General features: G+C 37.0%; 4 protein-coding genes across 4 annotated transcripts; 2 read left to right on the forward strand and 2 right to left on the reverse strand.

The window, feature by feature from the left end:
• Positions 1-12,824: 12,824 nt before the first annotated feature.
• LOC135195914 (uncharacterized) lies at positions 12,825-16,471 on the reverse strand. Its single transcript, XM_064222417.1, has 2 exons — positions 16,173-16,471; positions 12,825-13,423 (listed from the first exon to the last, which is right to left on the reverse strand). Exons 1-2 carry the CDS (start codon positions 16,469-16,471, stop codon positions 13,183-13,185), a joined length of 540 nt encoding a protein of 179 aa, XP_064078487.1. The 3' UTR covers positions 12,825-13,182.
• A 4,231-nt stretch (positions 16,472-20,702) lies between these two features.
• LOC135196239 (uncharacterized) lies at positions 20,703-47,084 on the reverse strand. Its single transcript, XM_064222917.1, has 3 exons — positions 46,945-47,084; positions 24,501-24,796; positions 20,703-21,305 (listed from the first exon to the last, which is right to left on the reverse strand). The coding sequence occupies exons 2-3, from the start codon at positions 24,794-24,796 to the stop codon at positions 21,062-21,064; spliced, it is 540 nt and encodes a 179-aa protein (XP_064078987.1). The 5' UTR covers positions 46,945-47,084; the 3' UTR covers positions 20,703-21,061.
• Positions 43,409-49,913, forward strand: LOC135196238 (uncharacterized). The gene is made up of 3 exons (XM_064222916.1): positions 43,409-43,620; positions 48,341-48,615; positions 49,434-49,913. The coding sequence occupies exons 2-3, from the start codon at positions 48,341-48,343 to the stop codon at positions 49,666-49,668; spliced, it is 510 nt and encodes a 169-aa protein (XP_064078986.1). The 5' UTR covers positions 43,409-43,620; the 3' UTR covers positions 49,669-49,913.
• A 13,452-nt stretch (positions 49,914-63,365) lies between these two features.
• LOC135195915 (trypsin-1-like) lies at positions 63,366-71,197 on the forward strand. The gene is made up of 8 exons (XM_064222418.1): positions 63,366-63,491; positions 68,398-68,438; positions 69,125-69,186; positions 69,400-69,571; positions 69,726-69,994; positions 70,110-70,252; positions 70,360-70,480; positions 71,019-71,197. The coding sequence occupies exons 1-8, from the start codon at positions 63,453-63,455 to the stop codon at positions 71,195-71,197; spliced, it is 1,026 nt and encodes a 341-aa protein (XP_064078488.1). The 5' UTR covers positions 63,366-63,452.
• The last annotated feature ends 892 nt before the right edge of the window (positions 71,198-72,089 follow it).

Consider the following 72,089-nt stretch of genomic DNA (forward strand, 5'->3'; position numbering starts at 1 on the left):
ACACTCTAAATCTGAAATTTAATTTCTTCTACTGCAGGCATTACTTCTTTGTTTTCTAAGAATTTGAATCACAGCTGTAAGGAAGTGTTTAGGCTATGTATACAGGTGCTGTATAATTCGTCACCTTAGTACTGTAAGCCTACTACGAGTGGGAGGTCGGCTCATGCTCCTGGCGTGAGAGGCAGCCATCGTGAAGGGAGGTCCTAAGGCAGAATAATGTAAATTTCTTTGATTTATGGTTTTAAGGATATACTAATACTTATTAGTGATAGTGCATACCATGATATGCTTTTTCCGAATACGTACTACATTAGTTACTCGAAATCATAACTGCTGGGCCTACTGGAAAATATACCATATATGATTAAACCAGTTATTTGCATAGTTCGGCTACACTGATTTTTTTTTTTCTTTTATGGGCGTTTTGGATATGGTTGTATGGTTACAGTAATTTTCTTTTACATCAACTGCAATTTATCTTAAAAGCAAATCTTGAGCGTTATAGTACGCTTCAGTAGCGCTTACAATATTTTTCACCACACATTTCCCTCTTTGCAGTTCACGTTGCCAGACAGTAATACGCCATTAATGCCCCTTATCAGTATTGATAAACATGCACATCATTGCATATATACGGCAGCATCCGAGCTGTTGTTCAAAATGGCATGGGAAAAGTACAGCAACCACTGCTTTGAACCTTTTTATTTATAGCGAGTGTTCAACAGACGCATTTCTATTAAATCCCCAAATACAAGGGGAGGGTGGTAGTGAAACAACAATAATTCTCCCATGAATACGATATTGGCTAAAAAATGTCTTTATTCTGCAAAGGCCTATACTTCACTATGGTGAAAAACGCTCTCTCAGTGTGTTCATAGGAAGATGCGGCTCAAATATAGCGTACTTTGTAAACTTCGGGAATCAAGTTTCAACAAAAGGTTGTGGATTAAACTTCTAGCATGTTTATCAAAAAGCACTACAACCCTCTTGCTGATTAGCCATACAATTATCAAGCGGACTACCTATTACTAAATTACTTGTTCCATACTTACTATTATGTTATGACCAAAGGTTCTCCAGAGTAGGTATACATATTACAAAAGAGTCTCGGGTTCCGCGGATTAAGTCGCCCTCAAAAGAACAAGCAATAGACAAGCCACAAAATAAATGTTTTATTTTTTCACTTTATTACTCTCTAAGTTTCTCCTCGTTTTCCTTCCTCCAGAATGGCTGCAACGCTCTAACATTTAGAAACGTGTTAAAAAAAAAAAGCCTTACAATAACAATGCATGAACTTTGATTCCGAAAATACGCTATTACCTAAGTAGAAAGTGTAGTTACATAACCTTACACAACTTAGTCCTACGTAAATGTGTTCTTGAGTAAACACTGAGCATTTACTTTTCAATGCCCCATACCATCATCACAATAATAAGGGAGAGGAGGTAGGGCGAAGTAAATAAATGATACCCTTATCAACTAGAGTTCCAAAGGAAATAACGAAGCACATGATTCAAGTTCAACCACACCTCTTCCGTAGGTGCCTCCCTCCAAGTTCCAAGTCCGCTCGTCCCTTCAAGTCCGAGGGAATCTGAACGAAAATCTTTAAATGATCAGCCACTCGCTCGCTGCTCCTTGGAGCTCAACTAAGTTTCCAGATTCCGCAATTCACGGAATGCGCAAATAAATTAATTGGAAAATAACCTTCGAAATTACCGTATTCTTAACCGTACAGTGTACTCATAAAAAAGATACACATAAAGAAGATATACAACATTATATATATATATATATATATATATATATATATATATATATATATATATATATATATATGCAAGGGTTAATGATTTCAGTTCGAAGCTGCAGCTCCTATATCGTCAATTGTCCCATGGGAATTGATGCTTGTTACTCAATTTGTGCTTCTCATCTCAGCACCAGCATCGTTCTTATTTGTTCCAAACACGTACTTTTTTTTTTTTTTTTTTTTTTTTTTTTGGTGAGAGCTTTGAGTTTAAACTGCTTCTTTCATGACGAGGAACTGCAGGTGAGCAATAGAAACGTCAAGAAACTGTACAAGAGAGAAGGAACAGGGAAAACCATTGAGAGAACCTCTGCTGATCCCTACATTGACACAACTCTAAATTTCTCTCCACGACTGCTCTCATTCGTTTATAGAATTCGCCACCTGGTTTACGAAAATACAGCATAGGTTCATTTTTGCTCACCATAGGGTTGTATACGATAACTATATTGGTAAAACTTAAGACCTTGGACAAAACTAAGTCCACACAGTAAAACGAGAAAAGAGAAATCTTGTCTTTATCTGTAGTAATAAACAACAATTGTCTTCTGCTTGCACTTTACATAATTATATTATGCCGTCTTTTGGTTAACAAAGTACTAATACCAGTTAATAGTAAACTTCAATATGACATCTCTTTGGTTTCTTGCAATGGCATATATATACATACATACATACGCACACGCACACAGACACACACACACACACATATATATATATATATACTAATATATATATATATATATCATATATTTATAAAGTATATGTATACATTATAATATATTATATATACTAGTATTTCATTGGTGGTATGAAAAACCCATATAAAAATTGCAATAGCTCCTTTGCAACCAACAACGTATTTCTTACCCTCAGCAAAAATGCCTTCATTTTGCTAATGAATATTGTCTGTAATTTGTAAATGCTGACAGAAAACGGAAATTTCCTTCTGGAATATACTTCTATTATTCGGAGAAAAATACTAATGATGTAACATTAAAATATTTTATGGTCACAAACATTAATTATCTGATAAACAACAACTATTTCACAAGAACAGGAACTTAGTATACTATACATTCATTGATCACAAATGAGACAGTCACCAGTTATTGCATGGTTGCTCCTCTGGAGATGTTATTCAGTTGTCCTCGAAGACAATTAGGCTTTAGTGGGGGAGTATTCAGCGCTTGGCGATGCTCAAAATACGAAGGTACTACATGGGTACAGATTCAGTAAAAAATCAATCAGCTTCAGGGTATAATAATGAGCAAACTGAAACGCTTGGAGAGGTTTTCCGCTTCCTTGCCGACCATAAATAGAACGTAGTTAAAGTAATAGCAATAACTGTCTAAGAACACGACATACATCCTAAAATTGTTATGAAGACAATTCCTGGGATGTCAATATTGATGCGGATGCTGCTAATTTTGTTGGATTGGATGGATCATCATTAACCTTTTCTGCTAAATCTGATGTAGATATTTTACTTGGTGCCCCCATGGCTTCTGTAGACAGCAGATGCTGAGGCTTTTCTGTATGTAATACAGACGATGACGTGTGCAAAATTACATTTTCTGTTAGTTGTGGCTTAACAGGCTGTGATGCTTCTGTTGACTCCAGCGCTGATGAATGGGAAGGTATTGGGACAGATGAAGCGAGTTGTGTTCGTTCTAGATCTTCTAATTTAAATGATTCCGGAGTTTGACCCTGTGGTTTAGTAGCTATTGACAATGAGTGTTCGGATGAGTCGTGATGAAGAGATTCTGCAGGTTCTTGTAGAGGAGACTCAACTGTTTTAATCTCAGGCTCACTAGCTGCTTGTAACGGGAGTTCAGATGCATTTGGATCAAGTGATTCTGAAGATTCCAGTGAAAGCGTTTCTGTAGTTGTGCTCTCTGGTTCAGTAGCTACTTGCAACGGGCGTTCAAAAGACTCTGTATTTAGTAATTCTGTGGATTCTGGTGCTGATGATCCGGGAGTTTTACTATCTGGTTCAGCAGCTATTAACAACGGATGTTGAAATGAATCGTGATTTAGCGATTCTATTGGTTCTGATGAAGGGTATTCAGATATTTCACTCTTTGTTTCTGAGGCCATAACCACAGGGTGCTCAGATGAATTTTGTTTTAGTGATTGTACTGATTCCGATGCAGATGAGGAGTCACTAACAGTTTCGTGTTGTAGCTTTGCTGGTTTCTCAAATAAATCTTGATCTAAGAATTCTTTAGATTCTAAAGATGCCACCGACTGTTCCTCAAACGAGCCTGGCTCTTGTGATTTCATAGAGTCTAATTTAGAGGACTGAGGTGCTTCTTCTGCAGGCCTACGGAATTCAGGCTCTAGTGGATCATGAATTGGTGATTCTGTATTTTCTAATGTAGGTAAATCAGACGATTCCCTTGTTGCTTCTGCTGGTATAAGGATTTCGGGCGCAAATGAACCTTCATCGGGCAGTTCTTTCAACTCTGATGTAGAGGATTCAAAGGATTCGCTTTCTGATGCTGCTGCAGGTACAAGAGATGGCTGTTCAGATAAATTCTGATTGAACAGTTCTACTGAATGTAAATTAGATGATTCAGTCGATTCACTTTCTGATTTTGTTCTTACGGGTAACTGTGGCTCAGGAGTCTCAGACTGCAAAGCATCTGGAGATTCTGCAGTAGAAGATTCATATGGCTCACTCTCTGGATCTTCTGATGTTTGCAATGATAACTTAGATGAATCAAGAGATAACGGTTCTTTGGATTCTACTCTAAGTGGATCAGAAAACTCAGTATCTGTCCCGGAAGATATCGAGAGTTGGTCATCAAACGAATCTCGTTTCAGTGATTCTATGGATTCTAACGTGGGTGATTCCAAGGATGGACTTTGTGTTACTGGAGATATCAGCAATGGGACAGATGATTCATTATGAAATGACTCATTGAACTCAGATGAAGATTGAAGAGTCGCACTGGATGGTTTTGTAGTTTTTGCCTCTCCAGAATCTTGCTGTTGCAAATCTGGGAGATCACTAGATAATGAGTCCGCTGAGTCTAAGGCAAAAGACCCAGAGACGTTAATGTTTGCTGATTCTTCAATCTCCTGGTCAAGTGAAACAGGGGAATCTTCTAATGCTGTCTCTGATGGCACCAGCTGAGACAATTTAGAAGGCTCGGTCACTGCTGCTTCTCTAGACTTATCGTCCCCGGCAACTTTATGAGTGACTGGTGCTTCTGGTTCTCTGTTCATTACACTTGGTTCTAAAATTTCTCTCTCCTCATCAGTCGATTCATTAAGTTTATCTAATGGTGCCAGCGTTACAAGAGCTTCATTACTTGTCTGTAATGATAAGTCATCATTAGAGTTCTGCTGTTCATTTGCTGCAACATCACCTTCAGGGATTTCCAAAGTTTCATCTTCTGAGATATCGGATATAATGTGTTCATTGTCTTTCTCATCTAACACCTCTTTATTCAAGTCACTTTCCTCTGGCTGTCCTTTTGGAATTTCCTCAAATTGATTGTTAGCGTCACTGTCTTGGCTGTTTGAAAGTTTGTCGTTTTCACGCGAACTCAGTTTCTCCACCTGGATATCGTTGCCCGACGGGCTTTCTATGTCCCCTCCTTCCAAGACTGAGATATCTTCTCTAGCTTGCTCGTTGGAAACTTCATCTGTTCTGCTTAGTCCTGTAAACCTTATGGGGTTATTGCATCTGGGTGGATAAGGAGTGTTAGAATCCTCTAAGCAATAATAGTTACTCACTGTTTGTGTTATCAATGTGTCTGTGACGGTAGAAGTGATAAGTTCTGTAACAGTTGTGTCTGTCCACAACTTAATTTTTGGCTTTTCTATGATAGCTTCAAGAGATCCTGTTAGGCTCTTTTCCAGAGGCTCGTCATCTTCTCTACCCAAGGGGCTTGGGTACAATTCAGGCCTGTAATAGAGAGATTAGCAAAGATTAGTAAAGGAGAACGGTTTCGAAATCTGAACAAAATATCGCCCGGATATGACTAAAAGCTGGGGACTATCATTTCTGTGTAACTCAAACTTGATCAATGAAAACTAACATAATGACAATGCAGTAAGATCATTCCAATATTGCATAATAATGAACACACTGCTATTTCCTGAAACACTGATTATTTCAAACGTTATGGCATCACTTGGAATTGTTCTCATATGCTTATTTTGTGATCCTTGCTGTGACTGAAATTACGGCAAAGAAATACAGCGGTTCCTCCACAGAAAACTGGGGTCTTCTAAGTATGGAATGTTTATTAAGAATTTTATATGATAAGCAAAGCATACAGATCATACAACAAAATTTTGTTTTATGTCGCTAAACGAATGCTATATCTTCATTAAACGGTGTCTATATCCAATACTAAAGGAAATGTAGAGTTTTGGTTGACAAGATTCAAGAATGCTACTCGGTTTATATTGCAGGTAAGCAAAATGCACACATCAGCTGTTTTATGGAATAAATTTCTGTCATACTCATTTATAGCAATAAGTACTTCAAATGTTCGTGTAGCATCTGAGGTATACGGAGAGTTGAAAATGTGAGAAGAGTGGAGATTCACTGAAGATTGTGGAATAAAATTTATGTAGGGGAAAGGCTGGATCAGTTTTTGGAAATGGTTCTGTCATGTGGAAAGAATGGGCGATGATAGGGCCGTGGAAAAAAGTAGATCATTCAGAGGAGTTGGGAAGAAAAAGAAGAAGAAGAAGAAGAAGAAGAAGAACTGCCGGCGAGCCTTCTGTTGTAGGTGAGCTGAAAGGGTTGTTCTGATGAAGTTCTGTGATTTAATTAAATGTGATTGTGGCAGTGACCATTGTCTATTCTTTGCTCAGGAGCCAACTCTTGTTCAGGGAAACGATAGGAAAATCCAGAACTTATTTCAGGAATGATCTTCAGAGAGAAGGAATTTGTACCAAGAGTAGAAATGGAACTGCGTAACTAGGCAGTGACCTCTACGATTAATTAAGATAATTAGGCCCCCGTGAGGTTTGAGGTACAACCAAGTGTAGGAAAGGTGTTGAGCGCGATAAAGTGGTGGGTAAAAGCATTTCTTTACCCTCTGGATTTATATAAATGATAATTTTACATCAATCCGTGTACCAGTATAAAAAACGAAGGACACTAATGATTACCATTTACTGTACGGGTGATATGAAAATGAATGCGTATTCCATTGAGCACGCACCCATTTGATACACACACACATATACTATATATGTACATATAAAGCTCAATAATACTGAAAACTGATTACAGCAATGACGAAAAATTGCTTATGTAAGTGGAAGTATATATATATATATATATATATATATATATATATATATATATATATATATATATATATATGGAGGATATAAACGATTATATCAAAGGGTCCGTAAAAGTTCTCGGTTTTAGAAAGAAGCAACCAATCCTTCAAGGAAATAGAAGTAATTTGGAGATCTGTATTCATGGGTAATAAACTGAGAGAGAGAGAGGTTGGAACCAAAGACTTCCACTCACATCCTAGTGCCTTGTGCTTGTCTCAGCGATTCATCTCCGACAAGGATCCTTAACGCTCTTCTCCTCCTCTTGAAGATCGGCGCCGTCTGCTGTGGACACGAAGGCTCTGCGGGTCCGAGGTAACAAGACATGTGGACCGTCTTTGTCGTGGTGTTATACACAGTCAAAGTATTCGTTATGAATGCAAAATCCAGCAGTTTACGGGAGGAAGTTTCTGAATGTCTATGGAACCCAATGCTCCCGCCGATGCGCAGGGTTGGTGCAGCGGACGCTGTCATCAACGCGGCTGCCAGCAGTAGCAGCAGGTCCACCGGCTTCATCTGCAACGAAAAATGAAAAAGAATGATCTTTCTAGATTTCTTCACATAAACATCCTGTCACCCGGAGTCAGGTCCGTTTACAGAAGACGCGGCGGGGAAGGGGAGAGGATGAAAGTAGGGAACCAGTCGTCTCTGTCAATACAAATACCTAAAGCATGCGAGGCTCGCGTCGCTAGCGTTCTTCTTCAAAAAAACATTTTTCTGAGGAAGGTTTTTCGACCTCACGTGATGAGAGAGGAGATCGATTAAGCTCCATTTGTCATTTAAATATAAAAGAAAGAACACGAGATCTTTGCAATGGACTCCCTGTGACTTCAGAAAAAATAACATTAGTGTCCTCAGAAAATAATTGAAATCGAGATCTTCAGGTTAAAATCCTTTTCCTACGAAGAAAGGCGTCCTTTATAATTAAGGTCCTGTCGTCAAAATTCGGGGAGGGGAAGATCTGGTCACGGGCTGACAGTCCACCTCAAAAGCCTTACATACCTTCTTGGGGTGACGATTGGCGACTGCTACGACGGACAAGAGCTCCATGCAAGCTCGTCCTCTCCCTCTGGCGCTTATATGGGGATAAGTAGGGTGACCGTCCCTCGGGGGAGGGCGCGTGTTCCCCAGCCCCGCCCCAAACAAAGGACATCCTTCCAAGATGTCTAATCCGCTATTTACATTATATTGACAGTCAGTTTTGTCTCGTTTTGAACTGGTATTCTCAGAATGCACAGTCAAATACGTTTTCGGCAGTGTTTTCGTGGTACAGATTTAAAGGAAAAATATAAGGATATATATATTTTTCCATATTTTTTCATTTAGAAATTACACGTTTGGTCACTCTGGATTTTGAGTTGAATTCCCCAAACCCATTTCTTTGCTCTCGACCAGACCTGCCCATCTTGGAAATGATAAGGATCTGGGACCATGTACAAGTAAGGAAGGAGAAAGCTTCAGGTAGCTATAAGGTGACTGGAAATACCTCACCGTTTTCATGTTATTTCTGGGCTTTCTGTTTACAATTTTCGCTGTTTCCATCGGCATTTGTGACTCGTTCTTCGAATATTTTATGGGCTTTTAAGGATATATGGAGCGTTACAACACGCAGAGTAAATATTATTGACAACAATTTCAGCGGTGGGATATAATGTTATAGAGCTCCTCTGAAGAGTATTCTGGGCTCTTTAGGCAAACCTAATTCCCGAATGAAATAGTTAAACAAAGCTGTTTGTGTGTTGGGGGGGCTGTCATTAAAATTATATTATTTTCATCGCAACTTATGACTGTATCAGGAGAGTTTGATGAATGATAAATGTTCTCTATTTTTCCAATATATATATATATATACTATATATAAATTTATATAATATCTATATATGTATGTTTATGTATTTATAATATATACATATATATATATATATGTATATATATATATATATATATATATATATATATATATATATATAAAAGTTATTAAGCTTTACGGGGGAGTAGTCTGGGTTCTTTTAAACAAACCTTTCCGAATTTGATAGCTGAACAAAGCTGTTTGTTTTCAGGACTATTATTATTATTATTATTATTATTATTATTATTACTTAGAAGTGTCAGGAGAGTTTGATTTATGGCACATTTTCTCTATCTTTTAAATAATTCCTTAGTTCAGTTGAGAAGAGATAATCCAACAATTGTCTTATATTCATTTTATTTTACTGATACATATATATACATAATATTAAAATTTTAATTAAATAATTATATATCAGAATATCTATATATTAAATTGTATAACCTCCTCTTTATGAAATTAATATGAGGCAATTCTTGCATTACCTCTTCCCATCAGAATTAAGGAATTGTTGGAAAAATAGAGAAAACTGACCGTACATCAAACTCTCCCATTACATTAATAATAATAATAATAATAATAATAATTATAATAATTAATAATAATAATAATAATAATATGTTTGTTAAAAATGAGTGCTGCTTCAGCACTATTAATCTTGTAGAGAGTCTTCTCTATTTTTTTGATGACGGCTTTCTCATTGTTGCTTACACTGGCGAGCAACGCACCAAAGGGCATGGTAAAATTTGGTTGAGTCATTTGGTTTATTATTGCTTATATAATTCTCTCTCTCTCTCTCTTTCTCCAAAGCGACGTTTCTTCCTGATCCGCAAGACATTATCAAGCGGATCAGGGAGAAACGAAGCGTTGGAGAGAGAGAGAGAGAGAGAGAGAGAGAGAGAGAATTGTATAAGCAATAATAAACCAAATGACTCTACCGAATTTTACCATGCCCTTTGGTGCGTTGCTCGCCAGTATAAGCAACAACGAGAAACCCGCCGTAAAAAAAAAAAAATAGAGAAGACTCTCTACAAGATTAATAGTGCTGAAGCAGAAATCATTTTTAACAAAACATGTCTACGAGAGGGTCTCCTTCCGAAATAATAATAATAATAATAAGAGTCCTGAAAACAAACAACTTTGTTCAGCTATCTGATTCGGTAAGGTTTGCCTAAAAAGAACCCAGAATACTTTTAAGAAAAGCTTCATAACTTTATATATATATGTATCTATATATATATATATATATATATATATATATATATATATATATATTTATATATATACATATATATATATTTATATATACATATATATATATATATATATATGATATATATATATATATATAATATATATATATATATATATATATTTTATGTATATAATCCCGCATCATAGATCAGCAAATTTAAAATGTGGTCATTAACTTTCGATGCAGTTCAACAAAACATTATCACGAAGAAAGTCGGAGAAGCACTGAAATACAAAGCAGCTGATGTCATTTAAGGCTAAGGTGGCGTGATGCCAGCAGGAGCTGTTGCTCATAGAGCTGCCCGTAAAATCACAAGGCAGTTTCTGGTCGCATTTCCACGAAGATGACGAGCGTGAGTCTGGGTTGGACGCTTGTGGATAGTTTTCATTACATGAAGCACTTTTATGATGCTGTAGGGTTTCAATATAATTATTGAGTAGCTTTAAACGCTCATAGTACCTATACTTTAACAATGGAAGACAGAAAAATATTATCTAAACACATATCGTAGAATCAGTTATACTATAGAGTAACAGAGTTGTAAGTATTCTGCTTGAGATTTCTAATTGCCCTTGAAACAGGCAACTCATAATTCCTATAACTATCTATATACATACAGATATACATACATGAGAACACGTTTCGTTATCAATATAACGGACAATATTATTTCAGTATTAATTGTTAATTTTTCTGACGAGGGAAGCTGAGAAGAGTTTGCGAGATTTGAAATGTGTATAAGTGACCCCGAAAAATTAAAGAAGTTTCCAAGCTAGATATGACAAAATCATTTCCACATTACTTTTAACCCTCACTCTTTCATTTCTTTTTCTTTTTCACTGAGGCAAAGCCATACTATTAATTAACTTTGACATCCATCGCTTTCTAGAATAACAACATTCTTAATTATCAGGGCTAATCTTTAAGTTCCCCAAATTTTCTCTTAGGGGATTTCAGCGTCTCCAAAGTAATGTCATGACCGTTTGTTTTTCGAATGGTTTTACCATTTTAGTAGTCTTTCTTCTTCTTCTTCCATTCCTTCGTAAACATGCTTCCCCTGAAAGTAACGGTAGATTTTATCTCTTCAGTCACCAGCGGATAGGCTTCCACTCCTCAAGGTTATGGACTGTCCCGCCTTCCTTTAATAGTCAGATTTCTATTTCCAAGGCCATAACAACGGGATGAGAATAATGACTCCGTCCTCAGGCGCCATGCTTGAAAGATGAGCGTCATCACCTTAGCTCTCGGTGCCCCGGAGAGAAAAGACCCCAGCCAAATGGTTTAATAATTTTATTGGAGTTTCCCGAACATTTGGAAGAAAAAGTCTTCGTTTTTGGGGATTTATTATCTCGAGCAATGACGAACATATACTAATGTAAATATTTTGAAATTGCTTATGTAAGAAAGAATGTCGTCCATACCTGTGTTACCTCAACCTATACCCTCCGTAAATATGTGCTGTTATATTAAACTTATCATCAAAGAAATAAATGACCAACTTCATTTTATCAAGAAATGTTGTTATTCAGATTTGTTCATTTTGCAGGCTATTTATTTATATGGATAACAATTTCATTTGTCACAAACTGAATGAATAGAAGCAATGAAAATTGCGAGATTTATTGTTTGCGTAATAGGTATAGCGAAGACAGGGATGAGATTAAGAAAAAATGTACTTCCATCGGTAGAAAGATAACTTGATAGACTAGAGGGTGGGTTACGACCTTTCAGATCTATCGTACTATAACAGCAGTTAATTTCAGGATTTTCCCATACTTTTTATTATAAAAAATCTCTTTACCCGTCAAAGCAAAATAGCTAATATCACTGTTATGGCTCCAGTGGATAGTACCGCACATGGTGCTTCCTTGGCACAACATGCCTTCTGTCACGCTTCTCCCTCTAGCCAGAGCGCTCCTCTCCTCCACTGGTATCCAGCTTTGGTCTTGGGCGCTTTCTTCCCAGCCATTCATGTTGCGGCCATTCAGCCTCTCTTTGTACTGTGAGTATCGCAAAAAGGATCCTCTTCCTATTTCTCTCGGCAAAATTTTCTTTGGGAGTCGACGTTCATCTATTCATGTAAAAAGGTCTGTCAATACTGACCTATATTCTCATTGTGAGCACAGTGCTGAATCAAACATTCTTGAAGCCAAAAACTGCTACGGCCTTACCATTTGGGTTAATATTTCTTCACCCAAACTAAGGGTTGAGGAGGTATCACTGCTTAGAATGCTAAAATCATACAGAAGTTTTTAATGCACTCACCATACAGTTGAATTTCCCTTTTTTGAACTACTCCCTGTAGCATAACAACATTATATGTCCCCCGTGAGCTACAAATGGAATCTGGGAGAACCCATAGGTCTATCTGGTAAGCCATCAGCAACCAGTGCCTTGTTTCCCTTGGTCATAGCTTGGGTGGCGACTGGAGAGGGAAATTGGGCGTTGATCATGGGTGCATGTTCTGTTTCTAGGGCATCGTATCTTGCACTCATGAGGACCTTCAAATCTTCAAACATGTCACCGGTGAGAAAGTGATACCATAAAAAAGGAAAACAAAATATATACCCTAATACCCCGAGGGTTTAAATAAAGATCAGTTTGAAAGAGATTATATACATTTATCTGCTTAAAAAAACGTAGCTCAGAGTCTTGACAATATAATACATAAATACAAATAGAAATACTGTATTAGAATGGTTGTGGTCGATAAGTAATCGAAATCGCGAGTATCGTGGGAGGAGGAAAAGAGAAGGAACTCCTAGGCTTTCTTCTTCCAAATCATCCTTTCTATAACTTGGCGAGTGTGCTCATTCTGTCACAACGAATGAGTATCCGATAGGTTTTGCTCGCTCTGATTTTAATGCTCTCCTTATGCAGTGTTAATAAATGAGAATTGGCCATAGTCACTTCTTGTTGCTCCTCCCTTGAAACTCACTGGCAGCCTGAATCTTGTTCTTAGCCGCACCTGTTAATCGGGAGTTGTATGCCACCAGCAATACAGAAGTACGAGAGTCTGATGGTCGTCGACGTGTTGGTGTAGAAGACGGTGACTGAGGTTGTGGTTCGAGCTGTGGTCCAGACAGTGAAGCCAAACTTCTGATTATCGGCTTGGGGTTCCGCTGCGGCATTTCTGTCTTCCGTGAGGGGCTCCGCGACGTCACTCGATTCAAGTAACGGCAGGGTCGGGTCAGTGTCGCTGTTGGAAGTGAAGGATATTTGGGCCAGTTAGCGTTATTTAAAGGTCATTATCAGGATTAACAGAATTGGTCATTACATTCATATCCATCAACTGACAGAAAAAAAATTAATATCCGTTCCCTTACAGTTTTGAAACTATTATTTATTGATTTTTATGAACGCACCCTATTTTATATATATATATATATATATATATATATATATATATATATATATATATATATATATATATACATTTACACCCAAAATATCAGTCATATACCTTAAGTACTTTCATGAACTGGTAGAAGGGTTAAACTTTCAGTTCTCAGCAATGCTATCAGGAAGAAACTGCTAACTTACTATCACTTCACTCTGACTGTGATCTACCCACTGACTAATTATCCGGCATCTGGAACTCTATCATCCAATCCCATCCTGGAGGTATGGCTTTCAGTCAGTGGAGCTGTATCCTTCAGTCCGAACTTGGAGCCATGGATGCCCTTTAATAAATATTTAAGAACATTTCTTCAAACTTGTCTATTTAGCAACATCGTTTCCGTTTTATAATTCAGACTGCCAGTCTTTTTTTTTTTTTTTTTTTTTTTTACCTTTGAAAAATTATTTAGTTGGTTTACTTGCATGGTCCTTGTTCACCTCGCGATCATTTCATATGGTTCTTGAGCCTTTGAGCTGTTTGAAATCTTCCAGACATGAATAAAGGACTACTTGTCTGTCCATGTGGCTAAACTTCTTATTCCAAGTAGATTTGGGATTGTTAAAATCATATTTTTCCTCTATGACAAAACATATCACAACTTTTGAAAATCCTTTTTACTTAGAGGTTTCATGAATAACGTCCATTTGTAAAAGCTCCATCAAAGCACTCCTGCTTTGCGTCGTTTTAAAGATCTGTCCGTAAGTGCCCTGTCCATTAAGGATCGTCTTATTCTTAGACTGACCTTCTGTGTGGGATCATTTCAACTTCTTTTCCCAAGATCCCTGAGACTGGGTTGACCTTCCCAAGCATCGGAAATCTGGCCATTCTCTTGTAGTACATTTCATAATGATATGATTGCTAATGCAGCCTCTTGCCTCCTCGTAGAGTCAGCGGTTATACCAATAAAGTATTAAATGCTCATAGGTATGAATTGTCCTGAATTTATTCTTACATCTCAGTGATTGCTTGTATTGGGACCAACGAAAAATGAGGAAAGCTTTCTCATTTGGATATTGATAATATTATGTTCAACCTTATAATCTATGAGCTCATCAAACGTTGTCTATCTTAGTATTTCTTAAAGTGCCAACCTTCTTTTGTCCGGTTCACTCAGTGACTGGTGCTTTTTCTCTTCATGAAGTTCCTCGTTGTACGAGTGGATTTCACGCTCGGCTACCAATCCGGTGGTCCGAAGGTCGATTCTCGGCTCGGCCACCGCGGAACCAGAGGATTTTATTTCTGGTGATAGAAATTCAATTCTCGATATAATGTGGTTCGGATCCCACAATAAGCTGTAGGTCCCGTTGCTAGGTAACCAATTGGTTTCTAGCCACTTAATAATATCTAATCCTACGGGCCAGCCCTAGGAGAGCTGTTAATCAGCTCAGTGCTCTGGTAAAACTAAGATATACTTAAATTAATTCTCCATGGCGCCATGTAATCATGCTTATCGTTCTTCTCTAAAAGCTTCAATTTGGCCTTGTATAAACGGTGAAGCTTCACTGATAAACTATTCCGTATTTTTGGCGAGACCAGACGAAGTCTTGTATAATCTATTGTTACTGGCGCATGAACTTTTGACAAGTTAATTTTCTGAACACTTAAAGTTTCCATTTTGTTTCTCTGTGGATATTGAGCTTTATTCTTTTAAGTTTAACGAAACTTAGGAGGAAGAAAAGGGCTTTAGCTTTTCTTTGAAACATTCCATTAGACGACGAGCAGGAACTTCTTACAGTGTTGGTGCGGTTTTCAGTTGCAGCAGATGTTTATACTCAGACGAACTGCCCTTTCATCGTCGCCCATTATAGTTTCATCATCCGTCACCCTTAATGGGAAGCTTTAGTGAATTCATATCTTTGGAAGCAAACCTTCTCTCTCCACCGGTCGATCTTCGTTTCTCAAATGGGATTGCTGGCTTTGTTCTTCCCTCCTCTCAAACGGAGTCTAAAAGCTTAAGAGTAAGCCAGCAAGACTTCTCTTCGAGTTCTTCCACTCCATCGTCATTTTGTTTGCAGACTTTTATGATATCTTCTTTTATGAATAAGAGGCAGGCTTGTCTTATCTTTGGAAAGTAGTTGAACAATCCACTACAGTCACTAAGGCTGTTCTAATATATTTAGATAATACGTTCTTGTTTTTTTTTATCGCATTATTGTTTCTAAGTGTGTACGTATTATCTACGAAATGCCATAAATTTATTTTCACAATTAAGGCTGTGAAACATAACACAGTTTGAAAGCAAATGCCAATATGATAGACTTTCAGTGCAGACAAAGCTACTTGGCTAGTAAAAGCAAGACAATGAAATGGTTGAATAACTCTTAAGCCTTATTGAGTTCTATTAAAAGAAAGTTAACGTGGGATATATTATGTACTCAGTTTGAGCGGATAAAGGAAAAGATGTTGGTAACTGAGTTATCACAGAACTATAAATACAGAACTGCATAGTCAGCGCCTTTTGCGAAGAAATTGATTACTCATTATTTAACAAACACTGCTTGAGTTGTGCACAGCATCTCTTATGACTGGTAAAAAGAAAACAACTTACTCGGCTAACTCAATGGCTTTCGACTTGGAGCCTCTTCGGAATCGCTTTGCGTTTCGTCCTCTACAGACTGTGGAATCTGTTCCCGAGAGACAGGAGAAGAAGACGGTGGAGGTGATGGCCGAGACGATTGTGTAGGTCGTGGTGCTGAAGGAGCCAAACAATCGTTCCCTCTGGCTGGAATCCTGAGCAGCTGAGGAATCCTTAGGTTCTAAGGAACTATTTTTCTCCACATTTTTACTATCGCAAAGAGCCTCTTTTGCGAGAAAGAAGATCCCCAGCAGCAGATAAAGGACTTTCATCTGAGAATTGAAAGCGAACATTATTTTTTTAGGTTACATGTCATCTTTAAAAATCTATGAAGATATTACTTTTTCTTTTTTTTATTTCATTAAAGTTCGATGAAGTTTAATCTTAAGAGGGGTTTAGGAGTTGTTCAATTTTCAATACTTCTCGTCCACAAATGCTAATACTGATGACAGCGCTTAATCAATGCACAGTTTGGTCAAATAGACTGGTTGCAAATTAACTTCAGAATTGTCTGTTCACTTTGATTTGTATAATTATTTTAATCTTCATAAATTAAGAATATCTGACATCTAGAGGTAAAGGCAACATTTCTTCTCGTTAAGAAGGTCTCAGCTAAACAAAATCTGTCCGGGGAAAATTTACTAATATCTGTTTGAACAGACTCAAAATCTAACTGATAATCAATAACACTCATACAATGATCTATATAATAAAATAACGATCGAGGATATCAGTTTAATGGTAAAACCATTACAGAGTTTTTTCGTGTATACAATATATTATTATATATATGTTAATCTACTAATATAATATATATATATATAATATATATATATATAATATATATATATTTACCTATATATAATATCTGTTATAATTATATAATTATTTATATCTATATATATAATTATATTATATAATATATAATTATATAATTATATAATTATCTCTATATATAATATTATTACATAATATATATATTAAGATATATCTATCTATATATATATATATCATCTATCTATATAATATATATTATTTATAATAATATATATATATATATATACTCTCATATAATCATGGCAATATAAAGGCCTTTGTTGGCAAATGAGTGTATGCCAATCTTTCCTAACGTTCTCTATTTTTTGTCATTTCCTCATGAGAGCAACTGGTGCATATTTGTTTTATGCACAAACTGTTTTTACAGAAGTCATATTCAGGGGTCTCTCCATATGGATCCCTTCGACCTTATAACTTTCCTCGATAAAGGCAAGACGTAACATATCTTGAGTTATTTGATTTTGGTAAAAAGCAACGTTATTGTCACTGATCTGGTAGAGACCAAACTGTCTCTTGTTCATATCACTGCACGGGTATCAACTAATCCTCTCTCAAGCGATTTATTGCTTCAAATAAGATGACAGCATTAATTTGCTATTGCACTCCTGTTGTAGATAGCTCCCTAGAATAATAAATCTGATTTCAAGATGGATGTCTACCTGGTCTGCTGCATTACATACATGTAGTTTAGTTCATTCTGAAGATCACCTGTGTGTTGCATCACTCTCCTTTAAAAATTGCATAAAAATATGGACAGAAATGTATCAGGACTTTTCTTTGACGATCTCATGACCTTTTTATGCAATAATCAAAACACCTGAATATTACTTCTTTTTACACTTGTTTAATAATTAAACGTTCTACATATAATTTTTTTTTTATGCAACACCTCTAATGAAATATTTTCCCAGAACTTTTCTACATTTCCTTCACCAGCTCATAGAAAGAATGTGAAACTAAAGATAATAAATAGATTTAATAGAAAAAGAAAGAATGATCGACTGAAGAGGCTGGAAGCGATTTCTTCTTTTTTTTAGAAGACGAGTTCAACGGCAGCGGGAGCTGGAAGTACAGAAGTTTGATAGAATTCCTGGAATCTTCCATCTTCACATACTCTTCTTGAGTATGAATGGGTGGGAAGAGCAATTGTCCAAATTCAGGATGTGTTTAATGAAATAAGGTGGTCCCAGGACCCCAAGTCTTTCTTTCTCCTCCCCGTTTGACTCCGTGTTCTAGTTATGGCTTTCTGTGAATGGTTGCTTCGCAAGAACATTTCTTTCAAGACAGTGCTTAGAAACAGTAAAAATATGTGACCACAGAGAACATAATCTTTTATGAATATGGCACGTGTACCTACATTTAACATGATGATCATTCGAATCCAACTGACGTGACATGTAGCACTAAAATCATTGAATGGGCGAATGATCACAAGATGAAGTATGTGAAAGTTATTGCTGACTTTACAAACGTTCAGTTTTTAACTGCAAATGTTATCGGTGGTTGATGAATTCAGGTCCAATTGGAAACGAGTTCTAAATCTATTTGGCTATAAATGTGGACATTGAGATTAACATATGTATTCTTAGAGCAGATTACGCAAAAGAAAGTTCAAGCCTTTGACTAGTTTGACACGTGTATGGTTGTTGCGTAAGTACACGCCACTGAAAACATACCGATAGAGAATATGAGGACTGTAATTAATCGCAGTAAAAACGATTTCAAGAATTACGCACCACAAAGACTATCAGGTGCCTATCGCCTGCCTACCCACCTCCAGTCGTTATGACCCACAAATATACTTGATCACATTCTCACACATCCAGTGACACATTCAGGAAATAAGAAATCCTATCAGTCGAAGAGGCTTTCACAAAAAGGCTTTGGCAACGGCAGTGGTGATGACAGACCTTCGCTCCTTAATGCAGATGAGTGAGTCGAGGCGTTCCACGAGGGGTTTTATACCAACAACGTGAGAGGGACGTGGAATAGCTATAATTAGACGTGTGGGTGAGCAACCAGGAAACTTCCCGGCAAATATACTAAGTCTTATATTTCTACTCGTTGTTGTCGGCAGTGCTTGCATTCTCTTCTTCATCCTTTAGCACATGACTCAAGGCCATTCCAGGGAGAAGGACTCCCCAGAAAAGCACCGACACATCGCGTGAGCGCAATATGAGCGGTGTATGGGACCGACGTCCGCAGAGATGAAAATAATTCTTCTGGAATCGTAAATCTTCCAAACGGTAATAACAGTGAAAAAGAAACGATATGGAAGGCGTTAGCTCAAACGCTTGGCAAAAGAAGGCTTACTACTGGGTAATGCAGTTTAGAAGTATCAAATGTATCTGGAGAGTGTTAGTTTACTTATATATCATGCATAAGTTACAAGATGAAAATGAATACGGTCTTCATAATATAAAAATTCTTACCCTTGAACTTACACACGCATTTATATATATATATATATATATATATCTATATATATATATATATATATATATATATATAATATATATATATATATATATATATATATATATAGATATATAAATAATATATATTTATATATATATGTGTGTGTGTGTGTGTGTGTGTGCTCACGCGCATGTTTTGAGGTTATGAGAACAGAGGCTGAAAATCTTAGGAGTCGTATGGAGTGGAAGACCGTCTCCTGCGGTTGAAGGCAACTTTCGTTTAAAGAATATGAAAGGAATACCATTAATTTGTTTAGAGTACTTCTTATGCAAGAGGGGAAATACAGAGATTCTGCCATTCGTAAGCCTTATGATAAACAGCTAATTGAAGGTGAGATATTCAGGGCGCCGGCGGGAAGGCAAGAAGGAACTGCAAAAATATTGACGCCTCACAGGGATAAAGGGTCATCAGTTTTGCTAAAATGTCATGAAAGATACGAAATGGAACCAAATCATTTCCAATTTGTAATTGAAAGAAGACTTAAGTCTAAGATGTTTCTCTTAAGCCTTTGGATTTTGACAGCGAGGAAAGCGCTATTCAGGATGATGTAGGTTTTAGAAACAATTGTTAAGGAAGCTCACTTTTTTCGGAAGGTAGAGATTGTTTCTGCCCATCGTAAATATTATCGTCTTCTTTTTGAATCTAAAAAATGACTGTTACCCTAGCTAATTAGGTCATTAATATGTTTAACTTAAAACGGCCATTTTTCTTTAGGGAGGAAATTGGTTGTCAAATATGAGGGCTTTACTGTCCAAACATTAGAAATGATTTGGTTCCTTTTCCTGTTTTTCATGACATTTAATTAAGCTCAACAGATGCGCTACATCCCTTTGTGAGTCCAACAATTTGTAGTTCTTTGTTGTCTTCCCGTGGCCGCTCTGAAGTTTTTCCTTATTCTCAGCTATCTATCCTCAAGCTTAAGAATCGTAGACCTCTGGATTTCCCCTTTTGCATTAGAAGCACTAAAAACAAGTCAATGATGTTGATTTCTTTATAGTAACCCATCACATTTAGTTCACCGAAGGGTCCATACTTCAACTTTTAGTTCAACGAAAGAACAGTTGCTACATCACTCAGTTTCTGGGAAACGACCTGACCCCCTTTTACTGGTGACCATCACTACGAGACAAAGGTCGTTATATAAACATATTTATATCCTAATACCAGGAAGGTTTAGATAAGGACAAATTTGAAGTGGTTACATGGATTTATGTGCTTAAAAACGTCGCTCAGAGTCTTAACAATATACATACATAAATACAGAGAAAGATTACATTACAATAGTTGCTTTCGAGTGACTGAATTCAAAGTCCTGAGTATCATGGGAGGAGGAAAAAGAGAAGAAACTTCGTATCTCTCGCTCCAAAATGAACCTTTCTCTGAAGTCGTGAGTGCGTTCATTCTGTCACAACAAATGAGTGCCAAAAAGGACTTGCTTGTTTTGCCTTGAACGCCGTCCTTATGAACTGTAAATAGGTGGAAAAAGTCATGGTCTCATTTTCTCTTTGCTTCTCCCCTGACACTCACAGGCAGCCTGAATCTCGTTCTTAGCCGGCGCAATTCTGTGGTGGGAACTGGAGTCCACCAGCAACACAGTAGTACGAGAGTCTGATGGTCGTTGACCTGTTAGTGTAGAAGACGGTGACTGAGGTGGTGGTTCGAGCTGTGGTCCAGACAGTGAAGCCGAACTTCGGATCTTTGGCTTGGGCTTCCCCTGCGGCGCTGGTGTCTTCCGGGGATGGTTCCCCAAGTCCGCTCGGTTCAAGTGCAGGCACATTGGAGCCTCCTTCGCTGTTAGGAATCGAAGGATATTTGAGATAATTAGACGGATAATTAAAGACCAAAAGGCTTAAATGTATCTAAAAAAATAAAGGAAAGCTATAATTTTCTTTTGAAATGAAAAAAGTTATTTACTGTGTATATTAAAGAATAGAAGATTGTAATTTTATATATTTATATATATACATATATATATATATATATATAGATTCTTATATATATATATAAAATATATATATATATATATATTATAAACTAACACATTCAGGCTACACCTGGGAATAAGGAACGCAGTCGCAAGCCAACAATAGCGTTCCATCTAAACTGGATCAATGGTCCTCTCATCTGATCTGGGTCTATAACTATAAGCTTCAATTGGAACCAGGGGCCATAATTTCTCTAGCTGAACTTCAAACTATAGCTTCCAATCTGAATTTGGGTTTATAGTTTTCGATATGAACCTACGATTATAGCCTTGACTTATGGATAGCCTTCATTCCAAACCTTAAGCTATAGCCTTAAATCTGGACTAGGAGTCATAACCTTCAGTGTGAATCTGGATTTATAACTTCAGTCTAATTCTGGAGCTATAACTTTCAATCTGATTCTGGAATTACATTTTTAAATCTGAGAATTAAACCAGGATCCATAGCCTTAAATCTGAACCTCTTATGATGGCCTATAATCAGGACTATAACCTTCAATCTGAATCCGGAATTATAACCATCGATCTGATTATGAACTTTAATTCGAACCTTGAACCATGGCCTTCCATGTGAAACTGGAACTAGCATAACTGAGCCTCTATTTTTTAGACTTCAATTTGAGTCAGGACCCACAGCCTTCAGTCTGAACTTCAAACAATAGCTTTCAATCTGAATTCAAGGCTATATCCTTCAATCTGAATTTAGAATTACAGCCCTCAGTCTGAATCTGGAACTATAGCCTTCAGTTTGAAACTAGAATGATATTCTTCGATTTGAGCCCAGAACTATAGACTTTGATTTAAACCCTGAGCAATACTCATCAATTTGAACCTCTAACTATAGCTTCCAATCTGAACTTAGAGCTCTAATCTTGAATCTGGAACTGTAACCCTCAATCTGAACCTGGAACTACAGTCTTTCGTCGGAACTTTTAACTACAGCCTTCAATCTGAAGGTGGATCTATATGTTTCAGTATAAATCTGAAAATGTAGCCTTCAACTTGAACTTTAGCCCAAATTTTCAATCTAAACCTCTGGTCTGAACATGGAACTGTTTTGAATATAAACCTGAATTAAAATCAGTGAATCTGTACTTTGAAACATAGCTTTCGATATAAGCCTGGAACTATAGCACTGAGTCTGAACATGGAAATATAGCCTCTAACCTTATACTAGAGGTTCCTTGTTGGACGAGTGGATTTCGCGCTCGGCTACCAATCCAGTAATCCGAAATTCGATTCTCGGCTCGGCCAACGCGGAACCAGAGAAATTTATTTCTGATGATAGAAATTCATTTCTCGATATAATGTGGTTCGGATCCCACAATAAGCTCTAGGTCCTGTTGCTAGGTAACTAATTGGTTCCTAGCCACGCAAAAATATCTAATTCTTTGGGGCCAGCCCTAGGAGAACTGTTAATCAGCTCAGTGGTCTGGTAAAACTAAGATATACTTAATATGAACTTTACCCTGGAACTATATCTACCATCACAATCTCGTTCTATAGCGTTCATTCAGAACCTACAATTACCATCAAATTATAACTAATAATTTCCGACCTTTATACATTAAGGAACCGCTGAAATGATTTTTCATGTCCCAAGGAACTTGTATCTTTAGCACACTGTATATTACACACACACACACACACACACATATATAATACTATATATATATATATATATATATATATATATATATATATATATATATATAGAGAGAGAGAGAGAGAGAGAGAGAGACGAGAGAGAGAGAGAGAGAGAGAGCTAAGAAATTTTTAATATAAATCATACAAAATGCACCATTACATCATAAAATAGTTTGCATCACCAAGTAAACATTTCTTAAAAATATTATTCACGATTTCTTGAGGGACCCGTGAAAATGGTCTTCGGAACCCTATAGTTCTTCAGACCCCTGGATGGGAATCACTGCGTTAAGCCAAATCAAGAACTAAAGCGTTGAAGCCGAACCTGAAGCGGTACCCTTGAGTCTTAGCCCGAAAATATAGCTTTTAACCTAAACCTGGAGTTACTGCCGTCATTCTGGACCTGGAGCCACGTGTCTTAGCAGTGCCTACAAATGTTTCTTCAAACATGGATATAGAACATTTTAATTTGTCTCCATGTGTTTATAATTTATAGCTATTCCATCTTTGTATATAGATAGCACTTGGAAGTTTTGATATAAATAGCACAAAGATGCTTGGATAGAACAAGTCTTACTTCCATTTCTGGTCAGTTAAATGACCCAGTCTGAGGAATATTTAAACCTCAGAATGAGTTTGTAGTGTTGCTTAAACGAGTTGTTAGAGCAACATTTTGACTGTTGAAATACTGTTTTTAAAACTTACAAGACTAGTCACAATTGATTTGAAAATTTTTTTCCACATAAGTTCTATATGACCAACAAACAGAAAGTGACAGAGCAGCCAGCACATCCATCTAGCAGCCATTTATTAACGATGCTTCAAACACTCCAGGACCTGCTTTGAATGCTTTGAAGATTTGTCCATCAGTACTCTAAAACTAATATTGTTGGAGATCATCTTCGACTGAACTTGAGAGTGAGAAAATTTCATTCTAAGCAGACAATAGTAGTTTAGTCTCCTGTAAAAAATAACCATTGAGATGGGTTTGTTTTTCCGTCCGCCCCTAAATCTTAGATTTTACTGAGGCTAGAGGGCTGCATATTGGTATGTTGATCGTCCTCCCTCCAATCATCGAACATATTAAAGTTTCAGTTTTTATTTTATTTAAGGTTAGAGTTAGCCATGATCGTGCGTCTGGCAACAATATCGGAATGGACACCACCAGGCCGCGGTTAAAGTTTCATGGGCTGCGGTACATACAGCATTATATCGAGAGCACAGAAAGATGGATCTATTTTCGGTGCGCGTCATTATACGCTGTACAGAAAACTCGATTGAGCCTAAGAAACTTCGGCGCCTTATTTACTTGTTTTGGTTGAATATCACAACTTCAAGGACACAAAGCTACTTACCCGACTAATTCCAAGGCCTTGTTATCGGAGCCTCTTCGGAATCGCTTTGTATTCCGCCCTGCGCAGACTGTAGCAGCTGTTCCCGAGAGACAGGAGAAGAAGACGGTGGAGGTGACGGCCGAGACGATTGTGTAGGTGGTGGTGCTGAAGGAGCCGAAGAGGCGCTCCTTCTGGCTGGAATCCCTAGGATCCAAGGAATGCGCAGTTTCTACGGAACCACTTTCTTCATTGTTGCTATCCCCGAGAGCCCCTTTGGCGAACAAGAAGATCCCAAGCAGTAGATAAAGGACTCTCATCTGGGAATTGGGAGTAAGAATGAATTCTTTGCAACCAAGTTAGATTTATTAAAAATCTAACAAATCATATAGCTCAAAGATGTTATATCATTACAAGCCTTTCCACAAAGTTCAATGAAGTTCTATAGAATCGGCAATCTTTCAGCATTTCGTTTTATCCCTAATGATGATACGAAAGAGTCCTTCATCAACATGAAGGAAAACTGTCTGGCTATTTCCTTTGAAATGGCTCAAGGCCACTCTTGCAGCGCGTGCGCTAGTCGGATTGGAACGGCTACTACTTTCATCTTTATCAATAAAAAATAACTCATGTCTAAAATTAAAAGAAATATTTCTTTTTTCCGCTTAGAATGTTTCATTTAAACAGAAATGTTGGAAGAAAACATACTAATATCTCTTTGAAGTGAACAATAATTTCATTGAGGCTCACAATCGATAATGTACCTTTTCAACAATCAATTCAATCAATTATCATTAAAGATATCAGTCTAAATTTCTAACAGTTGCAAAGTAGTTTTGTATGTATAGTGTACACACACATACGGCATATATATATATATATATATATATATATATCTATATATATATATATATATATATTATATATATTATATTAATTATTAATTATATCTTAATACAATAATTATAGTTTTCACCAACAGAGCAATTTTTTTCAAGTTTCAAAAGCCACGGGGACTGAAGCATATTAGATGCTCAAATGACTGACAAATAACGAACATAGGAAGCTCCAAGACCGGAGGGAATCGAGATCGATTTTATTTTCGTTACATTGTGCAACTTTAAGTGTTGGAGGCGTCGACCCCTAAAAATACATTCCTTTGGGGAAGCTTCCAGTTTGCCATTGTGTGTGCAACTACTTGATCAAAAGGATTCAAAACGAGGGTTTTTCCCCTCAGATCTGTTTTCGTTTTCGAGAAAAACTACTGTCCATCATAATTCCTCACATCGAAATACCGTTTCGGGGGGGGTTGTCAGGATTGAAAGCATATAAAATATATATTATATATATCATATAATATATATATAATGATAATAGTATAATATATATAATATTTTATTTTTTAATTATGCTTTTCAGGGATATCAACGAGGGTTTTCCCCCTCAGATCTGTTTCGAGTTTTGAGAAAAAACTAACGGTCATCCATAATTTCTCACAATCGAAATACTGTTTCGTTGTCAGGATTGAAAGCATATAAAATATATATATATATATATATATATATATATATATATATATATATATATATATATATATATATATTTTATATGCTTTCAATCCTGACAACGAAACGGTATTTCGATGTGAGAATTATGATGACCGTAGATTTCTCAAACGAAACAGATCTGAGGGGAAAACCCTCGTTGATATCCTTTTGACCAAGTAGTTGCACACACAATGGCAAACTGGAAGCTTCCCCAAAGGAATGTATTTTTAGGGGTCGACGCCTCCAACATTTAAAGTTGCACAATGTAACGAAAATAAAATCGATCTCGATTCCTTTCGGTCGTGGAGCTTCTTATGATCGTATGTCAGTCATTTTAGCATTTAATATTCTTCAGACCCGGTGGAAGTCTCCTATGACTTGGTCACTGACTGCGCTGAACGAGGTACGTGGAATACCTTCCAGTCAATGGTTTCACGCATGATACTCCAAATAAGCTCATTTCCTGAGTCATGGTCATCGATCCAAGCTGGAAGGATGTTAAGTATATCTTAGTTTAACCAGACCACTGAGCTGATTAACAGCTCTCCTAGGATTAGAAGTTTTTATATGGCTAGGAACCAGTTGGTTACCTAGCAACGGCTTATTGTGTGCTCCGAACCACATTATATCGAGAATTGAATTTCTAATCACCAGAAATAAATTCCTCTGATTCCACGTTGGCAGAGCTGGGAGTCGAACTCACGACTACCGAATCTGTAGACGACGAGCACGTAAACCACTCGTCCAAAGATTTTAAGAATATATTGCAAGGCTAAAAACCACAACCAATAGGAACTTAATCTCTTATTAGTGCGGTAGAGTTTCGAATCCATATTATCGGAATACATTACCCACTGAAGGCCCTCAAATGATCAACGATCTGAACAAAGATCCCCTTCTAGAACGTGAGGGATGGGAAAGAGTGTTATGTGACTATGATGATTCCAGTTATTGTTACGTCAAAAGAGGTTATGTTCTGGTTTCAGTTTGCCTGTCTGTCTTTCGGCAGTTTAGCAAACAAGTGACAATAATTATAATTTGGGCCTTTTCCGAAGAGTTCCCCGCCGGTGGGCTTATGAGCAGTAATGATCGATTGATTGATTTATAAATTTAAGGTATAATGCCAAGCACTGGGGCAACTAAGGCCATTCAGCGCTGAAACGGAAATTGACAGTAAAAGATTTCAAAGGTGTAACAAGCGGAAAACCTCAAAGCAGTTGCGCTATGAAACTGTTAGGAGAGGGTAGACAGCAAGATGGAAGAGAGAAAATATGAATGGAGGTACAGCAAAAGGAATAAAAGTGGTTGCTAGGGGCCGAAGGCACGCACGCTGCACATAAGCTTCAGTAATGCATACATTGCACAGCATGAGGTGCACTTACAGCACTGCTCCTTACGGGAGAGAAGTAATGAGTACAGTTATTACGTTTTGGGAGAATTCTGGCTCTGGATTAGATTGGTAAACTTTTTCTTTGTTTGGATTGGAATAGAGCGCTTAGGCCAAAGGACAAGCGCTGCGCCCTAAAAGTCATTCAGCTTTGAAAGGGTAATTGACAGTAAGAAGGTTTGAAAAGTGTAACGGGAGTTAAACCTCAAAGCAGTTGTACTATGAAACAATTGTTAGGAGCCGGGGTGGCGCGGGTAAAGTAAGATGAAGAAAGAATATGAATGGAGGCACAGTAAAAGGAATGAAAGGGGTTGCAGCTAGGGGCCGAAGGGAAGCTGCACAGAACCTTAAGCAGTGCCTATAGTCCACAGCATGAGGTGCACTGACGGCATTGCACAACTACGGGGGTTTTGTTTGTCAATGGAATTTTCTGAAAATTTGACCAAAGGTGGACCGCTTCCTTTTGACTAGCAATAAGTGATGAGATTTGTGGTCAGAATCTGAATCTTGCGCATCCAAGACTTTCGCAACGATCCTGGTCTCCGTGGCAGAGAAGAAACGTCTTTGGGGAGGGACTGACGATCTGGACCGTGGACTGACGGCTCAGCCTTGGCACAGGTTTGCGGTCTCCGAGTGTTCTTGTTGGAAATTTTACCTCTTAATGAATCATTCTTATCTAAATGGAGGCAAATTTGTTAAAATTGTGTTTGAGTGTTCCCACAGGATTAAGAGATTAACATCTTTGTATAATATTTGTTATTTGTCCAACAGCATACGATAAGATAATAATATGAGACCTTTGATTATTCACAGAAAAAAATAAGACGAAACTTTTTACACGATCACCACAAAGATCACAACGGTGCCTATCGATTGTCATTCCTCTATCAGTATCACGCAACTATTCTTTAAAGCTAGCACATGTTCGTTCACATCCAGTGATCGTGTTTGGAAATGATTCTGAAGATCCTATTCTTGGAACAATTCTCGCAGACAGTATTGTCCGCGGCTTCATTGAACACATTACCTTCGCTCCTTAATGCAGAGATGGGATTTGGAGGGATGTATTAACATTTATATATCAAGATGAGCAGGACGTGGCTTGGCTATTTTTGAACGTGGCGAACGTACTACGAGGAAAGTTCTCAGCCAGCGGTGGCTTCCATTTCCTCCTCTTTGGAGAGGTACAAAATTTCTACTTTCCTCCAAGCGTGCAGCAAGATCACCACTGGAAGACTTCAGAAAAGGGCACACGAAGAAAGACGTACCATACATTCAGGACTCATCGTTCGTGTGAATGGGACTGGAGCGTTCGGAGATGAGCGAGCGAAATGTATCTGTCCTTCTAGGGCCAAACACGGGAGAGTCAATTCCAGGTAGATACAAAATAGCCATTACAAATAATTTTACGATGTCAGAATCACTTTGTATCTTATCGCTTTCACGTTCATTCGAACATCATCGGGGCACATTGTGTGAATAAACTTCAGAGAGTTTGGTACAGAAACTGTGCCTATTATTTCCTTTCCTGTTATTTATATAAAGAATGTTTCAGATCATTGGATGTTGCCAGGTGTCGATCTTAAGGTATTCTGTTTTAGACAGACAACAATAGAGAAAAAGAGAAGGCAAACAGGCAGTTGCTTGGAAGGCTCCCTCAAGAGCGTAAAAGCAACGTAGTAGTTATTCATTGTGGCAGCCTGTTTCATGGACTACGTTTCAAACAGAGGATTAGCCTTGTACTGGGTTTCGTGTTTTGACAGTGGGTGGTGTCTTCGTGGGGGAAAAGCTTTTAAACAGTAAATATGGATGTGTTATTTTGCCTCTTGACCTCGAGATTGTAGTTATGAAACATTAATAGCTTAATTGTCATAATGTTTCCATTAGACAGTGACCCCCACCAGCCTTTCTTTGAAGCGCGGTACTTGCGGTACTTGAAAGAAATCTAAAAGAAATAACATGGCATTGGCATTCCTGATCAATTTCGTACACGAAATTAAGCAGTTTTCATTTGATTCACACCTACTCACAACGTTAACGATGATGCCCGAGAATAACATTTCAAAATTCGGAAAGAATAAAAATAATTTCCTTGTTTTCCAATGTTACTCGTAACGAAAAAACTGGGGGGGAAGGGAAAAGGCTTAGTAAAACTAAGTCGAAACATTTATCAGTACCGAAGAGGTGAAGAGGTAAAGGTGTCAAGTTGAATGTAGAACAAAATGGATTTACAGAAAGACATATCAAAAGATGACAATAAAATTCGGAAGTTGTGTAACTCTTCAAAAACTAGGAAGTAACGATTATTCTTTGAAATCAACACACCACGTTTGCAAATTTGCGTACACTGAAACAGTAAACAATCGTTTGTCTTTGGTAAATTCTAATTTTTCATTTCTATTTCAGACATTGTGTTGAATTTCAGTTTTTGTTCATTGATACTGAGATATAAATAAAACATTGTACAAAAAATAAGGTAAAAACTAACCAATTTCCGTGAAGAAAAATCTGGTCGATCCAGCTTTCCTGAAAAGAGAAAAATTCAACTCTCGATCTCACTGCAATCTGTTTCTTGCGCGTACCCGGTACCAAGGCCAATAGGATTTGAACAGGTCAACCCACGGCCGCTTGAAATTTTTGTCGTATGCGCATCCATGACGTCAATAGGTTCAAAAGAGGTCCTAGGCTGAACCTATGGATTTACGGGCTGCTCTAGGAGCAAGAGCCCGTGCCAGCACAAGGCTGGCTTAATCTTCAACAACAACAACAAAAACAACCTATGGTCAGTCTGTAATGAGCGGGCCAGAAGGTCAGACATCCATCTCTCTCCCACTCAATCTGTCTCACGGTCTTCCTCTGTCCCAAGATTATATTGGTCCCAAGGCCAACAGAATTTTAACTCGCACCAACTGTCACGATGCCTAGTTGCGCAGTGCGTGACTGTACAAATTATTCGATAGGAAAATCAATTTAGAATTATTATCGGTTTCCGAAAGATAAAGAAACACAAGACAAATGGATTCAGCAAAGGATGCAAATATGTGACAAATTCAAGCATACGAGAGATAGTCAAGAGAAGTAGGAAAGACTTGAAGACATCGTTCAAATTAAATGATAGTCATATTGATGTAGAAGGACCTAGAAGAATGAATGTTCGTCTAGCTGCCCTGCTGTTATCTGAAACAACAGCCAAATCTATACAGTTTTTTGGTGAGCAAGGACTATTAAAGAGTAAGGATTGGGAAACCACTAGTCAATTCATATTGCTAGCAGATAGGTGGTTTGATCTTTTTAATTCAAGGGTATTCACAGATTCAAATAAATCCTCAAGAAATGCCTATGGGGCAAATTTGGCAACACAAAATCAGATTATTGAGAGGTCACCATTGTATAAATATAAATCGCCTCCATCATATATAATAACGGTAATAATTGCTGATAATAATAATAATAATAATAATAATAATAATAATAATAATAATAATAATAATAATAATAATAATAAATAATAGAATACAATAAATAATAATAAGATATATATTATTATAATACATGAAATGACCAGAGAAGAAATAGAGGAAATATGGAGATGCTACATCAGAAGCAACCCGACGGAGAGAGGATATAGAAGAAGATTGGTCAACATCTGGAATGAGAGGAATAACACCCCCCAAACAGAGCAGAGGCTGGCAGACCAAGTAAGGAACATAAAGAAAAAGAACTGGCTCTCCCCAACAGAAAGAGAAGAACTGGAAAGGGAAATGTCACACGACAACGAATTACACGAAGACGAACTGAGAGACGATGCCACAGAAGACGACAGGGAGGATGAGGTATCAAACAACGACACACGAAGAAACACCGACGAAGTAACAGAGAGGACGGAATGGGTAGAAAAGATTAGACAATGGATGGAGCCAGATACAGAGAGAACAAAGATCCCCTCCATGAAAGCCTACAACACCAAGAAATTGAGGGAGAAAACAAGTGAGGTCAATGAAATACTGGGCATAATACAGACCACCAGTATCACAGAAACAAATAACTTGACATATGCAGGAGCAAGATTAGTAGCAGAACTGATGGGAATTCGAACACCAACACCACCAGCACAACCAACCCAACAGAAACCAAAACAGCAACCTCCTTGGAAAAGGCGCCTGGAAAAGCAAATCATGGTGATGAGATCTGACTTGAGTAAACTGAAAGAGATGGCAGAAAAAAGGCTAAGAAGCAAGAAAACAAGGGAGGAACTCAACGAGAAATACAAAGTACAAGAGAGGGGATTAAACAACACAATAGAAGATGTAAAACAGAGGCTTAAGGCCAAAGCACATAAGATCCAACGGTACATGAACAGGAATAAGGGATACCAACAGAACAAACTATTCGGAACCAACCAGAAAAGACTATACAGCCAACTAAGAGGGGAAGACAACCACCCACAAATTCCTGAAGCCGAACCAAGTAAGAGACTCTGTGAAAACATATGGAGCAATCCGGTATCACACAACAAACATGCAACATGGCTCCAGGAAGTCAAGGAAGAAGAAACAGGGAGAATAAAACAAAGATTCACAGAGATCACGACAGACACAGTCAGACACCAACTAAAGAAAATGCCAAACTGGAAAGCCCCAGGTCCCGATGAAGTCCATGGATACTGGCTCAAAACTTCAAGGCCCTACACCCACGAATAGCAGAACAACTCCAGCATTGTATCTCAAATCACCAAGCACCCAAATGGATGACCACAGGAAGAACATCCTTAGTACAAAAAGACAAGAGTAAGGGAAATATAGCCAGTAACTACAGGCCTATCACCTGCCTACCAATAATGTGGAAGTTACTAACAGGTATCATCAGTGAAAGGCTATACAACTACCTAGAGGAGACAAACACCATCCCCCACCACAGAAAGGCTGCAGAAGGAAGTGTAGGGGCACAAAAGACCAGCTCCTGATAGACAAAATGGTAATGAAGAACAGTAGGAGAAGGAAAACCAACCTAAGCATGGCATGGATAGACTATAAGAAAGCCTTCGACATGATACCACACACATGGCTAATAGAATGCCTGAAAATATATGGGGCAGAGGAAAATACCATCAGCTTCCTCAAAAATACAATGCGCAACTGGAATACAATACTTACAAGCTCTGGAATAAGACTAGCAGAGGTTAATATCATGAGAGGGATCTTCCAGGGCGACTCACTGTCCCCACTACTCTTCGTAGTAGCCATGACTCCCATGACAAAAGTACTACAGAAGATGGATGCCGGGTACCAACTCAAGAAAAGAGGCAACAGAATCAACCATCTGATGTTCATGGACGACATCAAGCTGTATGGTAAGAGCATCAAGGAAATAGATACCCTAATCCAGACTGTAAGGATTGTATCTGGGGACATCAGGATGGAGTTTGGAATAGAAAAATGCGCCTTAGTCAACATACAAAAAGGCAAAGTAACGAGAACTGAAGGGATAAAGCTACCAGATGGGAGCAACATCAAACACATAGATGAGACAGGATACACATACCTGGGAATAATGGAAGGAGGAGTATAAAACACCAAGAGATGAAGGACACGATCAGGAAAGAATATATGCAGAGACTCAAGGCGATACTCAAGTCAAAACTCAACGCCGGAAATATGATAAAAGCCATAAACACATGGGCAGTGCCAGTAATCAGATACAGCGCAGGAATAGTGGAATGGACGAAGGCAGAACTCCGCAGCATAGATCAGAAAACCAGGAAACAAATGACAATACACAAAGCACTACACCCAAGAGCAAATACTGACAGACTATACATAGCACGAAAGGAAGGAGGGAGAGGACTACTAAGTATAGAGGACTGCGTCAACATCGAAAACAGAGCACTGGGGCAATATCTGAAAACCAGTGAAGACGAGTGGCTAAAGAGTGCATGGGAAGAAGACTAATAAAAGCAGATGAAGACCCAGAAATATACAGAGACAGGGAGAAAGACAGAAAGAACAGAGGACTGGCACAACAAACCAATGCACGGACAATACATGAGACAGACTAAAGAACTAGCCAGCGATGACAATTGGCAATGGCTACAGAGGGGAGAGCTAAAGAAGGAAACTGAAGGAATGATAACAGCGGCACAAGATCAGGCCCTAAGAACCAGATATGTTCAAAGTACGATAGACGGAAATAACATCTCTCCCATATGTAGGAAGTGCAATACGAAAAGTGAAACAATAAATCACATAGCAAGTGAATGCCCGGCACTTGCACAGAACCAGTACAAAAAGAGGCATGATTCAGTAGCAAAAGCCCTCCACTGGAGCCTGTGCAAGAAACATCAGCTACCTTGCAGTAATAAGTGGTACGAGCACCAACCTGAAGGAGTGATAGAAAACGATCAGGCAAAGATCCTCTGGGACTATGGTATCAGAACGGATAGGGTGATACGTGCAAACAGACCAGACGTGACGTTGATTGACAAGGTCAAGAAGAAAGTATCACTCATTGATGTCGCAATACCATGGGACACCAGAGTTGAAGAGAAAGAGAGGGAAAAATTGGATAAGTATCAAGATCTGAAAATAGAAATAAGAAGGATATGGGATATGCCAGTGGAAATCGTACCCATAATCATAGGAGCACTAGGCACGATCCCAAGATCCCTGAAAAGGAATCTAGAAAAACTAGAGGCTGAAGTAGCTCCAGGACTCATGCAGAAGAGTGTGATCCTAGAAACGGCACACATAGTAAGAAGAGTGATGGACTCCTAAGGAGGCAGGATGCAACCCGGAACCCCACACTATAAATACCACCCAGTCGAATTGGAGGACTGTGATAGAGCAAAAAAAAAAAAAATAATAATAATAATAATAATATAAGGAGTATAATTATAATAATAACAATAATAGTTATAATAGTATCAAGAGTAAACGAATAATAATAATTATAGCAATATTATTATTATAATTGTTGTTGTTGGTTATTATAATTATTTTATATTATTAATATCAAAAGTATAATAATAATAATAATAACAACAACAGTATAATTAAATGTGATTATGAATAAGCAGTCAGAGAGAGACAGAGAGGAGAGAAAGAAAGCGAGAGAAAGAGGAGACATGTCTCAGTTGTTGAACCTAGTGACGTCACATTAATAACGGCTATCCAAGCGAAAGCTGCGCGTAGGTTGACCTGTAAAATTCTATTGGCCTTGCCCGGTACCTCGTCACACTTTAGGGCCACGAGAAGGTGCTAAGCCACCGCCATCTTGAATTGAGAATACAAGGTGGCGGTGGTTAAGGCTTAAGCTAAAGCAGGATTCGTTTTGGTTCTGGTTGTCACTGCCTCTAGAAGACTGCATTTTCTTTGTTAGAATATTTCGTTGAGTATGTATGCATATACTTGTGATGTGCTCTTACTCTTAAAATAACTTTTCTCGTATAATGAACGGAATCCCATCGCGTTTTATAGCAGGAAATCTAGGACAAAGGGCAGCAATGAAAGATTAATGGCTACCGTGCATAAAGAAGCCTTTACAATAGTATCAAGTTTGCATAATTTTAAAATGCTACTGATGGTGAATAAAGTAGAAGTCCTTACAGACCACAAGCCATTATTGGATCTTTTTAATAAATCCGCGACTACATTTGTTAAATGTAGTCGCGGATGCCCTTAGTAAAAATTTTTATGATACGGGTGGATCTCAAGTTACGCCAGTTACTAGTGATTCTATACAATGGGATATGAGTCTCATACAACAAAGGCAGGATGAAGATGACATTTTGGCAGACGCAAAAGCGTTTCTCAGAGGGGAATCAGTCAGGAAAGGTTATAAGTTACCTTTTTCAGGTTTAGAATTAGAAGGTAATCTATTGGTCAGGAAAATTAAATGTAAATTAAGGACTAGTGAAAGTAAAGGAGACACGACACAGATCGTAATTCCGAAAGTCCTAATTCCAGTGGTTTTGGATATAGTACATTACAGGTTCGGTAGTCCACACTTGGGGATAGAAAAAAAACGTGTAATGAGGTGCGTGGTAAAGATATATGGAAAAATATGGGGAAAGATGTGGAAAATTTTGTGAAAAACTGTACATTATGCAATGCTTGCAGGCCCACAAGGATAACTTCCTGCAAATTAGGGTCATATCCGATACCAACTAGACCTATTCAGAGAATATATATGGATATCCTAGGAAATTTTTGTGAATCTAGATATGCGAATAAGTACCTGTTGGTAATAAACGATGAACTAACGAGGATAGTAGAAATTTTTCCACTTAAGCTCAAAACAGCCGAAGAAGTAGTTATAGCATTTTTCAATGGTATCATTTGCCGATATGGCTCACCCGAGGTTTTATTGACCAACAATGGCAGAGAATTCGTAAACAAGACTTTAGAATGTTTGGCAGAAGTCATGGGGATAGAGAAAGTAACGCTTATTCCATACAGACCAGAAGCTATGGGTTATGTGAACGAGCAAACAAGAAAGTGCTCGAAGCTCTCAGGAAGACTGTACGAGGAAATGATAAAAACTGGGACAGATATATAGATGTTGTTAGACATAACATCAACACTATGATTAGTGATTCCATTAAAATGTCTCCATTTGAAGCATTGTTTGGTTGTCAAGCACGAGGCACATTTGATCTGTTAACTATACCTCATCATGGAGAAGATACAATCGAAGCATTAATTTCCACAGCAAAAGAGAGACATGCTTGTCTCAGGCATAATCTCGAGGCTACGACCAGAGAAATGGTGGAAAGAAGTAACAAGAAATCATTAGATGTTAAAATTGCTGTTGGAGACAATGTATTTCTAAGAATTGTGAGAAATTAACCAAATTACAAACTGGGTCCGAAATTCGAAGGTCCTTTTAGAGTTATTGAGGAAAAGACAGGAAACAGATTTGTAGTCTTAACCCTTAAACGCCGACTGGACGTATTTTACGTCGACATTTTTTGTCTCTCGGGTGCCGACTGGACGTATTTTACGTCGACATACAAAAGTTTTTTTAAAAATTCGCAGAAAAATGCTTTTAGGCCTACCAGCCAAAAACTCTTGAATCACGCGCCTTGGGGGATGCTGGGAGTTCACGGATCAAGGTGTTGTTTTGTTTACAATCGTTACATAGGCGCGCAAGCGCGAATTTCTTTCTTGCCGCACTAAAAAGTATCTGTGACACATCTCGGAAATTATTTCGTCACTTTGACATAATTTTTGTACCATTTTAAATTAGCCGTTACATAAAGTATTATATATTAAAATGTGCGCATTTTTATGAAGAATACAACAAAAAAATACTCATGATTGTAGCTTTTATCAGTTTGAGATATTTTCATTAAAATAAATAACGATAAATGCCAAAATTTCAACCTTCGGTCAACTTTGACTCTATCGAAATGGTCGAAAAACGCAATTGTAAGCTAAAACTATAATATTTTAGTAATATTCAATCATTTAACTTAATTTTGCAACTAATTGGAAGTCTCTAGCACAATATTTCGATTTATGGTGAATTTATGAAAAAACGTTTTCCTTACGTCCGCGCGGTAACTCTTCCGAAAAAATCATACATACGATTGTGGTAATGTTTGCACCATTTTAAATTAGCCGTTACATAAAGTTTTATATATGAAAATGTGCGCAATTTCATGCACAATACAACTAAAAACAACCCATGGTTGTAGTTTTTATCAATTTTGAAATATTTTCATATTAAAAATGATAAGTGACAAATTTTCAACCTTCGATCAACTTTGACTCTACCAAAATGGTCAAAAAACGCAATTGTAAGCTAAACCGCTTATATTCTAGTAATATTCAACCATTTACCTTCAGTTTGCAACAAATTGGAAGTCTCTAGCACAATATTTCGATTTATGGTGAATTTATGAAAAAAATAACATTTTCTTTACGTCCGCGCGGTAACTCTTCCGAAAAAATCATACGTGCGATTGTGGTAATGTTTGCACCATTTTAAATTAGCCGTTACATAAAGTTTTATATATGAAAATGTGCGCAATTTCATGTAGAATACAACAAAAAATCATTGAAGGTTGTGGCTTTTCTCATTTTTGAAATATTTGCATATAAATCACGATAAATAGAAAAAAAACCACGTTCGGTCAACTTTGACTCTACCGAAATGGTCGAAAAACGCAATTGTAAGCTAAAACTCTTACAGTCTAGTAATATTCAGTCATTTATCTTCATCTTGAAACAAATTCGAAGTCTCTAGCACAATATTTAGATTTATGGTGAATTTTTAAAAAAATCTTTCCTTCCCTCCGCACGCGGATTCTCCGCCACAAATCTCCGAAATGCGTACGTTCCATTCTCGGAATATTTGCTCCGTTTCATATTAGTCATTTCATAGAGTTTTATATATGAAAATGTGCGAAATTTCATGTAGAATAAAACGAAAAATATTTGAAGGTTGTAGCTTTTCTTATTTCCAAAATAATTGCATATAAAAAAATATATATATAAAAAATTCGACATTCGGTCAACTTTACCTAGTCAGTTATGGTCGAAAACTGCATTTGTAAGCTAATATTCTTACCGTATAGTAATATTAAATCATTTGTCTTCATTTTGAAAGAAATTGGAAGTCTCTAGGACAATATTTAGATTTATGGTGAATTTTTGAAAAAAATATCTGTTCACGTCCGCGCGTTACGAATTCATGCATTATTTTGTGATAATATTTTCTCTGTGTTGCTTTTATTGTTTTACGATGTGTTATATACCAAAATGATCGCAATTTAGTGTACATTACAACGAAAAACGAAATAACTCGTTACCTTTAACCGTTTCGCGCACAGCGCGATTTGAATACAATTATATATGAAATTTCGTTTTTGCGCTATCATATATCGCATTATTTATATATGATAATGATAATTTTTTTCATTTCTGATGGTTGCATACTAAACTTCAGGCAATGAAAAAAAAATATATATATATGACTATATATATATATATGTATATCTATCTATATATATATATATAATATATATATATATATTATATATAATATATATATATATGTCATATCACATTACCGTGATTCACATCGAGCTACAAATGTCCTTTAATATCTAATTCGCTATACCTCGGAATTAATATATTTTCATATAAGTTTAACCGAAGGGGAATATTTTAGTCTATAACAGATTTGTCGTGTCACCAACAAATCCAAGATGCACAGTGAAGCTTTAAACCACACCGCCGAGGTAGAGCGAATTAGATATTGGATATTAGTAACTCGATGTGTATATATATATATATATATATATATATATATATATATATATATACTATATAATACTATATATATACATATATATATATATATATATATATATATATATATATATATATATATATATATATATACTATATATATATATATATATATATATATATATATATATATATATATATATATATATGAGATGCTAGTTGAATGCCAACTTCCGAAATCTAAGTCGGCTGATTACCGGGTACCAATTTTATGACGTAGCTTAACAGAGTCCCAATGGGAGTGCAACGGAATGCGCACATCCGACCGATTGATTCTGGATCCTCGTACTTGCAGGGCAGAAACGCTTTTACAGACACGTGGAGATCCAGAGAACCATTCTCTATCTCTCTCTACTTTGCAAGTGTTATGCGTGTGTTTGTTTGCGGTTCATTAGAAATGTTTGTTATTCGCAAATATCAAGCCAATTCTACATCAGTAAGCAAACAGCTGTGTTTCATTCAAAGCTCCATACATACTTATGAACAAAATCTCTACATTTCTCCATAAATAAATTCACTTGTATGTACATTGTTGTCAGGTCATCATAATCAATGGCAGTCAACGCTAATGCATAAATCGAAAAAAATGATGTCAAACGTTCTGGAATAGAAAAAACTTGCATACCATATGCAAAATCCTTCTCATTCAAATAACTAATTGCCATATTTAGATAATGAAGAAAAAACCTGCAGGAGATATAAACAAAAACATAATCACTCTGGTCTCTTAGAAAGAAAGTGCCTGCTTGTCTTCAAAACTATACCATTCAGCAAACCACCGTGCCAGATTCAAGGGGCTTTTGCTGTCACCGAAGCCGCTTAGAGACACCATCTACCATTAAGTCAACACTCATGCAGTTATGAACACCTCAAAGCGTCACAGAGTATTTTCTTAGCTTTCCATTTGACATGTAACTCCATGAGAACGATTACATGTTCATCTGCAGCATTTTCTGCTTGCTACTCGCCAGACAACCGCACGAGAGCTTCACTGTTTTCTTAATGCGGCTTCCTATAGGTCCTTTTACTGAAGTCTGAATATAATGAAACAGGAAAAATAAGTCTCCTGACAGACTACAAGGCTAGAGCGGAACTTCGAAAGCCTCGGGAATCTGTGTCCACTTCGGACAGGCACAGTTTCAAGACCATGTCTCGACAGATTCGATACAGAGAAATCTGAAATTTCAGAAAACTCGACTTCCTTTTCCATATAAAGAGATAATCGAAATTCGCACCGTAGTTGACTAAATCTGAGAGGGTGAACTCAGGTATGCGACCAAGATTGGAAATAACAAACCTTCATTTCGAGGAATCCTGAAGGGAAGATTGTGGACAATGTGCCTTTATTTTCATTGCTTTTCTCCTTCCATTGTGCGCTTTTTTTATGAGCCAATATTGGCCTTTGACCAAGGAACCATTGCCTTCACTGCAATCTTTTTCAAAGTAATCTACCTCGACATTTTTTTCCACGAAGCGAAAACAAAGAGAGAAAGCCCAGCACGATGTTCAAATCATGTGGATAAATCAAACGTTTCAACTGCCAAGGTCGAGCCGAGTGGTCTCAACACACGTGGTTTAGCTCATAATTAACGCATAGATATGTATAGCTATATATCATCACCATTTTTTTTATTTACATAAACGATAAGCTACAGCTGCCGTTGGTACCTACTCGCTGTTCCATCCTACCAGGTGACAAAGAACTTATCAATTATAATTCAACTAACCACACACTCATATATATAAAGGTAATGCCACGTAGGAAAATGAAAAAGCGAGAACTGCCGAGATCTTTCGGTCTTAACGACCCTTTACTTAGTAGTTCTCGTTTTTTTTATTTTCCTCCGTGGCAATACCTTTATTTATAGATAGCATCACGTTTTATATATTTCGTGATCAAGTCACTTATATATATGTTTATATATTCCGCAAAAGAGCACACATTTATTCAAAATTACTAATACACGTTTATTTACAATCATATCCACACCTGCCGATACCATTACAAAACTGTTGTGGCGGTAGGTTCATGAGAACGTGATAGTCTCTTGTTTCTGCAATTCCTAGCACGATCTAGAGAGAACTATTCAGCTGGTGCGACAATACCACATCCTAGGATTCATCGCTACAGTGACGTCACGATTCCACTATCACGCGGATGTGAGCATAAGCTTCGTTAAGTGTAAGAAAATTCTTTTGCAAACAAGGAATGCATTTGTCATTATTAATAATATTGTAAATGGATGTGCCACCAAGGCATTCTCTGAACCTTTCTAGACAGTGGTTTCTTTATTACACACACACACATATATATATATATATATATATATATATATATATATATATATATCTATCTATATATATATATATATATATATAATATATATATATATATATATAATATATATATATATATATATATATATATATATATATATATATATATATTATATAAATATGTACACTAAGTTGAAGTTAATGGCATCATTTGCAAAGACTGTCCTATTTACATATACTCTGAATCTGTCCATACTTCTTATTGTCTTCAGGTATACGAACGGTAACCAAGTACGAGACCTTCCCTGAAAAAAGCGGGTCGCCATAACTTAAAAACTGACCACAGAATTTTCTTGAAAATAATCTCCTTATGCTTGCCACACGCTAAGTACCTACCAGCTTTTAAGTCGTCGCTGGAGTGATGAATTCCTGTTGGTCGGTGGGTCCCAATGTCTTGCTCGTAGAAGCCTGTGAAGCAGCAAATGCATTTCGGGTGTCCTTTAGTCCAACGCGTCCCGTCCTATGCTACGGCATGCAACAAAGAGCGTAGGCGAGGGCGCTTTGGCCGATAGCATGGGCGCCCGCAGCATGTTTCCAAGAAGGGGGAAATTTTATATATATATATATATATATATATATATATATATATATATATATGTTTGTGTGTGTTATATAATATGCAGTGGAACTGTGATGCCAATATATATATATATATATATATATATATATATATATATATATATATATACATTGTTCACCTGAATTCAGATATTTATTTAGAGAACGATGCAGTTATATACTGTATACAGATATTACAAAATACATAATGATACCATTAATTTACTTAAACGGAAAGAATATATTGTAAAATGGAAGGAAAACAAAGTGATGTAGTTAAATGTAATATATATTAATAGTAATATATCTCTATATAATAATATCTAAAACTTGCTTTTCCAGGATTTTGGGGGAGGGAGGGAGACAAGTGCCCAAGGGCACCCGCACATAGGGGCAAGAGGGGGCACTTGCTCCCCCCGAAAAGATTTATATATGTATTACATTATTACACATAATTACTTCACTTTGTTTTCCTTCCATTTTACAATATATTCTTTTAGTTTAAGTAAATTAAAGGTGTCATTATGTATTGTATAATATTTGTATACAGTATATTACTGCGTTGTTCTTTCCAGAAATATTTGAGTTCAGCTGAACAGTATATGGAACTATTACAAAAATGTCAATGTAACGTTGTATTTTTTTCTTTATCGTATCTTGCTTCACTTACATTATTGGCATCGCAGTTCCATTGCATATTATATATATATATATACGTATTATATATATATATATATATATATATATATATATATATATATATATATATATATATAATTTGCCCCCTCCTGGAAAATATGCTGCGGCCGCCCATGCAAGTGCCCCCTCTTGCCCCAACGGACGCCCATGGCCGATAGTTTTCTTTGGCTCCACTGTCGGTATTTTTCTTTTCGTAGGTGGGTTGTTAAGTTGTTCGTTCTCCCCTCGGATTTTCACAGATGTCTTGCAGTTCCTTGAAGTGCGGAAGATAATGTCTGTGTTCCCTTGGACGTGTAATGCAGGCCATTGTTAGTTTATACTTACGGTTTCTGCCATTTACAATCTGGGGAACTCTATGCGCGCTCTCTGTAACTACTAATTCCTTTTTCCAGTGTTAGTTTACGGTCGTGGGCATCTACTTAACGCTTGAATATGGCCTGTTGGTTGCTGTGAGGTTGCAATCGTCGACGTAGAGTGGTAGTAGTGCGACCTATGCAGCAATTGCTGAGGTCAGGTCTTGACAGGTTCCTCCGTTGGGGGAAAGGGGTGCTATTCCGCATTCCGAGGGTGCTGACCAGGTACGGGCGGTAGACAGTTGTAGACTCTTAAGGAGACATTCGCGTTAGACATTATACCGTTGGCGATTATCCTTCTCATGGCCTTGACCTTATCCTTAATCTGAATATGATATGCCGCTCTGTAATATAATGTTTGCTGGTGAGGTCGACGTCGTCGATGGGGTGCTGGCATACATTTCCAGCTCTCTTTGTTTGCAGCTTTCATTTAGGTTCAGTCATAATCGTTGTTAAACAGGAGCTGCCTAACATGATCGAGCTCAGCTTGAGTAGATTTCCATGTGAAACAGTGGGTCATTGCACCCTTCTGTACTTAACTATCAAGGAGCGTTTGTAAGTGTCAGGGCACTCCCAGCAGACATTAAGGCACCGAAAAACATTCGTCGCCTTTTGGTACACGTCGCATTGTACTATTTTCTCTCTGCTCCACGTCTACACACAAGAAAGGAAGTCTGTCTTCGACGCTGTATCCGATAGCCTAGTTTAGACTAGAGTTCCTCTTTCAAGCATACTGTAGGCTGGCGTTCATGAAGCAGATATCTTTGGTTCCAGATGGGAATTGAAGGTTTTTCCTTCGACATGCGCCATATACATTTTAACAAATAGAGCAACAAGGGAAGGGGATCCCATAGCGTCCCATCTACCTGTCGAAAACGTCCACCTCTATGTGAGAGGAAGGGAGCTTCCTTAGTGCACAAATTTGGAGAAGACGTCGAAGGGCATCTTCTGGTATGTCGATGCGAGTGACATCCAAGTGGTAGATTCTTCTTAGAATAATATCGATGGTCTCGTCTCCCGGTAAGTTCGTGAATAGACTTCTTACACCCAGAAATGCGATGGTTGAGCTTGGAGTCGTATTATTCAAAATATCGATGAACTACCGGAGAAGCCACCGACTACCCCTTATTGATGTAAGGAGTTAGGGTCTTATTCAAGATCTTGGCTATTTCATGTGTTGGAGAGTTCATTTGTGCAATTATAGGGTGCAACGGGATGCAGGCCTTATGAGTCTTTATAGTGACATACCAATACTAAATGTAATTGTGTTAACCTATGTCGTTGTGCACCTGGGTGTCAGTCAACTGTGGTTGGACAGTGAAAATAGATCATTACATTGATTTAGGAACCTCATCCGTGGTTAACGACTTCACTTCACCAGAGACTAAAATGCAATTCCGAGCTCGGGAACATATTGGGCTCTTCCTCTCAAAACTATTAACTCAATCGATCCAACAGAGAGACAAGCACTTAGCCGTTAGTTAACTGTGGTGTGTTGTAGCCAGGGTATGTAAGGACTAACGACCTTATCGCAAAAGGGCTTCCTGAGAAATAAAATGATAACACTATCTGGTGGCAACCCCTCAAATGGCCGCCACTAAAGCTCAGGCGTACTTGTGCAGTCACACCTGAACCTGCCGTTTTTTCTGCCTGCGCGGGCGACCTGAGCAAATAGTTCCTCTCAATCAATAGGCCTGCGTCCAAACGACCAGCTCAGGAGTACCTGAACGTTAGTGCGCGGAGGCCATTTTTTTTTTTTTCTCTCTCTTTTCTCTTTCCCTCTAAACACAAGAGCTCATTCCAGTCAAAAGCAGCTCCTCTCGAGCATTCGTTGAATTTAATAGTTTAAACCTAAATTAAAGACGTATCGGATTTATTCATTTATCAGAAACTGACGCAAATGTCAGATTATATATATATATATATATATATATATATATATATATATATTATGTATGTATGTATGTATGTATGTATAGGACCAAGGGCGGAGGACGACGTCCATTGTAAAAAAAATTTATTTGCAATTGCTGACGTTGCAAGACACATGTCTCATTATCATAGCTGGAATAATGCATTAATATATAAATACAAAAAAACAAAAAAACAAAACAGACTTATACTTAAAATTACAACCAAAATATAAAACAAAATTATATGCGAGAAAAAATGTAGATAGTCTTTTCACAACACTTTGGATAACCTAATTCACCAGTTTGCTCCTGCCATTAACTGTAAATTGATTCCGGTTAATTCTCTTAATATTAAATCATCATTCCTGTACAAAGGCAAAATTATCCCTCCTATAACATCAAGCACCATCTATTTATTTCCTTGCCCCCGATGTAGTCAGGGGAGATACGTGGGTGCCTCACGCCGCCTACTGAAAGTGCGAATTGATTGTCTTAGCGGGTCAGTTATAGAATTGGAGTCACACTATCTAATCCAGTTCTCAAATATTCGAAATTGATTATAAAAATTTAAAAATACTCTCCAAAGTCCCCAATTCTTCGCTTCCTACCGTTGAATCACTTTTTATTAAATTACTAGTACCAAGATTGAATAACCAAACTACCTCTACAACTCTTCATCTGACGTGAGTTTACCCCGGCCTGGAAATCTTTGTTTATGTCACTCTGCTTTTGTACGTCGTCCAACTGGTAACAGTTTTCTACATTTTTTTTCTCTCTCATGTAACTTTGTTTTATATTTTGGTTGTAAGTATAAATATGGGTCTTTTTTATATATATTTTTATGTTTATTCCAGCTTTGATAATGAGATGCCTTGAAACGTCAGCAATTGCAAATAAAGAAATGTCGTTTCTATGGGCGTCTTCTTCTGTCCTTAGTCCTGGCAGGTTCAGTTGTAGCAGCCGCCTACCTCCTCAGCTATATATTTATATATAAGATATTATATATATATATATATATATATCTCTATATTATATCTATATAGATATTTATATATAATTAATCATATATAGTAATATATATATACTAAATATATATATATATCATATATATATATATATATAATATTAATATATTATCACTTATATATATTTATATATTATATATATATTTATATATATATGTATATATCCACTTTAATATATATATATAAATATATATATATATATATATATATATATATATATTATATATATATATATTTCCACACGGAAAATAATTGTGTAATGAAGGCTGAAAGTGGCAACATTATTCATGAATTTCTCGAATATTGAGTCGAAATCTATAAGAATTAATCTCGTCTGGAGCAAGTGAAAACCGAAGGCAAGATATTACAAAAATGAAAAGGTGCACTTTTCACATTGTCGAAAAACTAGAGGAAATACATTCTGCTGCTGACGAAGACAGCATCTTTGTATGTATGCCCATGCATGTTTACTCATGGGGATAAACCATATATAAATGTCCGTTTCTAAATGAGAATATCCAATATAGGCCTACTTCGTGTCTATTCTTGATTATGTATAATGTGTAATGAGAAAAAATATTCTAAACGGTAATGAAACAATAATAGACTACGTATTGTTATTCATTATCACATGTGTTAATAATGATTAACTGCCATTCTTCGCTTGGCGTCTTTTTTTTAGAGGTTTATAATTTTTTAATTGCTATCAACAAGCCAAATATTGCAAAGCATGTCCGTTGACGCGATGGTTGCTGCCATAAAATGACAGTGTTATTTTATTAATTTTACTGTAGATTTATTGTGAGTTACTAATTAACAATTACTAACTCTTATTATTCAAGAGCGAGCTAATCCTTTAGTAAAAGATAAAAATACTTTTGGCAAAATGTCCCACAGCTAAGAGTATCGTGCAGCAGGAAGTCCTGTGGAATGGCTGTTTGGCCTAGTCTATATTTCAGATGCAAAGCATCTATCAGTCTACATCTTGTCTTAATTCATGTGGTGAAACAAATAACATTGGTATGTCTCAGATGAGAGGCTGTTCATGGTACTTTGGGCTGTTCAACCCAATGTATCTTTTAGTGTAATTCTCGCGACGAAGTCCAACTGGGTAAATGCTTCCTTAGGATGCCTAGCCTAAGGTGTAATGTCCATATGGCCAAAATTATACCCTTTGGCTACTTGTGTTGTGAGTTTAACGAATTTCACTAACGTGCCCTACACCGTACTGATTAAAGCAATATCCGATTTTGTTTATAATTTGGTACCACAGGAAACGGTTGCATTATTGGCAGGGCCAAATTACAAGAAAAAATGAATACAAATAATGTACTTACTCTGAAGTCAGGAGAATGTAGAAAATAAATAGACCTAATTTTCCCATTGCAATTTAGGCAGCATATTGTTCAGCGGCGTAGGTTCGAAATGTTAGGTAGCGAATGAGGAAGCAAGTCCAAAGTCCGGAAATCGACTGCACGTATTCAGAGCTTTGCGCCATCTCACACTCATCAAGAAATTCGCGAACAGCAATATTCAAGAACATTGTAATGTCGTGCATTTTTTCAGATAAAGTTCCATGATTAAGGGGGATAAAGTAACTCATGTATTGTGGTATGTCAGACTTGGACACGGATACTTTATAATTGTTAAACAATGGATAATTTGAGCGAACTACTTTGACTTGCGTAGGGCGGTGTTCAAGCCATTCGTAATTGATAATCTCCACTTTAAAGATCTAGAAAAATGTTGTCTGAACATTATTTTTTCATTGAAACTAAAAATTTGATATATTCCACGTTATTCAATAATGCTGCTTGTATATCTGGCCATCCAAATGATACTGGAAACTGTTTCTGAAATTATTAAATTGCACACGAATTTGAACACACTGCAGATCGCAGGATGCCAGGGTACGATAAGAAATCTTTAAACTCGTTCGTACCATCTGACTATATTATTCGAAGGTCTAATGAATAATTTAGACTATGTATTATTTTATATTATCCAGTTGTCTCACCAATTTAGAATATCATCATTAGCATTAAGCCGTATAGAATGTTTCAAGCTGCATTCCATGACAAATTTTCTACTTTCTAAATTAGGCTTCCAGTTGTGAAACAATTAAAAGTACGGTTATTACAATTTTTTCGGGACATGCTATCTTCTGTAACTATAAAGTAGAATTTTTATTTATTGTCGTAATAAACAAGACGGAGATACTGAATATATTAAGACAAGAGGGCTCATTCAGTAAAATGTTCTCCTTAGAAGAAAATGGATTTCATGCAATTCGTAAATTATGGAGGTTTCAGTCATTTCAATCATTTCAGTGTTTCTGGATTGACGGCGCTTACAGAGGCCAAAGTTAAGTAAAATGTCCAGCACATTGATTTTGTTTTGTTGTATCTAGCATTTCTTACGGGTGTTAATATTCTGCTATAACCAGAGAAAAAAAAATGACAACCATACATGTTCATTACATGGTCATTTGGAGCAGATTATGCTAAATATATTTTAGAATGATTTTCCCCTCTGCGGAGATAAAGCTAAGTAACTCTGAAAGGGACTCGGAAATCGCGCTGGTTGCCCCATTTCAAGGGCTGTATTCAAAACCCCAGTAAGTCAAATCAAGGGCGCTAAAATGCCTTGGTTTAAGGTGTGTTCCCGGTGAGTTTTAAAGGATTGGTATGTGTTTGAATCTTAACAAAAAGCAGATTCGGCTTTTCCTTTCAGATGCGATTCTGGATCCTGTTTGGAGTGGCTTTTGTGGATCTTGTCGCTCCTGCTTCTTCAAAGAAGACAGAAGATGACGAAGACAGAATGGTCGTTTTGGACAGAGGTCGCTATATATTCGGTACAACTTCGACCACCACCTACACCAGCGTCGTAGCTTCCACTTCCACTGTCTACCTCTCCTGTCTTTCAGCTACTGCGGCTACAATTTGCGAAAAGAGGAAGAGGTCGGCCAGATCTAATAAAACCTCTCGAAAAGAGATTGCTCTTGCTTTGTAAGTAATTATTTTGTATTTAATAACGTTTTCATGTTATTTTGTTCTCAATATTACTCTGATCGATTATCACCTCCAAGCTCTTAGTCAGACTTTAACATAAATTAATTATGACTGGTTTTGAATGATCTAAAATTACTACTCGTAACAAAATCCCAGTTCTTTTATATGCATACATCCCATTTATAGCAACTTACTTAAGCATAGGAGATGATATTCACAGAGTTTTTCTGTTGGCTATAACCAGAGCAATATTCTTCCTTATGGGACCATATTAGAACTGCTGACTAAATGTGAAGAAGGTAATGTTCATAAGAGCTTTTATCCGATAACAATGCATCTCTTAGTTCAGATAACCCTCCAATATGAACACTGATATTTCATCCTTTCAGCTAACTTGAAAATATGTCTGCAGTGATTCCCTTGAGTCTTTACTTCTAGGATTCATTCAAAAGGGGAAGAAACGTGTTCTCTTTTTTTTTACCTTAGAACAAAATTATTTTTATTCGGTAAAATTCCTTGCTATCTCAAACCTCCAATCTCCCTGTATTACCAGAGTTTACTGGTGTCTAATTTCTAGAATATTATTAGCAAGGAACCATTCAGAGAATAATTGGTTGTTTCTGATTAATTCTTTTACATCAGGGGTTCTCACACAGTTTCAATAAAGGCCAGTCTTTCTCTCCATCCAAGTGAATCTTCCTGTAGTGGACTTTTGCATCAAACAATTCTGTGATAGAGGAAGTAGCTGTTGCTCTAAAACCAATTCAGTCTTTTTCAGAAAATGCATTCTAAACCCCACCTCTCTTCTGCAACAGAGCCGACACAGAGCTAGAGACCAGTCTGGACTCCAGTGACGTACCAGAATACGCCAGCATCCCGGAGGAAGCTGGAAAGCAAGATTCGGGCGATGGAAAAATGGCGTTCACTCTTTGGACCACCACCAAGATCTCGACAACCGTCACGGTCTACTACACGAACACCGCCACTACAGTCACGATGAGCTTCGGTTGCCTGGCTGGTGGTATGATCCTGCCAACTCAGAATTGTTAACGTTTCTCGTCCAATCTTCTCGAATATGAATAGCTTCGATCACGGAACAAACGCCGAATCTTCGCTGGACTGAAGACCATGACACTCCTTTGATGCCATAAAGGGAAATCTGCGTCTGAACATCAGAACCAAATCGCAGATCGTAACACTATTCTAAAAATGCACAAATAACCTTCCACTGCATCAGCCTACGTTATCTTTAAGTAATTATATATGTTACAAAGTCTGAGCCAGTTACTTAAGCATTAAATTATAAGATGAAGAAATTTGTTTCATTGATTTTTAGTATTATGTGGTTTCTCTCTCGTCACAAATTTGTGACTGAAAGAAATTACAGATGCTTCCACATAACAGCTGTAATCAGGGACTGTAACCCTTTAAAGTTGTCGCTCTATATCTATTTTACCATACAGAAAGATGCATGACAAAATCAGGCCTAAGTACTGTGGCTTCGTATGGCAACAACTCACCAACTCACTAACTGAAAACAGGCAATCTAATAATTATATAATGTATATATATATATATACTTATATATATATATATATATATATATTATAGTATGTATGTACATGTATGAATTTTCATCACATCACCGTGATTTATATACATATGTTAATCAAATAGGAATTCGTTAGTTTATAATAAATTCGTCCTCTCGTGGATTCACACCAGCGGACAGAGGAGAAATCAGTACTTCAGTGAGTTATCGACTCGGCCATTAAGTGAGGTATAAGTACGTTGACACCGGTTCCGACCTTACAAATCACTGTCGAACTCAGGTATTTGTAATTAGAATCGATATCCAACTCCCTCTGCCATGTTAGCAAAGTCGAACGTTTGCCGCACTTAGCCATACTATGAACTTTTATCACATCACCGTGATTCATATACATGCATCAAGCTACAAATCCCCTTTAATGTCCAATTCGAATCCACGAGAGGACGAAATTATTATCACATAAAAAATTCCCTTTCCGTTAACATATATGGAAATATATTAATTCCGAGGTAGAGCGCATTGGATGTTAAAGGACATTTGTAGCTTAATGCTAGTACATACATGTATGTAATATGAGTGTGTATAAATCAGTTGGAATGGACGGGCTCACATATAGATGAAGTCAGCCTTGTGCCATTCCAAGCTCCTGCTCACTATGAAGGTCACGTCTTTCTAATGATCACCATATTGTCTGGAAGCTTGAATTTCAAGTCAGTGGACCCTGTGGGATAGTTCCATATGATCAGAGTTCATCTTCTGAATACATTAGATAATAATAATAGACATAAATGTCAAGTGTTTGAGAGTATTAACGTTGTGTTGTGCGTATGGCGTTATATGGGATCTCTTCTTCTTTCCAACAGTTATCCCTACACTAAGGGGTCGGTTGCCTGATGCGCGTTTCCTTACAGCATCAGGCATGGTTTATTATTTGGCAATGGGGTTTTACGACCGCATGCCCTTACTGTCATCAACCACAGTTATTGGTAGTGGGCCTCGCCTTTGACTAAAAAGTCCACCTGCAAGGCAACAGTTTCCAGAGGTATTAGCGGTGGGCTTAACCTTTTACTAAAAAGTAAGACTGCAAGGCAGCAGTTTCCACAGTTATTGGCGGTGGGCTTAACCTTTTACTAAAAAAGTAAGACTGCAAGGCAGCAGCTGTCCTTTTAGTCGCCTTTTACAACACACAGGGCCTACGGTGGTAGTATTCTTACACCCCCACCACAGGGTGGGTTTATATGGGATCTACAGAAGGTTACATAACTGGTAATCTAACTCTTAGCTACAATTCATAGAACAGTATAGTATTCACTGCTGCTACTAGTGTTCTTGTGCAAATCAAACTGGAGAAAGAGAAAGACTGTCTCCTCATTTTATTTAATACCCATCCTGCAACAACCTGAATCTGGTTCTCCTTTCGGTAGAAGTTTTGAACAAATGTCACTTTTATGATGAACTTCGGCATGTTCTCATCCATCATTATCTAAAATGAAAGCTTATCAGTCATACAGAAATTATCCCTCATGATCTTCCTTAACATAAAACTTTACTTCCACACGTCTCAGAAAGTTACAGAAGTTCATGTTTTAACATTTCTTCAGCCAAAGGGGCTGCACTTCATTGCGCAGATCCTTTAAGACACTGCAAATTTGTGCTCTGGGACTTGCATGTTGCTGTGACGGTCAAAATCCAAATTCCTTCCGATCTGAAGTGTCTGTCCTGTGCCATGGAAGAGAAACCCAAGGAGCCAGCCTGTGGATGGGACAGTCTTAAACGATAATCGTACTAAAAGGAAAAGGTAGAACATGATTCTATTACCTGAGAAGAAGGTAAGCACATGTCCTGTTCATCTACCATGAAAATACCACTATATCAATTCATTTCACAGCCAATTGACAGTCCATTCAATAACCCATCTGAGTGAGGAGGGAGTAGAATGCAATATCACGGGAAGCGAAATAGAAAGAAAATGGGTCACAGGAAAAAAGTAAAGCAATGAAAAGAGCCGGGTTTCCCCCAACTCCGATACTGCTCACGGTTTTTAACTTAAATTCAGTTCTTGTTGAAAAATTCAGGAAGATTTGAACTAACCCTAAGATAGGAAACCGTACCAGCATGTAACTCTATCGGAAACCCTGTATCCATATGGAATCATTGTAGGAAAAAAATAAAGAAAAATTTGCAGACATGCTTAATTATACCAATAATATACAAAAGTGAAAAAATATGTCTTCTTGAGCAAATATGACCATATTTATGACAATGAAACTAAATCAAATTTACCCCTGACATATAGAAAATAAACTTTGAAATAAGAATTATCTTACCAATACAGGTACTGGAATGGAAAAACGCGTTATTGAGCAAATATTATTCTAATGTATAAACTATAGTAGATTTATTAGGGCTTGTGCCTTGTATGATAAGGCGCCCTATGAGGTAATGTTAGACTAGCGATAATCTTACGCTAAGTCGGTTGGTATTGCACTTCCATCTTCAATGGAGTGTCTGGGGGTTTGTAGATCATTTACGAAGTCGGTATTATCTTGTTGGTTATTACGACGATGTGTTAAACTCATGGTGAGGAGGTTCTTGTAGAAAACACTAAGTATAAAAAATTATATATTCTTCTGAAGTTTTACATGGTGAAGATCAGATATGATTGTACAAGTCTTCTAATAACGATAGCTTGATCGCTTCTGCCAATGATGATAGCTAATCCTATTCCTCTACATGATAAAGCTTAGGTAAAGAGGTACAGGTCTTCTAATGACGATAGCTAACTCTGTTCTGCTTGTCTACCATCTCTGTTACAAGTTATGAAGGAACAGACAGTAGTTCGAACATATGAACATACATACAAATGACATAGTTTCATACGAACACACAATCAAAATGAGACACGCTACAGATCACGTAGGCCGTTTGAATTATAGGTCGGGGTAGTTGTCTCAAGCAGGGAGCTTGGACTAATGTTTATAAACAATTGAATGACTACAGGTGACGGCATGTTATCTTAGCCTACATACTTATTGTATACGTCATCTTTAGCGTCTCTAGTCTGATCACATTCCTGCAAGCAATCTGGTTGACCTCTTTAGTTTTAGACTTTTATATATATGGACTAACATTCCATATTTTTATTATGTAAACACTTACATCAGCTCGGTCAGCTACCAAAACCAACTACTGAATATTACTCAAACTTGACTTGCATTTGACTTATAGGAGTGTGATACAGACACTATGTGAATATATATATATATATATATTAGTAAATAAAAATTCATGGTGTATATGAATTGATTCAAGTAATAAAATATAAAACAATGATATTGGTAAATAATAGTGATCACGTGATATATAATGATACAGTTTTTCACTTCATCTCTTTAAGATACATATGCTACAGAAAATACTAATGTACTCTGATAATTGCATAGAATGAAGATTAACATGATAAAAATCATATTTTAACTGATAAAAATTTCATATATGAATTGATAACATTATTAATGTTTATGCTGATTGATTCGTTGATTTTTATGCTAACTGTTACATATCTGATTCATTAATCAATATACTAACTCATATATAACTGCAGATATTGGTAAGATAAAAGGAACAGATTGATTATAGGCTACCTGATTTGTTTATACATATGTATATGGATTCATATATTTATGATTAATATATGTGCACTTTAAATAGATTCCTATTGCGTACACGCAAAGATATATTTCGAATCCGTTATTTATGATCATTTATATATAGATTCCTAGTGCGTACACGCAAAAAATATATTTCGATTCTGTTATTTATGATCATTTATATATAGGATACATGATACTTTATATATATAGGATACATGACCGAGGTTATACTACTTCACTTTTAACTAGCGTTCGAACAACTTTTCGTCCATTACACAGTTCCAGACAACCACCTATAGCCCAATGAAACGGCCTATTTCACAGGGTTAAAACAAGGGGAAAATTTGCCTGGGCGGGTCCAACATTCTATATTGCGCTCATACTTATTCTCTGCATCCTAAGCTACACGATTACGTTCGCGATGAATAGATCATCCCAGCACGAGTCCTTCGCCAGCAAAGTAGAGTTGAATATCCTTCGGGTCGTAATTGTCGGAAGTATGTCCCTTTTGTAGTCGATCTCCACAGCCGCCGGAGCATTCCGCATTAAAACGAGATTAACGACGAGATATGGTGTCGGTCGAAGAAGTCCATGAAATTCCTTTCACATTGTAGGCGGTTGTTACTTGACTGTAGTCGTCCGCTGCGACGAACGATTTTTTGAAGTTGCGATGTGAAACTCTCGTACTGCAGGATACTGTAACCAGGTTCCATTAATCAGCCTGCAAGCGAAATTATACTTGTCACAAGGGCAAAGTAAATTCAGACGACATCCAAATACAGGGGAGGGGAGAGAGCAATTTAGACCAGACTTAACCCACATGAATTCGCTGATATTTTGGAATTCAAAAGAGTCCGCTGTACAAACTTTTTTATCCATGGCATTAACAATGAGTGAACCTATCCAGGTCTATGATGACTGTAAAAATATCCATAATTATAAAAAATAAACAGATATCAATACGAATTCCAAAGAAAATTCTATATTACTGGTAGTAAGTTACTAGACAAAGAAGTGGAAAACGGAGCTATTTGTAAGATTGCCAGGCAACATAAGAGTCAAAGAGAATATTAATCATGATTCTATGTGCCCTAACAAAAGTTTCATATTCAATTTTCTCGCGCGCATCCTCAGAGGTTACTTTTTTAAAAACTTTATTAATAGGTAGGAGATGCAACGAAAAAAAGCCACTATGTAACTAATTTCTAAATAAACTTTGGGTTTTTCAAGAAAATGTGACATTTTCCCATGAATGTTTTACTTGAATTGTAATAGGCTAATGTTGCAAGTAAATAATCCATATCCATATCGTGATACTTCTAAATGTCTATGAGGTTCAGAAAAAATTAATTCATTTTGATGTTATAGAAATTCTATTTCCTTATTTTGTTTATTAATTTTAAAATGATTGCAAGTTGCATTGCGCACACCGATAGACACCTGTACCTAACGTCTGCCTTGCCCATGAGAAGTTCGGGCTAAGCATTCCTTTCTCCAGTCAATCTGCTTTTGCAAGCAGAGACGACACACAGATGAAGCCTGTGTAAGCAGATTATTGAGGTTAAAAGGAACAAATGCTGATACGGCAATGATGACGTCGTCACTTGGCAGGAGATTGCTCTCAGCCAGCTAAGAGTTAGGTTACTTGCTGTAATAAATACGACTTTAGGATAAAATTATTGTCTTTTAATACTCGACCCACACGAAAAGAATGTCTGAAAAAAAAACAGTACCAAAATTGAACAATGTATTAGTTTCTGCATAATTGTAATTATGTTAAATTAAATATTCCTTATTCAAACTATATGAAAAAGGTTTCCATACAAATTCTATATATATTATTAGCCCTGTATAAGATTCATATAGGATTATTTCATAGATAACATTTTCACTTCTAGACTTCCTGACTTTAAAATCTCTTTTATTTTATTTTATTTATTTATTTATTTATTTATTTATTATTATTATTTTTTTTTTTTTTTTTTCTTTTTTTTTCATTGACTACGAATATAAATCACCGGGACAGACAATATGTCAGTAGGTTTTGGATATGTATTTGAACTTTTAGCTTATTTGTCATTACTAAATATATACGCATATATATTTGGATATTTAATTAATCTATGGTTACGTTTTGCTTATTGATTTTATCGTGATTCCTTTTTTATTATAAATTGTAACCCTTCCGACTTCTTACGGAGTGTATTATATTGACTCCACTTGTATCCATATTTATTTTATTTTTTTATATATTTATTTATTTATATATATATATATATTTGATAAATTAATGGTTAGCTTGAATATGTGGAAAAGTGTTCTAGCGGCGTACCGTATAAGGCTACCTTGCGGCATCAATTCTATAGATACAAGATATAAATGATAAAGGTATTTAAAACCGCGAGAACCGCTATAATCCAGTTCGGATCCAACATCACGAGTTGTAACTCGTAAGACATTGACACTTCCTATTTAATTATCTCCGTTATTCTACCAAACCGATTGACTTTGGGTGATAAATATATTATTGTTTGTTTTCTTAATGGAAAGGAATTCACACAACGTGTTAAGGAGATTATTATTGATTTACACCACCCGAGTCACAGATTATTATGTGTTGAATTCCATATTTACTGATTTAGCACTCATAAATATTCGTAACGCACTCAATTGCGGTGTTTGTTTTTAGTGCTATTAATTCTATATAACGTGTCAAGGAACTATTAACACTAAGAAGTGTTTATTCCCTCTGTCAGACTCGTAATTCTGTTAATAATTCTACGTATATTCTTTCAAGGATTGATTTGGCACAGGATAGGCCCTTAAACTGACAGGTGTCTTAGTGTATCCCTTGTTTTCATGACACGTGTTACAATTAGTGATGTGCTTTTTATATCTGTAAGCATTGTAGGCCAATAAAACAGTGATTTGGCTTTCTGTGACATAGTAGGGAACCCTGGATGACGGAATGCAACCAGTTTATGACGATTGGTATGAAGAGATTATTACTACTACCTGGTCGTTAGTCATCTGCTGTGTTCTTCGGGTTTTCCTCATCACAGACCTACATATAATATTACATTTGATTACATTATTCTGATACACATACTTTAAATATACTTTTGCTTTAGGGTTTCTGCTCGAAGTGTTTATTGTTTTTGCTTAGCCGCTGACCCTGTTTCCGTTCGAAGTGTTTATTGTTTGATGTTTATTGCTGCTGACTCTGTTTCCGTTCGAAGTGTTTATTGTTTGGGTTATGTCTGTTGACTCTTGCCTTGTTCAGTTTGTAACAGTTCTGCGCTCCAACCCAGATATTCAATGCTCGCGATCTCTTGGGTTAAGGAATTTTCTTGTTTAGATACGGTTTTAACAATAGGCACGGATGTTTCTATATCTTTTAGTCTAATTAATGGTTCTTTGCAGTATGGTGCGGGATTGCGGGATAATGCGTCAGCTATGATAATTGCTTTCCCAGGTAGATATCTTATCTTGGCTCCAATAACCTGAATGATCATTTGTCACCGAGTTCCCTTTGGACTGTGATTAAAGCCTTTGAAAAACTCGGTAAAGGACTCATGTTCGGTAAGGACTTTATCAGGATAGCCATAGATTATGAACTTAAAATGTACTAGTGAGTTAAAGATACCTAGCCCTTCCTTGCCTATTACTGCATTTTTACTTTCAGAGGGCTTTAGTTTACGTGAATAAAAAGCTATAGGAAAGAACTGTTTATCATATTACTGAAGTAGTACCCCTCTTACCCCTTGGTCTGAGGCGTCTGTTGCAATAAAAAAAAATTCCTTATTTAAATCAGGGATTTTTAAATTAGGTGAGCTGCATTATTCCGCTTTTAAGATATCGAACGCCTGTTGATGCTTTTTAGACCATAATAAATCTACGCTCTTCTTCGTGAGATCTGTTAAAGGAGCTGTCATGATTGAAGAGTTACATATTTACATACGATTGTAATACCCACTACAGCGCAAAAGTGCTGTATCCCCCTTTTACGTTAATAGGTACCGGAAAGTTATGAATAGCCGACACCTTACCATGAACTACTTTAAGACCTTGACCAGACACATAAAACCTAGATAAACATGTTCGGTTTTTTAAAAAAACTCACATTTAGATATTTTACTCTGAGATTATTTGTCTTTGTCTCTGTAGCACTAGCTCTGGTTTATGTGAATGTACTTCTAAGGTATTAGAAAAGATTACAAGATCATCCATATAGGCATGTAGGTTATCCCCTAATAGTCTCCAAACACTGTATTGTAATTGGGGCGCAACGTAAGCCGGAGGCATACGTAAAAATTGATAATGTCCCCTGAGTGTGCTGAAAACGGTGTATGAGGTACAATCACTTAGGTAGTGGTATCTGGTAAAAGCTTTTAAGTAAGTCCAAGTTGGTGAAAAAAATTTATTCTAACCTAACAGAGATAAGATGTCGTCGGTACATGGCACTGGAAACTATCGGGAGTCGTTTCCTTGTTTAAGCGACAGAAATCTACGCAGATACGCCAAGTCCGATCTTTTATGGCATGACATTTGAGGGAAAAATTATATGGGCTTATTTGATTTCCTAATGACTCCTATTACTAACATTTTTCAACTTCGTCATTTATCTCTATTTTGAAATTTCATTGAGAATCTATACGAAGTTACGTAAATAGCTTTATGTTTGTCCTTAGACCGTATTTTGTGTTAAATTACATCCGTTTTTTTCCCAGAGATCACTCGCTAGTGGAGAAACTTCCTGGTATTCAGGTAAAAGATAAAATTCTGCTGAATCACCTCTGCTTGAATGACTTTACGGATATTACTTTAGATAGATTATCAGAGAGATTCATCTACGACTGGTTGGGCGGGATTAAAAATTAGCAACAATAAAAGAAATGCGATATTTATATGTATAGGTTTTTGTGGATTACTATATTAACTTGTTTGCAGCGAGTCAACCGTGTCTAGGGCTTTGTTCGCGGAAATCGTTATATTTCAGAGTGTCGGGAAGGATTAAAATTTCATTTCCCAGCAAAGTCTTTTTACACGCACTAAGACATTCGAGGGTGCATGCTTCTCGAGATTTTGCGTGCAAAGTGCGACTGCGGTTGTGGGAGAATTCTGTTGGGTCATTTGAACAATGTTACGATTTATGAGACAAATGTATAGTTCCTTGATATAAGTTATTATTTGATTAACTGTCTCTTTTTGTTCAAACGGATTTCAATATGTTTGAAGGTTTATAGGATTTTCCTTTGATGAACACGCCTTATTTTGCAGGATGTAAGATAATATTTTGTGTCTCCCTAGATGGATATCTTACAATTACACTAGATACAGATCAATGTTTTTTATAACTATAGAGGTATCTGTAAACGCTCGCTTATCCGGACTTCTCATTAGGGAAGTTCGAACAACAGACGGGTGAAGTACCGTTAAATACCAGGAGATATTACGTGTACTAAAGGAATAAAACAAGATATTCTAATTTTTACGGCGCGTACAGTTGGGCTTTATCCACCACTACTTATAATAACTTACGTATTAAAAAAAAAACGAAAACCTGCTCTGATTACTTTATACGGTCGTGTGTTTCATAGGAAAAATCCTTTTTAATTCAAAAAGATATTGGCATGTATGAACCAACATCGTTTTTCCCCACTCTGCTAGAGTCGCTTATTGTGTGGAATTTGCTATGCTTTGAACACTTCGGCAGTTTTTGACTGACCTTGACCGCTTGACTAGGTGACACAGTCACCGAGTTTGCTTGTTTGATTCTGAACGGGCTACTGTTTCTATTTCTTTTTGTAATAATTAGGATCCTTCTCTTTATTACCATCGGCAACGTATTGTGTGTTTTTAGCATTATGTTGCTGGTTACGTATAAAGCAATGAATGACGAACTATTAGGAACTGAGCGATTACTAATAAGACAAGTTATCACTACTGCATTCAATATTAACTGTTTGTACTTCATTCTTTGCTAAAATTTGAAATAGTGAGGGATCCTGGTCAGCGCATTTAGCCTGATGAAAGTTTTTTACAGACATGTTATTCCTTGCAATCCAGCCATATTTTAAAAGTTAAGTTGAGTCATTGAGGTTCGATATTTTATATAACTCAAAAAACTCAAGGTAAAATTAAAACTGCGATCGGGACTTTGCAAAGGAGCATTTATTGTCATGACCCGAAATAGTGTTACCTCTAATTTATATAGATTTGTACGGGTGTTCCACTTGTTTTCTGTGTGTTTTCTAATCACTACGGTGCTTAACGACCCTATCCATGCATCTGTATAAATACAGACGTCCACTGCGTAAACGCATATTCACTGTTTAATATGATTTGTTACGTAAGGGATTAATAATCACCCAAAATGATAAAATTAACATAGTATATGATTATGATATTTCAGTAGAACTTCTGGAAACAGACACTCACAGATAAAAACTCGCAGTAGCGAAATCTCAATGATGTAGATAATTTCTGTAAAAAAGTAAGATTAAGAATGTCTCGTAACTTCAGCCACAGGAATAACGAAATTCGACCTGTAAAGGAAACACTCAAAGTTACTCCAAATGAATAAAAAATTGTACTTAGCTTGCTTTTGTGGGAAGTCACGGTGTTCCGATAACGACACACGGCCTTGGTCCTCCTTCTCTATTTAGCGGATGACCTGGTTTGGCTTCAGTTTCCCCCGTGCGCGTTGTTTCGATGATTCGAGCCCTTGAAAGATCCGATGCTGCAGACGCGTTCGGTTTGTTTCTTGAAGTGCCGGAAACGCTCACTAACGATGTTTTCTTGAATGATTCTAATGAGAGACGAAGCTTGCGTTGCCGTAGGAAAAAGACACGTCGGTTTTGTTTCTTGAAGTTATTCACTAAACGATGATACTAAGTTGGTTGAAGAATCTGTTGCTTTCGTCGTCGTTGAAGAGTTCTTATTGTTTTCTGAAGTCGCTCACTAACGATGATACTAGGTTGCTTGAAGAATCTGCTGCTTCCGTCGTCGTTGACTTCTTATGATACATGATTTATTATTCTGGTTTTTCTTCGTAGGACGTTGTAGAGTTCTTCTGGTACGCTGGCCACCAATATTAGAGCTTGTGCCTTGTATGATAAGGCGCCCTATGAGGTAATGTTAGACTAGCGATAATCTTACGCTAAGTCGGTTGGTATTGCACTTCCATCTTCAATGGAGTGTCTGGGGGTTTGTAGATCATTTACGAAGTCGGTATTATCTTGTTGGTTATTACGACGATGTGTTAACTCATGGTGAGGAGGTTCTTGTAGAAAACACTAAGTATAAAAAATTATATATTCTTCTGAAGTTTTACATGGTGAAGATCAGATATGATTGTACAAGTCTTCTAATAACGATAGCTTGATCGCTTCTGCCAATGATGATGGCTAATCCTATTCCTCTACATGATAAAGCTTAGGTAAAGAGGTACAGGTCTTCTAATGACGATAGCTAACTCTGTTCTGCTTGTCTACCATCTCTGTTACAAGTTATGAAGGAACAGACAGTAGTTCGAACATATGAACATACATACAAATGACATAGTTTCATACGAACACACAATCAAAATGAGACACGCTACAGATCACGTAGGCCGTTTGAATTATAGGTCGGGGTAGTTGTCTCAAGCAGGGAGCTTGGACTAATGTTTATAAACAATTGAATGACTACAGGTGACGGCATGTTATCTTAGCCTACATACTTATTGTATACGTCATCTTTAGCGTCTCTAGTCTGATCACATTCCTGCAAGCAATCTGGTTGACCTCTTTAGTTTTAGACTTTTATATATATGGACTAACATTCCATATTTTTATTATGTAAACACTTACAGATTCACATCAGCCGTGCATCTCATGTCTAGGCCCGTACCTTAAGACGCTCCAGATTGGCTGTTGATAAGCCAATCACAGGGGTGGAAACTCAGTCTCTCTCGAGAGTTCACATAGGCAGGATGTATGTTCCACCTCTCCTGAGAAGTATCCCTCAGGAGAGGTGGAACATAGTACATCCTACCTATGTGAACTATCCCGAGAGACTTACTTTTTCCAGCCCTGTGATTGGATTATCAACAACCAATCAGGAGCGTCGTAAGGGACTGGCCTAGACATCAGATGCACACTTGATGTGAATCTACTATAAGATCTTATAAGAATCTCACAGGCGACCGGGGCATCCTGGGAACCACATGAAACATCGGTCCTTGAATAAATAAAATTAGACATATTTTATCATTTACATTTCAGCAGAAAAAACATGAGTTTTCAGCTGTAATGATGTACTCTGGTGAATATGCAGCTTCTATATGCAATAAAACTTTTTTTTCTTTCAAATAACTTTGTTTCTAGTACACTGTATATGTTGGAATTCAATAAAGCAAATCTCCTCAATATCAGCTTGACATTCTTGTAAACCACACTGTAGTGTCGTGGACATGTAAGTCATGTTTCACTTTATACAAGATTTACATGGGATACAATGGCCTTTTCTGTGAAAATATTCTTTCACCATATACTATCATATTAGGAAACGCTGTGCCATTTGGGTACAGAAATACTGACACCAAGAGTGGATGAAGAGGAGCAGCACATTACAGACCTTACATTGTGAACAGCAAGTGCTGAACTTCCCTCCAAACAACCAACTGAAAACAAGGATTATGAACTGTAGGAAATATTTGGCGTGAAAGACAAAAGTTACTGGGGAGCTGTGTCATTTGGCACAGGGATTCCTATCTAGGCTTCTAATAGTGTCTGTCATTCTTGTCTCGCTTTGATCTAAAATCAACTGTTGCTAAGAAATTCATCATTTTAAACGTCTGCCTTCCCTACACTGAATGGATTTTTATGACTTTCTGAAAGAATTATAGAAACTATCGCCAAGTACCAGCAAATAACGTTAAGAATTATTGTTGCCGTCTTACAGTATACCTAACGCAAAACATGTCTTTGTTTGGTTTGAAATAATGCTGTAGTTCTCTTCAGCCGATGCTTTTGAACTGAATATAGAATTTAGGCCAAAGGACAAGCACCGGGACCTATGAGGTCATTCAACGCTGAAACGGAAATTGACAATAAAAAGTTTGAAAAGTGTAACAGGAGGAAAACCTCACAGTTTGACTATGAATCAATTGTTAGGAGAGGGTGGAAAGTAAGATGGAAGAAAGAGAATATGAAAGGAGGCATAGTAAAAGGAACGAAAGCGGTTGCAACTAGGGGACGAGGGCACGCTACAAAGACTTTTGAGTAATGCCTACAGTGCACCGCATGAGGTGCACTGACAGCACTACCCCCACACGGGACCAGTCGATGCTTGTCGATGTGCGGGTAAGCAATTAAGATGAGTATGTGGCCGAAAGACAGAAATTCACAGGTGACGTTTGAGAAAGACTATTGATCGCGGATGACTAAGGACCTTTGGTATCACCGGTCGTCCTGTTCAAAGCCGTTTACATTTGGGGTTTTAAATATTCTTTTCACCTGCGTTCTCTCTACTAGATAAATAGAGTTCGGAGGGTGAGGAGAACAGCAACAGTGGCGCTGAAACTTGCTCCACAGACACTCAACAGTAGACCTCAGTCTCATCTCCTTGTCCGTGCAAATCCAAGCATGAGATACCAACTCTTTCTTCTGGCTTCGGGCGTTTTGGTAAGGAATGGGCTGTCCTAGCGACTCTTCGGGCTGATAAGGAAGAGGGACTTCACTCGTGTTTATAAATCGTTGTTCATGTACAGTGTCGCGAGTTCGTCATCATCAAGTATGACTTCAAACGTTTCAGAAATCTTTTGGATTAGATGAGGCTCTTAAGGAAGTTTGAGACTAGAATCATTTATCACAACCCATAGTATAAGAGAAATTAATAATTAAAAAAAATAGGGTGCCGTTATTCTCAAGATATGGAATGAATCCTCAAATTAGCTTCAACACTGGCCACATTCGATTTAGAATAAATACTTATTCATACACGATTGTATAGCATACGCTCTCTCTCTCTCTCTCTCTCTCTCTCTCTCTCTCTCTCTCTCTCGCTCGCTCTCTCTCTCTCGTCAAGTCTCCTCTGTCTCTCTCTCTCTCTCTCTCTCTCTCTCTCTCTCTCTCTCTCTCTCTCTCTCTCTCTCTCTGCAGTTTTCTTCTTTATTTCAAGTAAAACACAAATCAAGTTTTGAAGATAAATTTTTCGCAGATGATCCAGTTCGAAATGAAAAAGAGTTCGTTGAGTTTTCAGTGTGTGTACTTCTGTGGTAAAAGTAACTAGGTTTTTGCTTCGTAAAGCTTCCAACGTCCGTTTTCGAATTTCTGATACGTCACATATCATTAACGCTCAGTCTACATCAGTCTTCCGCGTAGCATGAAATGAATTCATGGACTGAATGTGAACCTCAAATCTTTGTCTTTTTATTGTGGCAAACAAAAAGATTCATTCGAAATGTCTAAGGCTAAGGCCCCACCGAATCCGTCGCGGCGCGTCGCGTGCGTCTAACACGGCTACGCGTTTTGTGCGTTTCGATCAACTGTTATAGTTCAAACACGAGTGGCCCCACACGGCGCATGAGCGTGCGTGGCGTCAGGTGCGTTACCGGACTAGACGCACAAGGAACAAAACATTTTGTTTTTAGCCGCACGTGGACGTGCGTCTTCCGCATGAAGGAAGAAATTGTGGTAGACCTACAACAACCTGCATTTGAACCACCTGCCCAACTTTGAGTTATAATCAAATGTGATGATTTGTGGTTATGATAAAGGATTAAAGTATTTTTTTATTATATTCTAATGGATACATTTATGTAAATATCTTTGTTTCAGAAGTTCCTGTATCAAAGTGTTCAGTTCACACACAATTCTACGTATCTTAATTTTTGTATTAAATGAAATAAAGTGCAACTTTAATTTCGAAATCAGTAATCCTTCCCTCAGAGTTACTACACTACAAGTTTCTTACGTTAATACTTATCTTCTGTAATTCGTATCAAATTTTGATATTCGAGATATAATGCCCTAGTGAATTAAGTCAAAGGTTTTCGGCGGCATCCGACAATATTAAAAAAAAAACTTGTCTGGACGCTATCGTAACTTATGAAAGTTTTGCTCATTCTCCACTCTTTCCTCATCTAAAGTTATGTCATAAGTCCAGATTTTCCTACTGTTCAACGCCTCTAATTTGGTTGACAGCACCGAGTCAGAGGAAAACCTCCCTTCATAACGGCAACTACTGCTGAAGTTTGAATTGTCCGTCTTATAACCGTCACTCGTGTGTCTGGTTGGGCCACACTCGCAGAAGACGGAGACGCTTGTAGACGGATAGCCGTGTTGCACGCACGCGACGCGCCGCGCCGGATTCGGTGGGGCCTTAGCCTAAGTTCGTGTTTAGAAGATTCACAGCGATTTTCAGTCAGTCTTATTCAGTTTTAGAAAAGGATCATTCTGTGGCTTGATAAAAAGCTTTTTGTATCAATGTATATATGCTTAAAATCACAGTAGCTGCACGTGACTTCATAATATAAGCAAATCCCACGGGAAAGATAATAATCAGAAATTCGTAGCCGAACGCTTTCGTCCTTTAATAAGACATTGTCGAGGCACACATGAAATACAGTTGAAAAGAAAGTTACAAGGTAAACAAAAAATTAGAAATGCCAGACGGATAAATGTCAAAAGGGTCAAAATCAAAGAGATAATCCAGGATAATCGGAGATCGGAAGGTCACAAACTAAAACAGACTTAACCATAAGAGAAACGGAAGCTTAGCCATATAAAGTCCAAAAACATTTATACAACTGAATATATTAATTTTGTTGGTTATATTTATCAACAACTTTTTAACATATGACGGCATCGAGTTTAAACAAACCAAGACTTAAAGTTAGAACACTTCCATTATTTGATTTGATGAAACAAGATTCAATGATATTCCTTTTAACTGTGTCGATACACTGCATTAAAGATCTTGCCCGACGCCAGTTAATAGGATGATCTAGATCTCTCATATGTACGAATAATGTATTCGATATTTGTCCAGTTCTCACTGAATATTGTTTGATTCGTTGTGAAAGAGATTTTCTAGTTTGTCCGTAAAATATATTTTATCACAAATTTTTTAGAAGGAATTTCATATGTGCAGCCAGAGACATCTTTTGGAGAATTTTTTTATTACTAAACTCTTAACATTAATATTACTGAAAACAACATTTATGTTGAAAAGCTTTAATATTCTAGGAATTTATAAAAACCTTTTATCATACGATATTTTGAGAATGCTATGTTTACTAAATTCAAGTTTGTCATTAGTTAAATAAATAGATTTTCTAGCTCTTTTCCATGCTATATCTACAAAAGTCTTTGGGAATTCAAGTTTCAAGGCCATATCGTAAATAGTTTTATTCTCAGCGTCAATAAACAGCGGACTACAGACACTAGAGCCCTTAAAAACATCCCAGAAAAAAACAGAGAATTTAACATTTTGATGGTGATTAGAGTAATAATGAACAAAAGAGGTAATATTAGTTGAATTTCGAAAGACTGAAAAGATGAAAATTCTATCATTTTTATGGACTATTACATCAAGAAAATTCATATTGTAATTTTTCTTTCTTCCTCTATAGTAAATTTTATAGAAGGGACTAAATTATTGAGCTTAATAAGAAAATCCTGGAGATTTTCGTGAGCTGGCCAAGTACAGAAAATATCATCCACATACCTAAACCATATAACTTTTTGGGCAAAATTCTCGGTAAGAGTTCTGTCTAAAAAAAATTCCATGTAAATATTGCCAAGGACAGGTGATAAGGGATTACTCATAGCCATGCCAAACTTTAGTACAAAACATTCACCATTAAAACAAAATTTACTATCTTTGAACATAACCGTATAAGACTAATGAGGTTTGCTACAGTTAAAGGCATATCATACCTTTCAAATTCTTCCTCCTTCAAGTAAATCATCTATAAGCACTTTTGTAAATAAAGAGCCAACGTGAAAGCTAACCATATTAAAATAAGAATTCAAATCGAAACTATTCAATTTGTTTATAAAGTCAACGTTGTTTCTTACATTCGTGTTAGAAATGTTTCCTACCAAAGGTGTAAGAATTGTTACAAGGAATTTAGATAAATTATAAATTATACGTAATTGAGCCTACTGAACTAATGATTGGTCTGATAGGGTTATTGATTTGTGTATCTTGACTAAACCATATAAATAAGGTAGGGAGGAGCATTGAGGCGCCTCCTATACGTTCCAAGTGTTCAGAAATCTCCGGTCACCTTTTCATCTACTTCAAGATCTAATTCATTGCTGATTATCAGTGTTACAAGGTCCTTACGTGCCCCTTTAAACTCATAGGGGAGGGGTGGCAAGACTTTTGGACTCCGAGAGCTACTCTAAAGTCTTAAACTCTTTCACGATCTACCATGCAACATAATCACATATTATTACGTGTGAAAAAAAATTTCAAATGGCGCCATAGTACTAACCATAAAACATGAGTACCTACAATTGCCTCACTTATATGTATATATATATATATATATAATATATATTATATATATATATATAGGTATATATATTATATATTGTGTGTGTGCAATAATATGTTTCATGATAAAGATGATCCCATAACATGACCAATAAAATTGTTATGATGATTAATAATCTTATTACTAAACAGTTCTATAAAACATGAGCACCTACAATTGCCACATATACACACACACACACACACACACACACACACATATATATATATATATATATATATATATATATATATATATATATATATATATATATATACACGTACATATATATAAATGAGGCAATTGTAGGTACTCATGTTTTATAGAACTGTTAGTAATAAGATTATTAATCATCATAACAATTTTATTGGTCATGTTATGGATCATCTTTTATCATGAAACATATTATTGCACACACACATATATTAATACGATTGTACCTGGGAGTGCGCAACTGTGGGGGACAACATGAAATAACCTGACAATAGCCTGGGCAAGGAGGTGCAATCATATGAAAAGAATGATGGCTGAGGGCCTGTTTCAGAGTAGTTCGTGGTTATGTATACTCTAAGGTTAGCTTCATTAATTATATTACACTCACAAATCGTATTATAAAAAGAATGATAACACCCTCTGGCAGAGGTGGCCAAGCAAGTGGCCGCCATCGACCCTGAAACAGCAGGTCCTTAGCCGTCGTTCTTTTCATATGATTGCACCTCCTTGTCCAGGCTCTTGTCAGATTATTTCATGTTGAGCACTCTCAGGTACAATGGTATTAAAATGTGTGTGTGCAATAATATGTTTCATCATAAAAGATGATGCATAACATGACCAATAAAATTGTTATAACGATTAAAAATCTTATTACTAACAGTAAGATTTCACACATGAAATCAGATAAAATGAAACACTGAACTTGATTATTTAATCGAAATCTACAATGTTTCAAATAAGAATGTAGACCCTCAACGCACTCTCTCTCTCTCTCTCTCGGACATATGTGTTTATATGCGCACTATACTTTCATTATCCTTTGATTTCAGGGAATTTTGACAGGAGTCAATGGGAGGGCTCCAGTCCCCAGGTAAGAACAAAGAGGATTTCGTTCCCAACTCTCTCTCTCTCTCTCTCTCTCTCTCTCTCTCTCTCTCCTCTCTGTATAGAATAAGGCGCTTATTCTAATTAAGACAGACCACATAAAACAGATCTACCAGGTCGTATCTCAAAAGTTCATTGAATGGGATAAAAATTTTCAGCCGAGTAGCTTCCGGCAAGTAATTGCTTAGCGTTGTCGTCACCATTAGTCATTAAACAATGGAATACGTGAACTATGGATTTGAAAATAATGTATAAGACTGAGGTTCCCAAAAGAATTTTTAATCAGATTTGTAAGGCAGTCAATATTCTAATACAGTCTACTCATCTGAATTATTCGAGATCTGGCCTTTATGAAACCGAATCCTTTGTGTACACCTTAGGAGACCGGGAAATCTTCCATGGCTAAAACTCTTGTGACAGATCAGTGATCATTTCCCAAGTAAGAATTAACAATTTGTTCATTTAGCTGGTCTGATACGAAGCGAAAAACAGTGTCTTTTACTCCTGCTTTTGTTGATTTAAAGGTCGGAAAATTGTCCCTTTAAAACTGGGTGGAATAAAATCTCACAATGAAAAAAAAAATTGTTTTTTAGTGGTATTTTCTTTCTTCACAGGACTGAAGGAAGTATTTATAATTTAATTTGCCGCAACCATGATTTTCCCTCTCTACAGGAATCAAACTTTGGGTGGTCTTATCCAACCGCGTGATGTCAGATTCACCAGTGAGACCGAAGGTGAGGCTTGAAATGTGTCCATTGAGAATCATTGATCATTTTCTTGGCCTTAACTAAATTATTCTATTTTGCTGTATACTCACACATACGCACGTGAAGGAAATGAATGGGACTTCAATTAATTTCCAGAATAAAGTAGAACGAAGATTATTACGTAGTCTATTGGCATCACTTGCATAATTTATTCATCTTTTCCTTGTTCTTCCCGCCAAGCTTCTTGTGGAACTATCAACCGTGCTTCTCGTATTGTGGGAGGAGTGGAGACGGAGGTGAACGAATACCCTTGGCAAGTGGGCGTCGTTTACACGGGATCCTGGACGGTCTTCTGCGGAGGGTCGATTCATAGCGAGGGATACGTCATCACAGCTGCACACTGTGTGGATGGGTAAATATCTCGATGTGACCCTAGGGGCCTTGGAGGAATAATGGTATTCCTCCAAGGTAGGGGCGGGGGAGTCGGGTTCTCTTGCTAAGGGCATGATTACATTGGATATACACTTCCTTCATTATTCGCTGTGCTATCGCTGTTTCTTTTGCAGGACTCAAAGCTCTAACCCACCAATTGAGGTTCTTCTTGGCGCACACGACGTGAGCGCAGGCCTACCTTTGCCGCAACGAATCCGTGTGAAATCCATCGTCATCCACCCCAAGTATGAGAGATCTAATATGGACAATGATATCGCCATTTTAAGACTGGCATCGCCAGCAATACTGAACGACCAGGTGAATCCAATTTGTCTCCCAGACGCAAATAAAGACTTTAGCAACGTCAAAGCCATAGTCACTGGATGGGGAAATACTAAAGAAGGTAATTTCACGTGAGCCTTTTCTCTCCCTTGTGTTATTTTTCGAGCCTCACTGAAAACTTTCATTGTCAAAGACTTCAACCTTAATTAAAGGTGTCTATTATTTTCTCTTTGCAGGTGGAGGGTACGTAAGCCAACTTCAGGAAGTGCAGGTGCCTACGATGTCCAACGATCGGTGCAAAATGGCCTACAGCCCTGAAGCCATCACAGAAAACATGATCTGCGCTGGATACGCAGCCGGAGGAAAAGACTCCTGCCAGGTTGTTCAGTCTGTTGAATGAAACTAGGCGTGAACTGGAATGAACACATATTTTTAGATTTACGCCTATCTCAGCTCCCCATTAACGAATTATTCTTTTTGCGTCAGGGTGACTCCGGAGGACCTTTAGCCACGGAAGACGGAGGATCTTGGGTGCTGATCGGTGTCGTGTCATGGGGCTCTGGATGCGCTCGACCCAAACAACCAGGAGTCTACGCGAGAGTGACAAGTATGGCCACTGTACCGATGCTTTTTGATAACGATGTAGTACTATATATATATATATATATATATATATATATATATATATATATATATATATATATATATATATATATACATATGCAAGAGGTTTTCAATAGGAACTTTACGTACCATTGACCATTTCCAAATTAGTCGGATAGATACATAATATATTTATATATATTATTATATAATATATATCTATATATATATATATTATTATATAATTTATATTATATATATATATATTACCATAATATTAATATCTCTATATATAATATATTCATATGCAAGAAGTTTTTTCATAAACAGGAACTTTTACGTTACCCATTGAGTACATTTCCAAATTAGCGGCATATATACATAATATATATATATATATATATATATATATATATATATATATATATATATATATATATATATATATATATATATAAATTGCGTATAAAGCGTCGTTCACTGCTTTATGTGAACATTTTGAATACGTTTGTTCTGCTGATATCTTTGAATGTGTTCAACAGAGTACGTCGACTGGATCAAAGCTGAGACAGCGGCAGATGTAAGTTCGGGAGGCGGAAGTGGCGAGAAACCTGGTCACAATCTTTCATCAAGTTTCAACACCGCCTATGCCGAGTACAATTCTGATTCCTCCTATGCTTGGAATTCAGGGTCAGAGAGCTATTCTCCATCAGTCTACTAATCCCTTTCTAAGGTAATTTGTTATGGACTTCCTCATTTCAATTGAATATCAATGGCGGTTGGATTGAAGATGATGAAGTAATGAACAAAGACTGATATATCGGGTAATATCTTATTGTAAATAACTATATATCTACAAATTTTTTCTCTCTCGCGGTTGTAAACTAAGTTCACGAATTTCTCGACTGCATCAAACATAGAAAGTAATATATATTTCCTTTCGTCAAAGTCACCGGAAGCGTTGCATAACTAAACAGGACAAAATGAGACATTCGTTCAACGGAGAGAGAGAGAGAGAGAGAGAGAGAGAGAGATAGGCAGGTTTAGGGGTGGGACATGCCAAAATATTTTAAATGACCACTTCGTGTTACAATTCTTAGCTACACAGAAGATACGGACTAGACATAAGACCAAGTGTGACTATGATCATGGAGAATAAAAAGTATAAGTAAAAACAGAGGGAAATGGAGCCACTCGCGGCTCTCATTAAACAGAGTTGCTGAGTCCTTTTTTTGGCAAAAATGATAAACGAGAGCACTTCCTCCTTATGCCATATTGCAAAATTAATGTGCTTGATAGGTATGCTCGTCTTGATTTTCTATCCTTACGGCTTCATCCCAACTTTGACTGACTTTTTAACAACTGTATATGCAACTTGACCGTAGAATCAGCGCCATGGAAACTTGAGTAAAGTGCAATTACATACCGCAGAATGCTCGGGAAAAGGAGTCTGCCTCAAGATCGGCACCGACCTTTGCACTAACGAAGCGGGGCGAAGGATGGAAGACATCTACTGCCAAAATGTGCTCCAAAAGCCATCCTCCGCATCCTGTGTAAATTTCCTGAATTGGAAAGCTTTCCTTAATAGAAATAAAATTGATCAGATATGAAAC

This window comes from Macrobrachium nipponense, chromosome 17 (assembly GCF_015104395.2).
Source record: "Macrobrachium nipponense isolate FS-2020 chromosome 17, ASM1510439v2, whole genome shotgun sequence".
NCBI classification, from domain to species: Eukaryota; Metazoa; Arthropoda; class Malacostraca; order Decapoda; family Palaemonidae; genus Macrobrachium; species Macrobrachium nipponense.

Bases quoted from the DNA above. Each gene is read 5' to 3' on its own strand.
- LOC135195914 (XM_064222417.1), bottom strand. From the start codon at position 16,471: ATGAAAGTCCTTTATCTGCTGCTGGGGATCTTCTTTCTCGCAAAAGAG. The intron at 13,424-16,172 runs GTAAGTTGTTTT...CACTTCCAACAG, and splicing joins AAAGCCATTGAGTTAGCCGA to CGACACTGACCCGACCCTGC.
- LOC135196239 (XM_064222917.1), bottom strand. From the start codon at position 24,796: ATGAGAGTCCTTTATCTACTGCTTGGGATCTTCTTGTTCGCCAAAGGG. The intron at 21,306-24,500 runs GTAAGTAGCTTT...GATTCCTAACAG, and splicing joins AAGGCCTTGGAATTAGTCGG to CGAAGGAGGCTCCAATGTGC.
- LOC135196238 (XM_064222916.1), top strand. From the start codon at position 48,341: ATGCGATTCTGGATCCTGTTTGGAGTGGCTTTTGTGGATCTTGTCGCT. The intron at 48,616-49,433 runs GTAAGTAATTAT...CTTCTGCAACAG, and splicing joins AAAGAGATTGCTCTTGCTTT to AGCCGACACAGAGCTAGAGA.
- LOC135195915 (XM_064222418.1), top strand. From the start codon at position 63,453: ATGAGATACCAACTCTTTCTTCTGGCTTCGGGCGTTTTG. The intron at 63,492-68,397 runs GTAAGGAATGGG...CTTTGATTTCAG, and splicing joins TTCTGGCTTCGGGCGTTTTG to GGAATTTTGACAGGAGTCAA. The intron at 69,995-70,109 runs GTAATTTCACGT...TTCTCTTTGCAG, and splicing joins ATGGGGAAATACTAAAGAAG to GTGGAGGGTACGTAAGCCAA.